Here is a 72089-nt window from a genome sequence, read left to right on the forward strand (position 1 = left end):
TACCAGCTTTATGTCGCAGGTCTGTAAATACTCGAGTCTGGATCAGACATTGCAGTGATTGACACCATGAGCATCGATCTACACAACTGGGATAAGATGACACGCATCAGCCAAGTCAACGAGCCTGACCACCCGATCCCGACCACCCCATGTATAATTAGTCGCCTATTACGACAAGTATTGGATGCTGAACATCATATCTAAACCGGATCATCATGGGTCCGATCTCTGTGTGATGTTATTCGTAGTATGATATCTTGGCGCGAGGAGGAACGGTCAGAGTAATGCTAATCATAGACGTTTACGACATACCAAGGATCATAATCAGTGCTAATCCGAGATTCAAGCCAACGAACTTAGGATCATTGTCCAGCAATGTTAACATGGGGGTCAACGTAAAGATTCACATCATCTTGGTCTTTTCTCCAACACTAAGCAGCCCCCCCCCCCCTTCCCGGCCCCCCCACCCCCCCAACCCCCCACCCCCCTACACACACACACAAGGCCATAGTGACATTACCCCAACAAGGCCATGGTGACATTACCCCAACAAGACCATAGTGACATTACCCCCATTAGGCCATAGTGACATTACTCCTACAAGGATATAGTAACATTACATGTACTCACACAAGGACATAGTGACATTATTCCTTGAGGGCCATAGTGACATTACTCCTACAAGGCCAACTGGGTCATGTTACACGGCTGTTAGGCAGGGCGAACACAAAACACAGTACTGATCCGTGTTACACGCCTGTTGGTTAGTGCAAACATGACACACAGTACTGACCCGTGTTACACGCCTGTTGGTTAGTGCAAACATGACACACAGTACTGACCCGTGTTACACGCCTGTTGAATAGTGCAAACATGACACACAGTACTGACCCGTGTTACACGCCTGTTGGATAGTGTAAACAAGACACATAGTACTGGCCCGTGTTACACGCCTGTTGGATAGTGAAAACAAGACACACAGTACAGGCCCGTGTTACACGGCTGTTGGATAGTGCAAACAAGACACACAGTACTGACCCGTGTTACACGGCTGCTTGGTAGTGCAAACAAGACACACAGTACTGGCCCGTGTTGCACGGCTGCTTGGTAGTGCAAACAAGACACACAGTACTGGCCCGTGTTACACGGCTGCTTGGTAGTGCAAACAAGACACACAGTACTGACCCGTGTTACACGGCTGTTGGATAGTGCAAACAAGACACACAGTACTGGCCCGTGTTACACGGCTGTTGGATAGTGCAAACAAGACACACAGTACTGGCCCGTGTTAGACGGCTGCTTGGTAGTGCAAACAAGACACACAGTACTGGCCCGTGTTACACGGCTGATGGGTAGTACAAAGATGACACATAGTTTTGACCCCTTTTACAGCTGCTGGGTAGTGCAAACCTGGCATATATTACGGACCGATGTTATACACCCGATGAGTAGTGCAAATGTGACATACATTACTGACGTGCTTTATACAGCTGCTGGGTTGTGCAAACATGACAAATAGCCATCGAGACAAGGCTAAAACAGAAACTAAAACCAGATCGACCTATGCGATTGGGGTGCAACGACACACACTGGGCCAATTCGTTCACAGCCAACCATGAGATGCCAGGACATTTCTTAAACCATGTGAATTTTTTTTGAACTAATGTTGATTAACTTGCATATTTAGAAACATATACATAGCGACTACAGTAAGCAATACATCCATCACCAGTGAAATGTGTATACGTACTTAAAGCAGTATTTACTGGATATTGCTATGTATTTCTGTTCCAAGCTTGGCAAGTTGTTTTCTTGTTTACCTTCACCGCCAGGGCAATGTATTTCTAGCAGTGATGTATGCCTGTGTCATACATTGAATGTTCATCGTTAGGAACAAACTGATTATTCTGTTTATCCATAGAATAATTTACACCAAAAAGGAATTATTAAAAATGAAACTAGTTGATAATGATATTTGCTCCTTTTGTGATTTAAATGGTGAAGGCCTTATACATATACATTGTATATTGGGAATGTGAATATGTTAAACACTTTTGGAGCAAACTGGAAACCTTTTTAAACCTTGATATCAATACTAGGATCTCACTTGCCAAATACTCAGTTATATTTGGATTCGACAAAAATAAACTTTTACTAAATCATATTATAATATTCAGTAAAAGATATATATCTTTAAGGGTGAGAAACCAAGTTTTGATAATATTAGGAAAATACTAAACGAGTCAGCTATGATTGAAAAATTCATTGCCACAAAATACAATGGTCTATTACAATTTGAACGAAAATGGGGAAAAGTCCTACACAAATTAAAATAATAATCATGCCCTGTAAAATAATGTTATAGATCAGAAACGCCTCAAATAGCAATACTATCATAAAGGCTTATATCGGACTATCGGTACAACTTTTCATGCTTTTCTTGAAACATATATAGAGGTTATCACGCGAATGTGTTTGGGGATGGTAAATATCCTGTATTAGGAATAAACATTGTATTTAGCGAGCTTTGGCGAGCTAAATACATAGTGTTTATTCCTAATACAGGATATTTACCATCCCCAAACACACAAGCGTGATAACCTCTTTATCATATAATGTCATTCTTTAATTTTGTGTTTGGAAATCGCTTTCCCTCCCTCACAAACATTACATTAACATTGCGAGTTTTCCTGGAATGCGCGCATTAATATTTATTACGTCACAGGGTAAGTGATGTGTCAGTCGGACTGTGACAGTAGGCAATATAGTTCCAACTGAAATCTGTTTCTTTAACAGTGGCTAAGCAAAATATACGCATAACAACAACAAAATTTACTTGCATTTCGCGGCAATCCATCGGTCTGTCCGCTGGAGTAACTGCCCTTTGTCAAAGGGAAGCTACTCTAACCCTAGTCTATGAGACGTCATGGCCACGATCAGACATTGTTGACAGTCGGCCTGTCCTGTCAAAACGTTTGAAGTGCAATCAGATGTACACACAGCGACAAAACGAAAGAAGGTAACAATTCAAATATATTTCGGCCAAATCCAACTATTTTAATTTGTGGAAAAGGTTTCAAGCCGCAGAGGTCTACAAGCACAGATATGGCTACTGATCCCGCATGGCTAGGGCTAGTGCCCTCGCAAAATTGTTTCGAAATTTATATGTCCAAAGTTGCCAAAACTTATAAAATGCCTTAGCGACGTCACAGTTAGACACTGATTTAAGTATATTAGACTGTTCTTTTGCTTATGAAAGCAATTATCTCTGTAGTTTATCCAGATTCCCGATGGGTAGTTCTGACTCGATTGCCGAATGACAAGGGCGACGCCATGTTTGTTTATAAACACAAAAAGTAGTCCCTACTTGACCTTTGATATTTGCATCTCTATCCGCATATGACCCCAACGGCTATCGTTTTTATCCGTTGGCTTTATCCTGCACGCACGCACGCACGCACGCACGCACACATGCAGTCTCCGTAGCTGTGGCATTGCGATGACGTAGGTGGAACAGCCGAATTTTTTTAAGAGTGTATTTTGGGGTATGTCAAGGGTATATTTGTGTTGGTGTGGATGTGATATTGTTTTGAGATGTTCTGAGGATGGCTCTCCTTGGTGTCGGGGTATTTCAGGTGATATTGTTCTGGGTTGTACCGAGGATGTTTCCTCGGGTGTCGGGGTGTAATTGATGTAGGATGCTGTGGTGATATTGTGGTTTGAACCGAGGGTGGGCTTACGTATTGTCAGGGGTTATTGACATGTTCCGGGGATGTTCATCTGTGGTGTCGAGTGTTATTGCAGAAGGGTGTTCCGGCGATATTCCTCTGTAGTGTTGGGGTGTTGTTGCCGTAGGGTGCTCCAGTGATGTTCCTCTGTTGTATCGGAGTGTTATTGGTGTAGGGTGTTCCAGTGATGTTCCTCTGTTGTATCGAAGTGTTATCCGTGTAGGGTGTTTCGGGGATGTACCTCTGTTGTGACGGTGTGTTATTGATGTAGGGTGTTCCGGGGATGTTCCTCTGTGGTGACGGTGTGTTATTGGTGTAGGTTGTTCCTGTAATGTTTCTCTGTTGTATCGGAGTGTAATTGATGTAGGGTGTTCCGGGAATGGTCCTCTGTGGTGACGGTGTGTTATTGATGCAGGGTGTTCCGGTGATGTTTCTCTGTGGTATCGGAGTGTTATTGGTGTAGGGTGTTCCGGGAATGTTCCTCTGTGGTGATGGTCTGTTATTGATGCAGGGTGTTCCGGTGATGTTTCTCTGTGGTATCGGAGTGTTATTTGTGTAGGGTGTTCCGGGAATGTTCCTCTGTGATGACGGTGTGTTATTGATGTAGGGTGTTCCGGGGATGTTCCTCTGTGGTATCTGGGTGTTATTGGTGTAGAGTGTTCCGGGGATGTTCCTCTGTGGTGTCGGGTTGTTATTGACGTAGGGTGTTCCGGTGATGTTTCTCTTTGGTATCGGGGTGATATTGCCGTAGGGTGTTCCGGAGATGTTCCTCTGTGGTTATCGGGGTGTTATTGATGTAGGGTGTTCCGGGGATGTTCCTCTGTTGTGACGGTGTGTTATTGATGTAGGCTGTTCCGGAGATGTTTCTCTGTGGTATCGGAGTGTTATTGGTGTAGGGTGTTCCGGGAATGTTCCTCTGTGGTGATGGTCTGTTATTGATGCAGGGTGTTCCGGTGATGTTTCTCTGTGGTATCGGAGTGTTATTTGTGTAGGGTGTTCCGGGAATGTTCCTCTGTGATGACGGTGTGTTATTGATGTAGGGTGTTCCGGGGATGTTCCTCTGTGGTATCTGGGTGTTATTGGTGTAGAGTGTTCCGGGGATGTTCCTCTGTGGTGTCGGGGTGTTATTGACGTAGGGTGTTCCGGTGATGTTTCTCTTTGGTATCGGGGTGATATTGCCGTAGGGTGTTCCGGAGATGTTCCTCTGTGGTTATCGGGGTGTTATTGATGTAGGGTGTTCCGGGGATGTTCCTCTGTTGTGACGGTGTGTTATTGATGTAGGCTGTTCCGGGGATGTTCCTCTGTGGTATCGGGGTGTTATTGCCGTAGGGTGTTCCGGAGATGTTCCTTTGTGGTTATCGGGGTGTTATTGGTGTAGGGTGTACCGGGAATGTTCCTCTGTGGTGACGGTGTTTTATTGATGTCAGGTGTTCCGGGGATGTCCTCTGTGTTATCGGGCCGTTATTGATGTAGGGTGTTCCGGGAATGTTCCTCTGTGGTGACGGTGTTTTATTGATGTCGGGTGTTCCGGGGATGTCCTCTGTTGTATCGGGGTGTTATTGATGTAGGGTGTTCCGGGAATGTTCCTCTGTGGTGACGGTGTTTTATTGATGTCGGGTGTCCCGGGGATGTCCTCTGTGTTATCGGGGTGTTATTGATGTAGGGTGTTCCGGGGATGTTCATCTGTGGTGTCGGTGTGTTATTGCCGTAGGGCGTTCCGGTGATGTTCCTCTTTGGTATCGGGGTGTTATTGATGTTGGGTGTTCCGGGGATGTTCCTCTGTGGTGTCGGGGTGTTATTGCCGTAGGGTGTTCCGGTGATGTTCCTCTGTGGTATCAGGGAGTTATTGATGTAGGGTGTTCAGGGGAAGTTCTGGATTGTACCGAGGATGTTTCACCCGGGTGTCGTTGTGTTATTGTAGAAGGTTTTTGTGGTGATATTGTTGTGGTGACTTTCCGAGGATGTGGTGTCTAGATGATCCTATTGGAGGTGTCAAGGATATATTATAGTAAGGTGTTATTGTTGTGGAGGTAGAATATATATCATTGAGGGGTGTTGGGGCGATAGAGCTTTTGGTGTCTATGATATATTTTCGTGGGGTTCCAGGTGATAATATTGTGGGTGTCAAGCATATATTGTTGATGGTGCAGAGGGAAAAGTATCGAGGGGTGTCGAGATTATAATGTTGTCGCTTGTAGAGAATATAATATTGAGGGTTGTCGGGGTGATAATAGTGTGAGTGTGGAGGATACATTGTTATTTGGTATCGATGATATATTTGTGGGGTATGAAAGTGAGATTGTTGTGAGTGTCGGGATATATTATTTTGGGTGTCAAGGGTATATTTGTGTTGGTGTGGATATGATATTGCTGTGGGCTTTTCCGAGGATGTCCCCCCGTGGTGTTATTGATGCAGAGTGGTGAGGTGATGCATCTTCCGATTGTCGGGGTGTTATTGATGTAGGGTGTTGAGGTGATATTTTGGTGGGTTCTTCCTAAGTGATATTGTTGTGGGATATATTAGTGAGGGGTGTCGAGATGATAATGTTGTTAATGTTATGGATATATTGTTATGGGTGTGTAAATGTAGGTGACAATATTGTGGTTATCCAGAATATATTATTGTAAGGGTCGAGGTGCTATTGTTGTGGAAGTTGAGGATAAATTATTGAGGGGTGTTGAGATGATAATGCTTTTGGTATCTATATATTGTTGTGGGGTTCTGGGGGCTAATAGTGAGTGAGTATGATTTTACGCCGCTTTTAGCGAAATTCCAGCAATATCACGGCGGGGGACACCAGAAATTGGCTTTACACATTGTACCCATGTAGGAATCGAACCCGGGTCTTCGGCGTGACGATCAACCGCTTTAACCACTAGGCTACCCGACCGCCCCTGGGGGCTAATACTCGTAGTGTTGGTGTCAATGATATATTGTTGGGTGTGTAGAGGATATGTTTTTGAGGGGTGTCCAGGTGATTAATGTGAGTGTCAAGCATATATTGGTATCGGGTGTCGCTGATATTTTGCTGCGTGGTGTGGAAGTAATACTGTTATGAGTGTCGGGGATATATTTTTGGGGGGTGTCGAGGATTTTGTGTTTGTGTAGAGGTGATATTGCTGCGGTTGCCAAGGATATTTTGTTTTTTGATGTGGAGGTGATATCGTTGCAGGTTGTCCAATATTGTTATGGGTTGACATGTTATTTATGAAGGATGATTGGATACTGTTGGACGCGGCAAATGGGGCTGAGACGGGTAACTCGGGTACTCGAGTCGGGTGGGTACTGAGTTGGACCCGGGTACCCACAGGACTACCCGGACCCGTGGTTAGTCATGTGATATATGTTTTTATGACATTAACAATAAAATTTCATGGTTACACATTATAAGTACAAGTCGCATTTCTTTCTGACTGTTCACACATTCCTTCTTATTTTTATATGTTTGAGTAAAGACAAAGCCTCAGTCAACTTCAGTGTATGTACAATCAGATCGTTTAATACTATATATAAATACGTTTTGCCAGGGCTCATAAGCGGCAAACGTTTATTTTCGTTGAAATCTATTGTTATGAGTTCTTACAGTGGTTATGTCCGAGGTGTCACGGTGACATTGTTGTAAGGCGTCGCGAGATAACCCGGAATTAAGGGCGAGACGTTACCCGTTCTTAAGGTCATGTGTGTGTGAACGGTATACGCGGAAATATCTCAATTTCATGGTGTTGGGATTCACGCCCAGTTGGCACTCTCCAGGCAGAATTGTTGTATCTGTACACGACTTGATAGATCGCCTGACATGAACGTGAGACTTTCTCATACAGCAAAGAATTTTCTTGGAATCATTCTCATTGGCGGGAGCTTTGCTCAAGGTAATCTTTTTCTACTACTACTGCTGCTGCTGCTGCTACTACTACTACTACTGCTACTACTGCTGCTGCTGCTGCTTCTACTACTACTACTACTGCTACTACTACTACTGCTACTACTGCTTCTACTGCTGCTGCTGCTACTACTACTGCAACTGCTGCTGCTACTACTACTACTACTGCTACTACTATACTACTACTACCCTTACTGCTGCTGCTGCTACTACTACTACTACTGCTACTGATGCTGCTGCTGCTACTACTACTACTACTGCTGCTGCTGCTACTACTACTACTACTGCTGCTGCTACTACTACCACTACTGCTACTACTATACTACTACTACAACTACTACTACTGCTGCTGCTGCTACTACTACTACTACTACTGCTACTACTGATGCTGCTGCTGCTACTACTACTACTGCTGCTGCTGCTACTACTACTACTACTGCTACTGCTGCTACTACTACTACTGCTACTACTATACTACTACTACAACTACTACTACTGCTGCTGCTGCTGCTGCTACTACTACTACTGCTACTACTGCTGCTGCTGCTGCTACTACTACTACTGCTACTACTACTTCTACTACTGCTGCTACTACTACAAGTACTTCTACTGCTGCTGCTGCTGCTACTACTACTATGCAATAGATAATATGTTCTGGAACAATACGTTGAATTGCACTGGTCTTTGGTTGAACGTAAGAAGTGATCAAACTGATGCTGCTTCAGGTACACGTGCGCGTAACGTGACACCCATTCCTCATCCCAAATGTTACCTGTGTTACAGTAATCCACGCCTTATACATGTGGGGCGGTGTGGTAGCTTAGTGGTTAAAGCGTTCGCTCGTCACGCCGAAGGCCCGGGTTCGATTCCCCACATGGGTACAATGCGTGAAGCCCATTTCTGGTGTGATGCTGCTGGAATATTGCTGAAATTGGCGTAAACCCGTACTCACCCATTCACTCTCCTTATGCCTCTATGTCTCCTCCAGGGCCCAATTGCACAAAACGATCTTAGTGCTAAGACTATTGTAAGCCTATGTTAAAGTATGGAAGTTAAGATCATCTTAGCACTAAGATCGCTTTGTGCAAGTGGGCCCTGGTGTCTTATCATCAGTTCCTGCACATAGTTCATGGTTCTGTGACTTCTAGTTACTACCTACAACCCCTGTATATGTTTCAAGCTAAGTTGGATACGGAGTAGCCATAATAGGAAAAGGGATAAAAAAAAATCTATTCATATATTCATTTATTCATGAATTCATGAATCTTTTTCAAGTTACAAATGTCTTTCAGTAGTTAAGGACATGTTGGGTTCCTATACGAGTAATATACTCGTGTAACATGTTTGACACTTTTGGGATTTCCTTCATTTGCTGCAGTTTTTTGTCACAAAATAATTATTCGTTTATAATTTTATTATGTAGTGTTTGTTTTCTAAATTCACCGTAGACCATGAAATGTGGTGTTGAGTAACGAAATCCCCAAATTTCCGAACACTACATTCAAAACGGGACACATTCTGATAGCATACAATCAAGAGGCTTTTTAATATCAGTGTTTTCTTTAATAATGCAAAGAAAGCTTTTGTTGTCTTCTCTACCAACATGTTTATTGCTTTTGTAAATAACCCTAACAGGTTTCTCGGTAAGGCATTCTGTTATTGTTGTGAAATAAAGTGAGTGAGTGAGTATGGTTTTACGGCGCTTTTAGCAATATTCCAGCAATATCACAGCAGAAGACACCAAATGTGAAATATAGAATATAAAAACAAAAAATACCTCGAAAATAACAACATCTCTCATTTGACAGATTTCATGTATTCAAGGGCTGAGTACAGATGACGACTAGAGTAGTTCATTTTACCTCCTTCCTTTTTAGTAGTCGCAATGGGAAAAGTCATAATAGGAGTGAACCCCTCTATGATATGCTTGTTCCCACCATCATAGTCCCCCTCTCCCTCGTCATCGTCGTCGTCAACATCATCATCATCATCATTATCATCATCATCGTCGTCGTCGTCGTAGTCGTCGTCGTCATCATCATCATCATCATCATCATCACCATCATCATCATCACCATCATCATCATCATCATCATCATCATCATCATTATCATCATCATCATCATCGTCATCATCATCGTCATCATCATTATCGTCATCATCGTCGTCGTCGTCGTCATCATCATCATCATCATCATTATCATCATCATCGTCGTCGTCGTCGTAGTCGTCGTCATCATCATCATCATCATCATCATCACCATCATCATCATCACCATCATCATCATCATCATCATCATCATTATCATCATCATCATCATCGTCATCATCATCGTCATCATCATTATCGTCATCATCGTCGTCGTCGTCGTCATCATCATCATCATCATCATTATCATCATCATCGTCGTCGTCGTCGTAGTCGTCGTCATCATCATCATCATCATTACCATCATCATCATCACCATCATCATCATCATCATCATCATCATTATCATCATCATCATCATCATCGTCATCATCATCGTCATCATCATTATCGTCATCATCATTATCATCATCATACTCACCCGTTGCCCAACCCCGATATCATTGCGTTCTGCCCCACGTTGACAGCCTAGCGTCAACCCACATGCCCTGACCCACGCGGCCTCGACCCACATTCCCCGACCCCACACGGCCTCGACCTACATGTACATACCCCTATCGCGCACAGAGCGGCAGGGTAGAGTTCAACAGGATATCACGTGATGTTGATTATTTTTAAACAGTTTTGAACAACCGTTCAGAATCAGGTGTTGTTGATTACACCCGGCACTCTATACCCCGTGCAAGCAATGCGTGCTGAAGTGACACTGCCATACTACTTAATCTGTTTCGGTAGTAGTTTTCCAGCATGGGTTAATCATTTTTGGAAAAGAACAAGAGAACCCAAAACAAGATATAGGTATCGTTTGCCTGGCCTACACTTACATCGTACATGGGAAATATAGAATGGTAGCGGTGCATAGAAACGAAAAAATACATTAATTTAAGTATTAAGGATTACATAAGAATAAAGCTTAGAGTGTTTGGTCATAAGTTAAAAGATATACACATTACGCAGCACATAGTTATACCTCGATGTGATGAGGTTTTTGTGGGTGACGTGATGGTGCATCCTGCCTAAACAAGCATCTAACTTTTAAACCAGGCTCGATGTTTGAGATTCATGCTTTGATGTAAGCTATGTTCACCATATTTGTTAATATATTCTCTATTCTTATTTCAATTCCCATGCTTAAGTGATGTGTTCCTTGTATGAACGTTTAAAAGCTATGAACATTATGACGCAGTGTACAGTCTCGCCTGTAGTGTCGGGTGAAAGGTGTGTTGGAAACAAGTGATGGTTATATTTGTCATGTAACGAGGTTGTTTGAAACACGTGATGATTATATTTGTGTTGTGATGAGGTTGTTTGAAACACGTGATGTTTATATATGGGATGTGAAGAGGTTTTTGGAAACAAGTGATGGTTATATTTGTAATGTAACTAGGTTGTTTGAAACACGTGATGATTATATTTGTGATGTGAAGAGGTTGTTGGAAACACGTAATGGTTATATTTTTGTTATGTGATGAGGTTGTTGGAAACAAGTGATGTTTATATTTGTGATGTGAAGAGGTTGTTGGAAACACGTGATGTTTATATTTGTGATGTGATGAGGTTGTTGGAAACACGTGATGTTTATATTTGTGATGTGAAGAGGTTGTTGGAAACACGAAATGGTTACATTTTTTTGATGTGATGAGGTTGTTGGAAACAAGTGATGTTTATATTTGTGATGTGAAGAGGTTTTTGGAAACACGTGATGTTTATATTTGTGATGTGATGAGGTTGTTGGAAACACGTGATGTTTATATTTGAGATGTGATGAGCTTGTTGGAAACAAGCGATGGTTATATTTGTCATGTGATGAGGTTGTTGGAAACATGTGATGTTGATATTTGTGATGTGATAAGGTTGTTGGAAACACGCGATGATTATATTTGTGATGTGATGAGGTTATCGGAAACAAGAGATGGTAACATTCGTGATCTGATAAAGTTGTTGGAAACACGTGATGATTATGTTTGTCGTGGGATGAGGTTGTTGGAAACAAGTGATGGTTATACCAGTGATGTGGTGAGGTTGTTGGAAACAAGTGATGGTTATATTTGTGATGTGACGAGGTTGTTGGAAACACGTGATGATTATATTTGGAATGTGATGAGGTTGTTGGAAACAAGTGATGGATATATTTGTGATGTGATGAGGTTGTTGGAAACAAGTGATGTTTTTTGAGTGATACAATGAGGTTGTTGAAAAACGCGATGGTTATATTTGTGATGAAATGAGGTTGTTGAAAAACGCGATGGTTATATTTGTGATGAAATGAGGTTGTTGAAAAACGTGATGGTTATATTTGTGATGCAATTAGGCTGTTGGAAACACGCGATGGTTATATTTGTGATGTGATGAAGTTTGTAGCACCTGAAGATTTGTGTGTGATGCAATAAGAGTTACGTGATGATGCATCCCACCAACAGGTGTATCTAACGTTTGAACCAGGCTCGATGTTTGAGATTCATGCTTTCATGTTCAACATATTTGTCAATATATTCTCTATTCTTATTTCAATTCCCATGCTCAAGTGATGTGTTCCTTGTATGAACGTTTAAAAGCTATAAACCTTATCACGTTGTGTACCGTCTCGCCTGTAATGTCGGGTGAAAGGTGTGTGCACCAGTTTCGAAACACTCAGTCATCACAGGCCGTATGCGGAAATATTTTGTTGGTAGAAGACGGGTGCAGAATGCGGTGACCTGGATCAGACTGGGATTTAACTCAAAGTAATGTTCAGCTCCCCTCTCAATATGAGACATCTGTTTAGTAGACTATTGTTCTTCTCTATTGTGTTTTGGTCTGAATTTCAAGATTGTCATCCAGCTAAAGGTAAGTGTGATGTATATTTTTCGAAATACGTCAATTTCTATTCCAATCATGACAATCAATCTACGTTTACGATCTGCAACAGGTGGTAGTACTAAACAAAGAAGGAGTCAAGATAAACTTAAAGATCCTTGATTCCACAGATGTTCATGTAGGATGTAGTCTCTGTATGTTGCGCCTCAGCGTACTCCTCAAGGGTGTGGGTGTGGGAGTGGGAGTGGGAGTGGGAGTGGGAGTGGGAGTGGGTGTGGGTGTGGGTGTGGGTGTGGGTGTGGGTGTCTGTGTGTGTGTGTGTGTGGATCTGTGTGTGGGTGTGGGTGTGGATGTGGATGTGTGTGTGTGTGGATCTATCTGTATGTGTGTGTGTGTTGATGTGTGTGGATGTGGATGTGGGTGTGGGTGTGGGTGTGTGTGTGGGTTTGGGTGTAAGTGTGGACGTGTGTGTGGGGTGGTGGTGGTGGTGTGGATGTGTGTGTGGATGTGTGTGTGTGGGGGGGGAGTGGGGGAGTGGGGGGATGTGTGTGTGTGTGGGGGGGGGGGGGGGGGGGGGGGGGGCGTTCAAGGTCGGAAGTCCGGTGTTCTAACAGTTTTGGACTCATATGAAAATTACCAGACCAAAATAATCCCTTATCTAAGTGTAACTGCTCGACATAACATAACTGTAAAATAAATCACGTATTTTTATATTATTTACTTTATTCACTTCACAAAATGGCATGCTATTTCAGTTTAATATGCACAGACAATTTACAGAATGAATCTAGCGTAACAGAATGAAAAACATAAACAACACAGTCGCGAATAAACGAGTGTTCCTCCTACTTTAACCCCGCCGTCTCCTCCGGTGAGCTAACGTGTTCCTCCTACTTTAACCCCGCCGTCTCCTCCGGTGAGCTAACGTGTTCCTCCTACTTTATCCCCGCCGTCTCCTCCGGTGAGCTAACGTGTTCCTCCTACTTTAACCCCGCCGTCCCCTCCGGTGAGCTAACGTGTTCCTCCTACTTTATCCCCGCCGTCTCCTCCGGTGAGCTAACGTGTTCCTCCTACTTTAACCCCGCCGTCCCCTCCGGTGAGCTAACGTGTTCCTCCTACTTTATCCCCGCCGTCTCCTCCGGTGAGCTAACGTGTTCCTCCTACTTTAACCCCGCCGTCTCCTCCGGTGAGCTAACGTGTTCCTCCTACTTTATCCCCGCCGTGGAACTTATATTAATGTACATATGTGGTATAACTACTCGATTATGCTTGGGGATGTTAAACCCAGAAGAGGAAGATGACATTAAAGAGTGAGTGTGTACGGTTTAAAATAAAAATGGAAACAAATATTTGCTGCATATTGTTCTTTATGCAGAAGTGGACTAGACCGGTATCAGCGCAATAGATGTTGTGAGTGAGAGAGTGAGTGAGTGAGTGAGTGAGTGAGTGAGTGTGGTTTTACGCTGCTTTTAGCAATATTCCAGCAATATCACGGCGGGGGACACCAGAAATGGGCTTGACACATTGTACCCATGTCAGGAATCGAACCCGGGTCTTCGGCGTGACGAGCGAACGCTTTAGCCACTCGGCTACCCGACCGCCCCTTGACATTAAAGAGTGCTTGCCGCGGGGAACTGATTTATCTAGCTTAGACACCGTGAGGAAGACAGACAGACAGAGTGAGTGAGTGAGTGAGTGAGTGAGTGAGTGAGTGAGTGGGTGAGTCCTAGTCCGGAATAGTGCTAGTCAAAGACTATACCACCGTTAAAAATTTGGATTCTCCACTCAGACACATTTTACCGCCTCCGATTCGATCAGTCCTTGTTCCCCATACCGCCAAAGTCTAGGGTAACAGGGTAACAGCAAGGCATTTAGTACGTTCACTTAATGTCCTTTGGTGTGTGGCGGTCAGGAGATCGTACTACCGAGCTTCAGCTCTCTGGGCAGACGCTCTATCCAGAATGACCACGGAGCTGATCATTGAATTTGTAATGTTCAAAGTGTATGGTTAAGTTGATAATAAACACAGAAGCTTTGTTAATGGCAGATTATTAACATGAGTTTCAAATTTTTGTTTAACTAGTTTACAATTTTTAACCGTTATATGCTTATGAATCAACCTGCGAACTTTTTTGCAACAACATTAGGGGGTGAGTCAGTGAACGCCGCTTTTAACAGTATTCCAGTTACAGTAAACTACGGTTATAACGAACTCAAAGGGACTACTAATTTTAGTTCGTTATAACCATAGTTCGTTATAAGCCTATATACAGCATAACTACAGCAACTAGTCGGGGCCAAAAAAGTAAGTTCGATATATCCGTCAGTTCGTTATAAGCGTGTTCGTTATAACCGTAGTTTACCGTATATCACGGCGTGTTAGCTTAATGTGGGAGGATAGCCCGAAGTGATGCAGGTCTCAGACGTTTACTACTTCAGTCAAACTTCGGTGAACGGGTATGGTGCAGACAAACCTAGATACATAATCGGGGCCAACCGGGATTCGAACCCACGATCATAGGTTTCTGGCCCGCCCTTGCCCTTTCGGGGAGATGGTGTGGGTGTGACAGGTGGGAGCTGACATATTAATTAAGAAGCTGTAATTTGAGTGTGAGGGCTGGGAATGAGACATAATATTATCAACACGGAAGATGTTGAAATGGGAGGAGAATAGCGTCATTTCAGCAAGTTTTTTTTATTTTTCAAAACATTGATATACATCATTCGGAATCAATGTTTTATCGACGTGTTTCAGCGCCTGTGATTACAGCTCCTCTAGGGGGAACGGTGACTTTATCCTGGAAACGTCCACGGTCGGTGAGACAGTATATTGTCCGGAATGCAAAGCGAAAGGAAGATGTATTTCATATCACCAAGTTTGACAGGGTCAACGTTGTCAATGCCGGTTACAAAAGCAGAACATGGAACGCATCCTCAACTGAAGGCATGGTCACTGTAGTGTTGCAAGGGGTCAAGTGGACCGACGCAGGACGTTACAAGTGTTTCAGAGGACCGCCACGACGGAGGCCTCGCGATCTTATCACCAAATGTGGGCTGGAACTCGTTGTGATAGGTAGGCAATATCTATCAGTGAAGTAAACTGTAGTTCGACAGGGCGCAACATTTGGCCCGACGGTTATAATACACATTTCTCAATCATTTTATTTGCGTCAATTGTAAATTATTTGAACCCGGCGTGTTTGAGTCAACCACGAAAGTCCCCTGAAGTTATGAACCCCATCTATGGCATATGTTAAGTCGTGTGTTTTTTTTTAATGTATCCTATTACATATATTTTACAGATATCCAAGACCCTTACATTGCGGCCCGAGATACATATGAACTGTCGCAATACAACGGCAGCGTCAACTTGTCCTGCATCATCGTTACCAATGCAACTTCATCGTATCCCGGGGAAGCATCCTTCATCTGGAGGAGGAATGGTTCACAGGTTGACAGGGAGACGGAGCACCACACATCGGTGCGGGATGGCGTGTCTGGCAGCCAGCTGAGGGTGGACATCAGTGTGCTCACTACAGCCTCTGTAGCCAAGGGGGGCAAGGGGTACAGATACACGTGCCAGGCCCGTGTGGGGCAGGAACACCAGACGGTGCCGAGTGAGGAGTTTGCCCTGGACATGGACAGTAAGTTATACTGTTCATACATGAGGTATAGTGAAATGTGGGTTAAACTCGCGTTCAAGATTATTGCACTTATACAGCTACAACCATGCGGGTGTGTGGCTGCTTGGACTAATCCGGACTAATGCCAAGTTGATAGTGCTAGGCCACTGACCTTGATTTTAAGGTGGATTGACAGACACATTGCTCTCGCTCCGAGCTGACCACTCCATCTTATAAACCCACACTGACGTACGCCAGAGTAACAACAAATACCATCTTTCAACGTCTTTTGGTATGACGTCAGGGAATCGATCGTTCACTCTCCAGACAGACGCTCTTTCCACTAGATCCGCCCGGAAAGCGGAAGGTCCGGGGTTCGATTCCCGGCCGCGTCATACCAAAACACGTCAAAAGATATTACTTGTTGTTACCCTGTCTGGCGCTCGGCATTAAGGGGCTAAACCCAGGACTGGTCGGCTCGGAGTCAGTATACTGTGTCTGAGTGGGGTATTCGCGTCAAACTGCGGCATGGTATCTAAGTGAGCTAGCACTTTAAATCTGCATCAGTCCGGAATAGTACAAGCAGCCACACACACACACGTGCATGCACGTCGCTATATAAGTGCAATAATCTTGGACGCGACGTTAAACCCCATTTCCCCTCACCTCTTTCCACTAGATCACGGAGGTTGATCACTTATGAATAAACTAGAATGTTGTCTTCACATATTGTTGCATAAGTGATGAATATGATGTTTTGACCTTTCTTCTATTTTATTAAAGTCAGTTAGAAAAAATACCCTTATATGTTAAGGAAACGTCGTATGTGAGTGTATCATTTATGACATTTACCGTTACATTGCGCGTCGCTACATTCCGCTTCTGGTAATAACTGGAAACTCAGTAAGCATGTACAGCCCTTTCACGTGCACATATTTACCGTTATTCAACATGATGTAATACAGCCACCAGCACGTGTTGTCATACAGTAAGGGGACTCTGGTTTAGTCTTAAATGTCACGAATAAATGTTGAATGGATATACATTTGTCTCTTCAGACATTCTTTTGGGTTTGTTTAAATAAATGGTTCCGTAACTTTAATGTCTTTGAAAGACATTTGGAAAATATACACATAAGGAAGAAAATTTATGGATGTCAACTTCTTTATTTTGAGGAACACAACGTTTCGTAGTATATGCTTACTCCGGATCCTTCATAGGGTGAATGGATGCTATGAACTTACTTATATTGGAGATTTTACGTGCGCTTTCCGAATGCAGCGTATTTCGTACAAGGGAATGCTATGAAGCAGAGAACATATATATATGTACCTGTAAGAACAAGTGATAATAGTAATAAGATAACAAAAGGTGGAAACTTAACAAGAGAAGCCAAAAGATAATCGGCGCTGATAGGTGATTAGCGAAAGACAATGGACGCCAACGCTTCACACGAATTAGCGCTGATAGTTATGGACAACTGGAAGCCAGGACTTAAATTATCCCTGATTGATAATTGGCAATTGACAATAGGCAAACGGGAGGCCTGGGGTAATTAGCACTGATAGGTAAAAGAATGGAAATAGGAATGGGTAAATAAGGCCAGGAAGATACTTAGCACCGACAAAGATAAAAGCAAAAAACTCATAAAAAATGGCATAACCTATATCTAAACTCAAATAGCCAAATCAAAAAAGTGCTCAGCAAACCACTAACCAAACCAAAAATTCTCCATCCATCCAAAAAAATCGACAGAGTAATCACTAAACTCCAAACAGGACACACCAACCTAAATAACCACCTAAATTTTTTTAAAAAACTCACTACAGGTAACTGCCCACACTGCAAACAACCAGAAACCCCAGAACACGCACTCATCCACTGCACACACTACCTAACACACCGAACCGCATTACAAACCACCCTCAATCTAAACAAGGCTCTAACTCTAGAAGCAATACTAAACCCACAAAATAAACTAGAAAACTTCAAGGCCTTAGGCGTATTCTAAATAAAAACGGAACTAATAAAACGCATCCAAAAACACAATAACCTACCAAATCAAAATCACATAAACAAACAAACATCCACCATACCCAGCTCCCTTAGTTCTCCTCCCCAATCCCATCGGCATCTATTCCAAATCTCAAAATTCCCAAATTCTATATAAGCAACACCTAAAACCCCCCTCTTGGGTTGCACAGACCACCTTCGCCCCTTTCGGAAACACATTAAATGGCCTGGCCGGGCCCGTGTGCGAAATACGCATCAGTCGGAAAGCGCACGTTAAATCTCCAAAGTAAGTAAGTAAGTAAGATAAAAGCAATCGTTCACAGTTTTTTGCATGCAGTGCATGGATAATTCCTTCATTTCTTCCTTACCTATTGTATGCTTTACAGCGTGGCCAGATGTCTACACCAACTATGCAATGCTGGGTGAAGGCGACAAGGCCACGTTGACATGGACGCTGCCACAGCCGGGGCCCCCATTCCTCGTGACGTCCCCCAGCGGTACAGCTATCCTGGATGTGGACGCTGCTAGCATCTACCTACGTCCCCCTTACAGGCCCCGGGTGAAGGTTGCCGGAGTCCTTACCGCTGATGACTTCGTGGCAGTACAGATAATAGTCCATACTGTCAGAGGCTATGATGCTGGTCGTTACTCGTGTGAAGCTGGGGGTAATGTGACTCTCACAGATTGGGACAACTTCCTGTATGTCTCACGTGAGTAGCATTCAAGGACATTCTTACTGGTTGTCAGTTTCACCGCCAAGGGTGGATTACATTTTCTCGAATTTCTTCATTTTCGCTGATGACGTCATTTTCTCAGATAACATAGCTTTCTCCGATAAAGTCACTCTCTCTGATTACTTCATTTTCTCAGACAACGTCATTTCTACTGATATATCATTTTATCAATGCCTGACAAAAAAACACACATTTTGAGGGTAGTCTCAGTGCGATTAGTTTTTGCTTTATATCACTAATGTGGACTGGCACATGTTTCATTACCTCTAACCAACCTAGTTATCACAGCGGTTTCTAAACGTATGGCATAACACCATTAATAAAAAAATAAAATACTTAAAGAGCAATACATTACGACATATTTGCATCATAATGTCACTAGGGAAGGCGTGATCCTCCACAGCAACCTACCTGCTGCCCTTGAACGCTCAGGTGTAAACTCCATGATATTTGATTAACTAGTCAAGAAGGCTTAATTCATTATCGTCCATGTTGTCATGAACCTAGACAGCATTAGCCCATGCTCATTAGAAATAACTGTTTACTTTATGATACAGAGGGAGGGTCATTATTGCGTTGGGAGGTGACACAATTTTGTTTTTATTAAAGATTAAAAGAGCAGTCTTTTCATGTGTTTGTGACGGGTGACACCAGTGGGACAGGATACGCTCAACTGTTCGCAAACACCTAGTATCATCGCTATTTGTTGATACTGACCCATAAGCACATGCTCTTGATATTGTCGGAATCTTAGATACGACTCTGCTTTTAGCAGGGATTTCTTGTGGCTATGGATAGGGTGTCGTGGCTTTCATTTGCAGATATATATATATATTGACTTTTTTATTCATAGGACTTGACTTCAATAGACTTATTATATGGAGGTATGGTGTACACAATGGTCTTGATAATGTAACATGATTTGAGTTATCTTCCAAAACTGGCTCCCACAGGAGATATCACTTGGGTAAGATCATGCGGTATCTACATTGTAGATATAACTGCAATGAAATTGCATCACAATGGTTTGCAGACCATTGTGCCATCATCGGTTACCATGACGTCCCAATCAAATGACATCGCTTATGGCTCTGCTACTGAAGCTGTTGCCAGTACCTTTTACACTTAAGACACTGCTTATTTCTGTCTAAAAACTGCAAAAACTGGAAGAATGATGTTGGATAATAAATGAAATTTCACCCTCACTCGTTTGATATCAAATATATCAACATTGATAAAAGTGAAAAAAACTCGTGTTGATATAATTGATATAAAAAGACACGAGGGTGAGATTCTCTATTAATAGATGGAATCCAATATTTTCAGGAAAGCCCAGAGACCCAACGATTTCCAATGTCGATCAAGGAAAAGGCGTGGTGCTATCATGTGCCTCTGCTTCACAGACACTTCCACACAATAACCCGGACATGTTGTCCTACAGCTGGAGAAGGAACAGCAGTGACATGGGACTGGAGGTGTTTCACAGCATAAATCCGACACTCAACATCAGCAGCACAACAAAGGATGGGGATCACTACTCCTGTCAGGCAGCAGAGCAAGGCCTGGTGTCTCCGTGGAGTGCGGAGTTTGTTCTCAGTAAGAGTTTTGTGTCTCCGTGGAGTGTGGAGTTTGTTCTCAGTAAGAGTTTTGTGTCTCCGTGGAGTGTGGAGTTTGTGCTCAGTAAGAGTTTTGTGTCTCCGTGGAGTGTGGAGTTCGTTCTCAGTAAGAGTTTTGTGTCTCCGTGGAGTGTGGAGTTTGTGCTCAGTAAGAGTTTTGTGTCTCCGGGTAGTGCGGAGTTTGTTCTCAGTAAGAGTTGTGTGTCTCCGTGGAGTGCAGAGTTTGTTCTCAGTAAGAGTTTTGTGTCTCCGTGGAGTGCGGAGTTTGTTCTCAGTAAGAGTTTTGTGTCTCCGTGGATTGCGGAGTTTGTTCTCAGTAAGAGTTTTGTGTCTCCATGGATTGCGGAGTTTGTTCTCAGTAAGAGTTTTGTGTCTCCGTGGATTGCGGAGTTTGTTCTCAGTAAGAGTTTTGTGTCTCCATGGAGTGCGGAGTTTGTTCTCATTAAGAGTATTGACAATGTTTTGGTTGGTTGATTGGTTGTTTAACGCCGGATCTTCACGGGCTAAATCTGAAACTGCCAATTGACATTTTTCAAGAGAATGGAAAGGAATCGGATATTTATTCATCCTTTTTTTTTATCGATATCTGGCTAATATGTTATCATAATGCTTCTCAAGATGTTCCTACAAGTGATATCAATAACATTTTCAATTCAACGGATTATTCAACACAGGAACAGACAATATCGTATCCTTTCCAAAACACCTGAACACCTTTCAGGACTCAAACCCTCACAAAACAAAACAAAAAGAACTAGAATTTGTATTTTACTAATACAGTGTTATCCTAAATAGAACATTTCTTATATTTGAACAATTTCTGAATGGCATTGCGTGTTCACAGGAAAACCGACAGTTCCGACAATCACCAGTGCAGGATCTTACAAGGAAGTCATCCTGACTTGTGTATCTTCATCGCTGATGTCTCCTGATGCTTTCCGTGACGTGCTCTCCTACAGATGGAGGGTAGGCAGCAGTCACCTGGAGAATGGGAGGATGCCCATAGGGGCTGCTGTCAACATTAGCAGTCATCCTGAGAGGGGAGAGATGAACACAGGGGCCACCCTCACGCTAAGCACTGCGACCCAGGGGGACCAGTACACATGCCAGGCTGTAGAACAAGGCCTGTATTCAGACTGGAGCGAGGCTTACGTTCTGCGTGAGTACCAGTTATGGGTGTCCGCTGCTCTGTATTCTGGGTATTTAGCCTTTTCTGATATACACATCTTCCTGAGGCAAGAGAGTTAACTGACTTTAAAAGTCCTGTTGCCACCTTTGCCGAACTAGGCTGGAATTCCTTGGCTCGATCGTAGCGCCACCAGTGGATATTACGAGTTATGTCCCTTCTAAGCCTCTCCTATGAACCAATCCGATTCCATCACTTGCGTCCAGTCAAGACGATCTGATCGATAATCAAGATATATATTGTGATAAAAAGGGTCTTACACGCGAAGTGCATCAAATCACGCGAGCACCTTGATTAAAAACATGAAAAGGTTTGGCAAATATCTGTTGACAACGAGTTTGTGGTGCACATGTTTTGCAAATCCTGCAATCGACCGAAATCTGCACGACAGTTTACGAACCGGATTTCGATTTCGTTGCGCGATTTTGATTGGACTATGCATAGATTCGTTAGTCCAGCCAAAATGTAACTCCATAATAACAGCATAGTTTGGCAAGGGTGGAAACTGGACTTTTACAGTCAGTTAACTCTCTTGCCTCGGGACGATGGACATAGATTGTGTCAAAATATATTTGGTTTAATCCAACATTTCCATTTAATCGAGTCGGCCAAAATATTGTTTTACACTGATTTTACCAATATTTCAGTACCATTACGGCGGGAAATATCAGACATAAGGTCTACAGATTGTAACAATGTGGTGAACCGAATCCGGGCATTCGTTGTGACGAGAGAACCCTTTAACCACTAGGCTAACCCACTGCCTCGTTTCCAATTGACAATGGGGCTTCAAACTACCCTCACCAAATTGACACTTTACTGTAAAGACATATGGGCAAAACGGTGTCTGTGTTAATAGTTTTGCATAACAAAATACTGACAGTACTTACCTATCATTAATATTTTAATCACGTGGATAAAACGTTCGTATAAGCATCATTCTTACTGGGGTAAATATCATTATTGTTATAAACCAGTGCTCTAATTTAAGGTCATTGATCAAAAACGTCTGCATTGGCGTATTTCAATGTTCCTTATGTGCTGCAACATTCCCGTGATAAAGTCATACATTGTCATGTCGTCACGCTGTCAGGTAACCATTTCAATGACGCCATAGTTAAAAAAACATTGTGCCCTTTCTCCCATTCACCTTGGTCGTAAGCAATTTCGGACATCGTAAAACGGGTAATGAATTCAGTTCTTAAGAGAGAAAAAATAAAAAAAGACAAAAAAAACTTGACATGTATAAATTCTCTCTCTTATATGCATCACTTCTAACTGCCAATCAAAGAGTAAATCCAGTTCTTGTTCCTTATTTCACGCGTTATTTTTAATTTAACGTTTTCGTCTGTGGGTCTCTGCAGCATTGCTTGATTAACTTAACACATTTTTGTCCTGAAACACGACGATTCGAGTTGCGCAGTGAACGCAAAACAGTGCTAGCTGATAGATATCCTTAAATGTATTCAATTAGACCCTGCTGCTTCTGTGTTGCTGTGCTTCTTGTTTGCACTCATATCACAAACTTATGTCTCAAATAGTCAAGATTTTTTACCCTCATTCGCACAACTGTTTTTGCATGCGATGTACATCACAATCATATAATCAATACTGTTACCACCTTCTCAAATTCACAAGTTTCAAAATACTGTTTACAAAACATAGACGGAAAATATATGAGTGAATAGTCTTACGCCGTTGTTAGTAATATTCCAGCAATATCATAACGGGATACACAAACAGTTGACTTCTTACGCATTACCAATGTGAGGAAAAGAACCTTGGTCTTTGGCGCGTCGATCGAAGGCTATAAGCACTAGACCATTCCACCGCCTTTTGTTGCATCTATTGTATAGCAGATGTGTTATCATAATCTGAAAATAGTGTCAGTGAAAGGTTTCAGTTAGTCAACTGAGAATCTGCTCTCGTATGCTACAGACAAACCAACCATTAAGAGACTGACCCATGATGCCAAGTCGAGTATTGACTCGAAGCCTAATGACGTCGTCACCTTTACGTGTGAGGTGGACGGCACGCCGCCTTTGTCTGTGTCCCTCATCAGAAGGTCCAAGGATGGGGATACAGTACTGGGCCGCACCACGACTTACACTTCTAGGATGGTGGCCTTTAACGTCGGGAAGCCCAGCCTGGGAGAATATCTCTGCTCAGCGTCTAATGTAGTCGGGCATGATGATGGATCTACTTCTAGTTTCTTGAAATGTGAGTACGTTACACCCTTATCTTGTGCAATGAGGGTATCCGGTTTATATGCGTGATGTGGCCTTGCAAGATTCACAATTTTGACAGACATTCTGACACCCTTCTGATCTATTCAAGTTAACTTCCTAAAGCTGAAGGTAGAAGTGTGATTGGTAACGATAAGGATGAACTGTGTAAAGAGAAACATCATTCTTCGTTTTAACTACATTTAACAAAAGTAAATGGTATCTATATGTCTGTACTATGCAACGTCGGGCCATCTGCTCAACACTGTATGTGCTCTGTTATTTCAGCGAGACTGTATCGACAGAATGACGAAAACATCACCTTGAAGATGTACACAAGTCATGCTGTTGGAACGTTCTATCTCTGGGGGTACCCTGAACCCAGCAATACAAGGCTGTCCTGTCCAGACGGACAGACTGGCATTAACATCTCAGGCAGCCAGAAGTACAAACTCTCAACATCAAACATCGAAGAGAACCAGTTCATGGTTACATTTACCATCAACAACGTTGAACAGCGTGATGAAGGAATTTACACTATATCTTTCGACAATGGCCAAGGCTCTCTGGACGTCAGCGTTGAACTGTTTGTTCCAGGCGAGTATGGTTCTGTCAGTTTTTGTATGTTCTGGTATCTACGAGACACAGACAATGTGTAAGAAGGATACACTACACTGAAAGCAGTGAGTGAGTGAGTGAGTATGGTTTGACGCCGCTTTTAGCAATATTCCAGCAATATCACGGCGGGGGACACCAGAAATGGGCTTCACACATTGTACCCATGTCGGGAATCGAACCCGGGTCTTCGGCGTGACGAGCGAACGCTTTAACCACTAGGCTACCCGACCGCCCCTAAAGCAATATACATTCTTCAATGTACACCGTGAGCACCAACGCCTACATGTGAAGTGAAACATATAAAATAAGTAAGAAACAGGACTGAGATCACCTATATATCAGTTCGTAACGTAATTTGTGCTATGGAGTATAGCCAATGGCCGCATCAAATACCGAGTCACAATACATATATCTTATGGCTGTGACTCACAGATCTGCTGTTTGTAGATCGTTACAATAATCTTCTTTTTTCAGAATAACATAGGGCGGGTTGGAAAGTATCAACTCTTGTTTTATTCCGACTGCTCAGTAAATATACTCGGCCGTTTAGCGTTCAGAGTTAGTACCAGTTTCAAACAAATGAAAAGTTATTTTTCAACCTCAATTGTTTTACTGTGAACCGTTTTATGATTATTTTGTTGCTGAAAGAATGGAAAATTAATTGCATCTGCTGAATTAAAGTCAGTTGAACATTTCTGGTGCATTTGTGATAAACATTTGAATAGATGGAAACGGTTGGTTAATATAGGTTCTGTAACATATCCTGCAACAGAACCGTGAAGACCCAGGTTAGATTTGGTCTTCAGCAATCCTTGCTTGTTGTAGGAGCCGAGTTACGGGATCGGGTGGTCAGTCCCACTGACTTGGTTGATGCACGTCATCGTATCCTAATTGCTTAGATCGATGCTCAAGATATCAATCACTGGATTGTCTATTCCAGACTTGACAATTTGCATGCCGCCGTCATATAGCTGGAATATTGCTGAGTGCAAACCAACAAATAAACAAAGAAACTGTGCAGAAACCTCAAATTAATATGTACCGTTGTTTGTGTTGTAGACGGGGAGAAGGTTGTGATCGTCGCAGCTGTGTCTGTGGTGGTTGTTGGCATAATAATCGTCTCCATTTTCTGCCTGGCATTCCGGAAACTGACAGGTACAAATATGAATGGGAAAATAACCGCAGTGTCTAAACATCTGCTTAGTTGTGTTAGATATGTGTGTACATCCTTATCTGCAAACTGCTGTGCTTGTTTTATATGACCTTTCGCTATATGACTTGCATAATGTCAACGTTGAACTCACTCGCTCACCTTCTTTCATAAATAAGAACCATACAGGTGATGATATATCGGTGAAAATTGTGTTAACTCTTTCAACACCGTAGGCCGGTTATCCGGCAAAGAAGCATCGAGTCCCCAGACACCGCAGGCCGGTTATCCGGCCAAGCCGTAGTCACGTCAAAATAGTATATATTTTTATGGACCTACCTGTAATGTCATTCATTTATTAAATCTATCACATTTCACAAGGTCTTAAATACATATTCCATTTTAATTTAACTTTTTATCGTTAAATTAAAAAATTATTCACTATTTCTCACGATGTTATTGAAAATATAATTCTCGGACACACATTTCGACAACGGGTCCACATCGAACACGTCAAAGAGGAAAATAAAGGCGTTTTAAACAAATCTTTAAATATATTATACAAAGTAAAAAATAAAATCAACAAAAATATATCTAAAAGTAATCAAACTTAAATCTATATTATTATTTCCATCTTTTCGTGCGATCGCGTGTAATGTAAGTCAAATGACATCTCGGCTTTCGTCGCCTTGAATTCTCGGCTCTGACACGATGTTTAATGCAAAAATATATGCATGAAAAATCTTTGTCACAGCTCGTAACCTAGCACGATACATTCACGAAGTTCAATATTTTTAATATATATCGTGATTTCCTGCTCAAAACGTTCAGAATAACACGATTTAACAAAATTCTTTCGCAAACTTCTGTAATTTATCGAACACGAGCTTGGTATCACAGCTGTAATTTGATTGGCTGCCTTAGGTCACGTGCTCAAAATTGACCAATCACGGAACTTGTAGCAGATTTCAGCAAGAAAGCGTCATTAGAAACCAATTTTAATCCAATGAAATCGCTTGTTATAACTACGAAAAAAAACCAGTCGATGTTACGAGCGTGTAGATGAAGGAATAAGCTTTCCAGCGATGTGTCATATGCCATTCTTCGACGCACGTGTTATTCATACGAAACCTCGAAAACAGGGGTATTTCTTCATTTTACTGAGCGGAGAGTCGCTGTTATCGGGTAATGGGCGATGACAGAAACTATTTATAATTCTTTTAAAAATGATTTTCCAATTACGTAAACAATGAAAATAAAACAGAAATAGGTACGTGGATATTATGAAATCATATATTTGCCGAAACTCGTCAAGTTTTCGCTTCCTTGGTCCTTAATCTGGAGGTTAACAACGTGTTAGCGTACATTTTTTTAATTACAACGAATTTAATTAAGTTGTAAATGCATTTTTTTAAATAATGTGAAAAACATAACTTTCATATTTATAAACCATAGGATCAGACCTTTCAAATGGTGTATAACATGTAGTAACAAATCTATTTTACAAGCAGGTATTTTCTTTGATAAATGTTGGCTTCATCTATCACACAAGAGTCTCTGGGAACTCGGTGTCCCAGCAGTAAACACTTCTGGTTGACTGGTGTTGAAAGAGTTAAAGATGTATTTTCCGATAACCGAGAGCCCAAACACATGTGATATGCTAACTGCATCACGTTTGATTGATCGAAGTATCTATGATATTATATGCATTTGAATCTTATATTTCAGAATCCAGGAGTGGCGGGTAAGCTTTAGATGTTGGTTCCTGTAACCTGTGTCATTGTTCCTTGGTCCCTTTGGTTCCTCCCTTATTATGGCGATAATTGACAATATAAGAATATAAGGGACTGGCTACCTTTGTTGGTGAAGAGGGGTGGTGGGGGAGGTGGGGTGGGGGATTGGGGGATGCAGTGTGTGTGTGTGTTTGGGGGGGGGGGGGGGGGGGGTAAAGTATGAAAATATGACACAATGACAATGAAAAAAGGACGCAGTTCTATTTTTTTGGTATAGGGTAGGGGGCCTGCATAGAACAGTGTTAAATTTATTTGGGGAAAGGGGGCATGTTTAATAGTGTTGTGATTTTGGGCAATATATGGTAAATTCTTAGACCATTCCTCCTAAAGATAAACACTCGCGTTATATTACCTGACACTCACATTATATTACCTAGCACTCGCGTTATATCACCTGACGCTCACATTATAGTACCTAACACTCACATTATATTATCTAACACTCGCGTTATATTACCTAACACTCACATTATATTATCTAACACTCGCATTATATTACTTAACACTCACATCATATTACCTAACACACATTACATTACCTAACACTCACATTATATTACCTAACACTCATATTCTATTACCTAACACTCAAACTATATTTACAGACTTAACGTTTCCGGGTTAGGGGAAGTAACAAAAGAACCCGGGCCTATCGTCACTCTTGGCTGCCGAGACCTGCAAGACAAAGACACCTCTCAGGTGCTGCCGCGCTTACCGCCTGATATTGGCATGGATGCACAGAGGATGTCCTTCTACCTGCAGAGGCTGCATGACGGAAACTGTAAGTACATCAACAGGTCGACTTGGGGGAATCACAAGCTCTATGAGACAACAACTGACCTAATTTTCAAATTATATATTTTGTTTGCTGATCTGTCTGATTATCGGGCACTGGTGTGCCAGTCATCTTATGTATCTCAATTCGATACTTGCGTCCCTTAGGTGTGCCAGACACTTATGCTAGTGGGTTAGGGTCCCGGATCATTATGTGTATGTTCTAGGTTTGTCAGCACTCTACCCTGATGGGTAAGCGATGAAGGTCTGAGACCTGCGTCGCCTCTGGCTGTCGTCTCACTTCAAGCTGACGTGCCGTGGTGTAACCGAAAGATTGCTTGAAGCGGCGTGACACCACGACACTCGCTCATTTACTTGAGGTGGTTTAAGTGTAGACTCACTCCAAAAAGCGATCTCCGCAATGTGGGAGAGTTTTTCTTCTCTTGTGGGGATATTGCTGGGATGTTGTTTAAAGGACAATTACTCATTAACATCTTCATCGGAAGATGAGGTTTTAAAAATGATTTTTTAAATAAAATGATGGACGTTTTGTTATTCAAAGTTTGACCCCGAGCCGATAAGACCTTCTTTATATACTCTTAATCGTTAACACTAGAGAGGTAGGGTGAAATGGGGTTAAACGTCGCGTTCAAATTGTTTGCACTGTTATAGCGACCTGCATGCGCGCGCGTGCGTGTGTGTGTGTGTGTGTGTGTGCGTGCGTGCGTGCGTGCGTGCGTGCGTGCGTGCGTGCGTGCGTGCGTGCGTGTGTGTGTGTGTGTATGTGTGTGTGTGTGTCTGCTGGTACTAGTCTAATGCCGATTTTATAGTGCTAGTCCACTGAGGTCCCATGCCACAGTTTAACATGAGTACCCAACTCAGACACAGTGTACTGACTCAGAGCGGACCAGTCCTTGTTTTAGTCTCTCAGTCGCGAACGCCAGACAGGATATCAACGAATATAATCTTTTAACGTCTTTTGACATGACCAACCGTCGGCTCTCTATCAGCTCTGAACAACGAAGGGGGTCTCAAACCAAGAACCGTTACATACAAACTGCCGTGATATATAGATACATTCAGTATTGCTCTCAACAAAGACGTATGTACGCTCTCAGTAATATCCATGTACCAAGGACCATTATATTTAAAAGCGAGAGTTGGGGATCAGCTCGCTTAGCAGAGGGACCACTGTACACGACCAACCCACACGCCAACACAAGACCTGGGTGAATAAACAGTCAGTTTATTAGACAGCCACAGAATGTTATATGTAATCAGTCAACAATATAATGCAAACAATCAATTAAAAGACCATGTTTACGAACGTTTGTTTTATTGTTTGTTCTTTAACGCCGGACTCAGCGATATCCCAGCTATATGACGGCGGTCTGTTAATAATCCAGTCTGCACCAGACACTCAAGTGACTGATATCATGAGCATCGATCCCCTCAATTGGAATCGATGACATGCATCAACCAAGTCAGCGAGCCTGACCACCCGATCCCGTTAGTCGCCTATTACGACAATTATATTCGTCTTTTAGGGCAAGCATGGGTTGCTGAAGACCTATTTTACCCCGGATCTTCACGGGCCTGTTTACGATCAGTTATAGAAGTACATATATGCGAAGAAATTTTGACGAACATGAAATACTATTAAAATCACTAGTACATTAGTAACGATACATATTCCAAGGTACACCACGTACTACAACAGTTTACATATGTCTGAATACAATATACCCGACACACTCCTACTAATACAGACCGCCTCCGTGGTCTAGTGGTAGAGCGTCCGCCCAGAGAGCGGAAGGTCCGGGGTTCGATCCCCAGCCGCGTCATACCAAAAGACGTTAAAAGACTGTACTTGTTGTTTCCCTGTCTGGCGCTCGGCATTAAGGGGCTAAAACAAGGACTGGTCGGCTCGGAGTCAGTATACTGTGTCTGAGTGGGGTATTCAAGTTAAACTGCGGCATGGTATCTAAGTGAGCTAGCACTATAAATCGGCATCAGTCCGGAATAGTACAAGCAGCCACACACACACATACACGTGCATGCACGTCGCTATATGAGTGCATTAATCTTGGACGCGACGTTAAACAGCATTTCACCTCACCTCATTTTAATAAGACTGTGTGAGCTGTGACATTCTTATAACTCCATCGTCAATTTATTCAAATATATGTTTTCTTGTAGATGCAGATGACGAAAGAACAAGAGCAAGTTTCATGGCATCTGTGGAAGCAAGTGATTTGTTGTAGTTCCCGAGGCCGTCAAATATACGTTATTATATTTGATATATCACTCTTGTCGCAAATTAGGTTCTTCATGCAGACGCTTTCTTAAGTATTGCATCATCACATAAATACTTTAGTACGCCAGCATATGGTAATACATTGAAGTGGGCCCGTGAAGATCCCGTATAGAATAGGTCTTCAGCAACCCATGCTTGCCGTAAAAGGCGGCTATGTTTGTGGCGACTAACGGGATCGGGTGGTCAGGCTCGCTGACATGGTTGATGCATGTCATCGTATCCCAATTGCGTGGAACGATGTTCATGATCATGTTGACAATCGCTGTATTGTCTGGTCCAGACTCGATTATTTACAGATCGCCGTCATATAGCTGGAATATTGCTGAGTGGGGCGGTAAACAACAAACAAACAAACATTGCGGCGTTTTGCGATACGTTGCCTGAAACAGACCACCGGACATCGTTGATCTACAGATACAGTGTTTAGAATTGATCATGTGTGCTCAACGAAACAGATTGAAAATACCATGTGGATGTGGTATCAATTGTATGTTATTGCAGAAATGAGAAAGTCCGTTTTCGAATTCAATCGCATTAATATTTGCTGGTAGAAATAGCTGACATTTAACATATTTTAACTCGAGATAATCGAGAGTAGTAATTTTCAGCCATTAAAGTTTTATATTCGAAGGCAGAAACATAACAAAGTAGTGTGTATTCGCACATTGTTAGTATGAACAATGTATGAAAAAACATGTTCATGTAGATAGAAAATAAACGCTTCTTCTTACCCAAAATTTTGACATTTGCTAAATGTTTCGCATGAGTGAGTGAGTGTGGTTTCACGCGACTTTTAGTAATTCTCCGGCAATATCAAGGCAAGGGACACTAGAAGTGGGCTTTGTACACTGTACCCATGTGAGGAATCGAGCCAGAGCCCTCGGAGTAACAGCCACCCCACCGTCACTTGTACATTGACATCTACCCCACCGTCCCGTGTACATTGACGTCTACCCCACCGTCCCTTGTACATTGACGTCTACCCCACCGTCCCTTGTACATTGACGTCTACCCCACCGTCCCTTGTACATTGACGTCTACCCCACCGTCCTTTATACATTGACGTCTACCCCACCGTCCCTTGTACATTGACGTCAACCCCACCGTCCTTTATACATTGACGTCTACCCCATCGTCCCTTGTACATCGACGTCTACCCCACCGTCCTTTGTACATTGACGTCTTCCCAACCGTCCCTTGTATATTGACGTCTACCCCACCGTCCTTTATACATTGACGTCTACCCCACCGTCCCTTGTACATTGACGTCTACCCCACCGTCCCTTGTACATTGACGTCTACCCCACCGTCCTTTATACATTGACGTCTACCCCACCGTCCTTTATACATTGACGTCTACCCCACCGTCCCTTGTACATTGACGTCTACCCCACCGTCTCTTGTACATTGACGTCTACCCCACCGTCCTTTATACATTGACGTCTACCCCACCGTCCTTTATACATTGACGTCTACCCCACCGTCCCTTGTACATTGACGTCTACCCCACCGTCCCTTGTACATTGACGTCTACCCCACCGTCCCTATGACATTGACGTCTACCCCACCGTCCCTTGTACATTGACGTCTACCCCACCGTCCCTTGTACATTGACGTCTACCCCACCGTCCCTTGTACATTGACGTCTACCCCACCGTCCCCATAGTTTGGATTTTTGTGTGTGTGCATTATGCTAATATAACATTTCTTTTGCAAACTAAATTAAATATGTAACAGTACTCAGAGACTAAGGAATAGATAGAGCTATGTGTACATTTGGAACATCCCGAGGCAACATTATTTGTAAAAGGCCATTGTTAAACATACCTCATGTAGAATGTATATGATATTGTGATTATATGTGACCTTCCTGTAACAGAAGAGAAATAAAGAGTCCTTTTTGTGTGTAGGAAATATATTCACTTGCCTCAAGTCATAGATAAGGTAGAATTTCTTTAACAAAGGTAATTAACTCCTACCACGCTTGATAACTTTATATTTATGTAAATTGTTTAAAATGAGATCGACATTCTGGATATAATTTAACTTACAACTGTACTATGGGCCATGTGGCCTGAATAACGAAATATATTTGATTGACAAAAAGTTGTCACTTCAGAAAAAGGAATACCCGTTTTGATTTGCACATAGGGAATAACATACCGCACCTTGCTGACAATATATTATTTATTTATTGTTATTGGCTGTTGTTTAATGCCACACTAAGCAATATTCCAGCTATATGACGGCGGTCTGGACCATAGTCACCTTTTACGGCACGCATGTGTTGCTAAAGACCTATTCTACCCCGGATCTTCAAGGATCTCTGTGGACTCCCATTTATGTTGTCACGACGCTGCGAGCTAATGTTCTCGAAACGACATTTTCACGTCGTCACAGTGTTATGATAACAACGTATTTTTGAATGGTTTGCTGAAGACCTATTCTACCCCGGATCTTCACGGGTCTCTCAGGAATCCAATTTATGCTGTCACAACGCTGTGAGCTAACGTTTGCGAAACGTCATTTTCACGTCGTCACAATGTTATGATAACAACGTATTTTTGAATGGTTTGCTGAAGGCTATTCTACCCCTGATATTCACGTGCCTGCGAACAATATGCGTAGCCGATGTTCTGGACATCACATGGTATGCGTCCTTGGCAAACAAATGTACATAACAGGCGTGTAAACTGAAGCTGTGGTGGTGACAGTGGCATTAGTACGGTGGCAAATGGGATGGTTGCGGTGTCAATTGGTGTCTGTGTCAATTCGTGGCGATGTCAGTTGTGGTATCGGTGGAAATGTTTGTGGTAGTCAGATTTTAGGTTGAAACGGTTGTGGCATCTTTAATGTTGGTTATTGCAGTGGTCGTTGTGGAATGGGCCGATCATATTTGAAGTGATAGTAGAAAGTGTGCTCCCTGGGCAACTAAGTTTCTTTTAGTGACAACTGTGATGTTGGTACTGGCAGCAGCAGTATTGACGGCGATCCTTTACACCATGTACATCATTTTCAAGATCGCGAACCCCATGGCGATTAAGGTGGCATTGACACATAGAGTACTTGAGTTCTCAATGTATGACAAGATGGTGCTGATGACATTTCTTGTGCTGGTTAGTGTTGTGATGAAGGTGGCACGGGTATGGTGTCGACAAACCAAGAAAAAATGTCGGGACCAACTGGGATTGGAACCAATCATCATAGGTTTTGCGTGCCGAAGGGACACATCCATGCACAGCGAATTGCGGCGCGTTAGACGACGGGCAACCCGTTGCCTCAGTGTTATAAGGCTGTGTACACAGTGGCAACATCAATAACAATTTCAGCAATGTCGGATTAATATTTATTAAGTTCAATAGAAATAGGAAACCTGTATTCCAGGATGTATTGATCACGCTGTACTGATGTGCGTGTATCCTCTACTGCATCTGCGATAGCAACATTGAAATATGTGCAACTTTCACCCACACACTTTCGTTGGAAGGATTTAACGTAACATCATCCCGCAATTGGGATCGATGACATGCATTAACAAAGTCAGCGAGCCTGACCACCCGATCCCGTTAGGCGCCTCTTACGACGAGCATGGTCACCTTTTCGGCAAGGATGGGTTGGGTAGACCTCTTCTCTACCCGGGTCTTTACGGGTCTCTGTGGACTCCAATTTATGATGTCACAACGTTGTAAGCTAACGTTTGCGAAAAGTCATTTTCACGTCGTCACAACATTGTGATATCGTTTCCTTTTGACGGTGTGGGAACGTTGTATTTTACGTTGAGGTAATGTCGTATTTTACTTTGTGGCAATGTTTTAATATTACGTCCCTACAACGTTTTTTTTCTGTGGACTGTCATGGACGTTGTCGCAAGGACGTGAAGTAACGTTGTATTGGAAGGATGAAATACGTTGTGACAACCTTATTTCATGGCTATACCCCGCGACATATTGTACAAACATCCAAAAGACATTTCGCGGCATGTTCCCTAAATGTTTTGAATTATGTTTTAGCCACGTATATGGTTTGAAGTACGCTTTACCAATGTTTTCAAACCAGGGTATCGAATAGCCCAGTTAACAGTTTGGTTGTGATTTATCTGACAAAGTTCAAAACGTAAAACACCAGCTGTTACGGTGTCAGAGCGTGGAATTTCACCCCTAGCCTAATTCCCCCCCCCCCCCCCCCCCCCCGGAAAAGGGGCTATATAGGCATACTTGCCACGGAGAGCACTTTGGAGTCAGATTTCCCCCATAATTAAATATATGTCTATTATCAAAAGTACCTAGATGTACAGTAGGCTGATTGAGTAGTTTACAATAGAAACCATGATTAAAATCTTGTGTGTTTTTTGCGCCATACACTTCCGGGGGAAAATTAGGCTATATAGCCCCTTTTCCGGGGGGAATTTAGGCTAGGGGGGAAATCCCACTCTCTTACAAGGGGACTAAACATTTGATATTATGGGAAGGGTCTGGAGTGTTATTTTATCCCAAAAAGTAAATTGTCGCCGAAATTCGTGAAAACGTTAATTATGCTTTAGAGTGGGGGAAAAAAAATGCCAGCCACAAAAAGGGTATTCTTGCAAGGTGTTTATCTTCAGGCTCATAGCTTTAAATAAAAAAAATATATCTGGTAGCTGAAAATGAAAAAAATATGTAATCTTGATACAAAAACCCAATTCCTCAATGATCCAACATTCCTGTTTTTATCTCATGGGATGCTCGTGTCACAGTTCTCACCCTTGCAGCGAAAACAACAATGTTCCACATTATAACAACCTCCATGTTTTCGCACCTTAGGCAGCTGGTAGTACAAACATGGGTCATAACGAGAATAGATGTATTAAACAGGCTTTGTAAGAAGCTACGATTCCCACCTTCATGCTACAGAGCGAGCATTGCACTCTTTCAGTTTTCAGTCACCATTTTTAATTTTCTCTTTTTGTCAAAAAGTTTCAGTGAATCAAGTTGGTTCGTTGGTTGGTTTGTTGCTTGACGCCACACTCAGCAATATTCCAGCGATATGACGGCGGTCTGTAAATATTCGAGTCTGGACCAGACAATCCTGTGATTAATATCATATGAAATTTTATTTGGGACTACACATAACATAACATTATATAGTTCAAAATAGTTCAATATTATTCTAAACAGTTCCGACAAGAAATGGTGATAGAAAACCAAACGAATATGGTTGAAATAAATTTCAATGTAATTTTGCTCATTTTCATTTGAAGGGAGTGGGACATATTTATCGGAAAATGATGAATTGATTCTTTTGGGGAAATATTAAAAATACACATTGTAAGCACCTCACTACAAAATAACTTTAGACAACATCCAACAACCAGATGATCCACGCTTAGGGTAGTTCAGAGCTAATTATTAGTAATTAACAGGCATTGTTTCCGTCTCTTGCCGAAAATAGGATTTAATAATATCATTTAGCGATTTAGATTAGGAGTGAGTGAGTATGGTTTTACGCCGCTTTTAGCAATATTCCAGCAATATCACGGCGGGGGACACCAGAAATGGGCTTCGCACATTGTACCCATGTCGGGAATCGAACCCGGGTCTTCGGCGTGACGAGCAAACCACTAGGCTACCCGACCGCCCCTGATTTAGATTAGGTAGGTAACTAGCAGCCTGCAGTTAGTCGACCGGAAAATACTTCCGTTGTTTAGATTCCCTCTGTTCGCTGTATAACAGAAATCTGCTGAACTGTTCACGCAGACAGACATGAACGAAATAGCTCATAGTTTCACAAAAAGTAATGTTAGTAGAATAATAGGCCTACGTACACAGTAGACTTTAAACAGTAATGATTTCAGAAATAAAACGGCAGAAATGGCGATAGGGCTAACTGTCAGTGGCTAGTAGGCTATGCAAACGTTATGCATATACGCTTACGACCGAAAACCGAACGTAATATGACGACAACAAAACGCCGTCCGACTGAATGTTAGCTCTAAATGTTATCGGGCAATGTCAGTTCTTTTTTCCTTAAGATCTGAATTTAGAAACTTTGGCACCAAACGAGCACATACCTTATTCATCCGTAAATGTTCATGAATACAAGTTTCAATGGATCCATGTCTAAGACCTGTGTCTTCCTCAAGTTCTAGCAATGGTAATACGTCTATGTAACAGTTAAGGTTTTTTATCTCCTGGATTGAATCTTCATTTATGGAAGTTGAGGGACGTCCAGACCTCGGGTCATCATCAAGGCTTGTTCTCCACCCTTAAACATAGCTGCCTTACGTTTCACAGTTAAAGAGATGTGGGCACCTCACACACTTGTTACATGTGGTCATGAATTTCTTGGGGAGAACATTTCTCTAAAGTAAAAAACTTGATTGCTCGGTTCTCGTTCTTTTCCATTTCTGTGTCTATTTGGACCCCTATCACGTTCAGCTGTCACTAATATACAAACTGCCTTAACAGGCCAAATACACTTGCAATGAACAATGCACGACATTGTCTAGTTCACTTTGTTATTGCCTATAGTTGAAAGTTAGTCAGGCTTAGAACTTTGACCAGCCCTCGTATCCTGCTAAGTGCTTGCTTGCGTTGATAATTACCTTTTGTATCCAACAAAATATTGATATGAAAAAAAATGGGCCTCCTTCATCACTATATACATCATGGTCTGTGTAGTAACATAATTAACATCAACATTGACGTTCAGTGAAAGTGACCGTCAAAGTGCATTCTAAACCCCGCCACCGATACATTAATCATGTGACTATCTGTATCTGCAAAAACAACACAACTAAAGGAGACTGTTTTTTGTAAAATTCATCATCATCATATATTGTATTCAGGCCATAGGCCCATATACATATAATAATATTATATATATACAATTTTGTACATGTACAAGTATAAACATGCAGACTTATATGCACAGAGATGTGTACGTGTACAATGTTGTGAAAAATAAATCGCATCACAACACAAGAAGAGATTAAAGCATTTGATTAATAAAGGCAAATAACCTCAAGAATAAGTAAACATCATTTGTACAAAGACGGTTGCGAAGTCGTAAACCATAATCAATCTATAGGATAGTATTCTTTTCTTGCTCGTTAGATATTTCATCAAAACGGAGGAGCTTGATTAGTGTATTGATGTTTTGGGGTAAACCTTGGAAATATTTTGTTCTGAGCGATTCATAACATGGACAGATCAGCATAAATGGGTATTCGTTTTCACAGATCAATTATCGAGTTCCAGTTGCTGCACAATTGGTTGTAATAATATATCCAGAGTGATCTTGAACAAAGATGGTGGGTGACAACGTCTTCCGCAGATCTTATCTTATCTGATTCGACAAACAACTGTCGTCAAAGGACAGTACAACAACTAGCAATATATCACAGATTATAACTTTAAAACTAATTTTAGAACAATAAAATGATTAGTTTATGAAAGACGACACATTATAAAACCAGGCTATTGATTACCAAAAACAAAAGACCACCATACCAGGGATGATGGGGACTTACAGTACCTTTGCTACCTGCATGGACCCCGGCAGGATTCACACCATCCCTTCAGTTACTGGTGATTATGGAGCAATTTAGCCAAAATTAAAACAAACAATTTTTCTACGATTTAAAACCTGGTATATATAACTTAGTTTGAATGGAGTGGGCTTACGCACCCTCTCTGGGGGATAATAATTTTACGCTACCTCAACCCTTATCAAGGGTATAACCACTAACAATCTCAGTTCATAATCATATACTACCAATTTATAAAATATATTACTTTCTACATCAAAATTTATTAATCAATTCAATTTCTTTTAAAAATCCAATAATTAAATGAGAGTGTATGTTAAAAAGATCCTTGAGTGGTGAAACATTGAAATATTTATCCCTTGTGGTGGAAAAATCAACACAATCAAGCAGGACATGCTTGACCGTGATTCTTTCATCACAAGGGATGCAGAATGGAGGATCCTCACCTTTTAGAATATATTCATGAGGATAAGGTGAACGACCAATATGCATCGTCTTTAAATGACCTCTTCAAATCTGGACTGACAACCCAAGTAGGTATAACCAATATTTGCTTTTATTGCATGTAATTTATTTATACCCACTTGAGTGTCCCACTTCTCCATTAGTTCTCTGTAGGGTATAGGAAGTGGTGTCACAGATTTGTTGAGAGCTGCCTTAGCAGCAACATCGGCCATTGTATTACCAACAGTTCCAACAAAGACGATGTCATATTGGCCAGTAGCAAGGTTATTATGTAGTTCTATGATGTTGAGTAAAATTGGATGCTGACACGAAGTATTTTGAATAGCCTGGAGACAGGAGAGAGAGTCTGAAAAAATAATGAATCCCTTATGTTTAGTCTGTTTATTAATATATTCTAAAGCAGTTAAAATGGCCTGTGATTCAGCTGTGATAATGGATGAGTTATCAGGTAATCGAGTTGATAAAGTTCTGGATCCAATGATAGTGGCGCTGGCAACAGCATCACCATCCTTGGATCCATCAGTAAAAATAGATTTGTAAGTATCATATTCACTTCTCAACTGATTATGTTCTTGTTGATATTGTAGTTGATTAGTGTCAGATTTCATTAGTTCAGATAAGGTAAGATCCACCTGTGGCTTTACCAACTGCCAAGGAGGAGAAGAAAGCAGGCGAAAAGGAGCTATATTTTCGAGATCAATATTTGCGGCAGTTATTAAAGGTTTAATTCTTATTCCGAGAGGCGGAATAAGAGATGACTTCTTACTGTACAGATCCTCATAAATAGGATTAAATACACAACTGTATGCAGGGTTAGACTGATTAGAATATAATTGTGTGATGTACTTTAGAGATAGTTTAATACGGCGTTGTTTAAGTGATGGCTCATCGGTGTCAACATATAGACTGTCAATGGGAGAAGTTCTGAAAGATCCAAGGCAAAGCCTCAGACCCTGGTGATGTATGGGATCGAGTAATTTAAGCTTGTTTTACAGGCTCCACCTTAGATGATGGAGCCATAATCGAGCTTAGAACGGACAAGTGATCTATATAAGTGAACGAGGTTCGTTTGATCCCTTCCCCGCTTGGATCTAGAAACAACCTTCAATAAATCTAGTGCCTTCAGACATTTAGCTTGCAATATTTAATACATGTATGTGGTAAAAACGTAAGGTGATGATCAAAAATTATTCCTAAAAATTTAGCTTCTTTTACAACTTAAATTTGAGTTCCAGCTAGATTTAGATTTAGAAAACTTAAAGCCGTTCTGCTCTGCCCAAACATTGATTTTATTCCAACAATGTTGCAATTGTCTCTCAATCATGTGCATATTTTTTCCTCTATATGATACATTAAAATCGTCAACAAACAAAAACCCGTCAACAGAGTCATTTAAAACCTTAGCTAAACTATTAATTTGTATGCTAAACAAGGTTCCCGATAATATGCTACCTTGTGGGACACATTGCTCTTGATCATAAAAATCAGACAAGGTGGATCCCACACGAACCTGGAAATTTCTATCTGTTAATAATTGAGACACAAAATTTGGCAAACCCCCCATCAATCCCATTTCATAAAGATCTTTTAAAATTCCACGTTTCCAGGTGGTATCGTGCGCTTTTTTAAAATCGAAAAATATTTATACCGAATGTTATTTTTTAATTAAAGCATTTTTCACAAAAGTTTCCAGTCTAACCAAATGGTCAATGGTACTTCTATTTTTTCTAAAACCACATTGAATATTAGTTAAAAGATTATTTGTTTCTTAATACCATATACGTCGGTTATTTACCATTCCTTCCATGGTCTTGCATACACAGCTAGTAAGCAATAGTAAGCTAGCAAGCTATAATTAGAAGGATTAGTATGATCACGGCCAGGTTTCGGTATTGGAATTACAACAGCATTTCTCCATGATGAAGGGAAATTCCCCGTTGTCCAGATATGGTCAAAAATATTTGATAATGTTTCTAAGCATGACTCGGGTAAATGTTTGAGTAACTGATAATGGATTTTATCAGCATCCGTGGCTGCCCCAGGGCGGTATGCAGCTCATGAATGGAAACAAATTCGTTATAATCCTCACCATTATCAGAATTAAAATTAATTTTCTTTTTTGTCTTGTTGGTCTTTTAATTTTTGAAATTTTTGTGTTTAATTTGATGAGGAAGAATGTTAAGCTAACGTTTCTCTTAATTTGTTTGCTATATCACATTTATTGGTTAATAGAGTGTCACTCTCCTTAAGATGGTGAACACTAGATTTTGATCCTTTACCCTTTATCCTTTGCACCATATTCCAAACCTTAGATATTGGTGTAGGGGAATTTATTTTAGAGACAGCTTTGCCACGATTGGCATTTATTTTGTTTAAATGCACGACAAGCTTTTGCATTTAACATTTTAAATTTATCTAAATTGTGGACAGTAGGGTGGCGTCGAAAATATTTCTCTGCATTTTTCTTCGCTTTCTAGCTTGTTTACATTTGGTGTTAAACCTTTGTTTACGTATATGTGGAATTGTAGATTGTTTAGATATACATTCGTCAGCCATTCCATTTAAAACGTTAGAAAAATCCTGAATAGGATCGGTGACATCAGTGAAACATTTGGGTTTTATTTGATTTGAGCACATTGTTTGAAATAAAGACCAGTTTGCCTTTGTAAAATTCCATCTTGTAGAAGGAGGAACATCAGTCGGATTAACAGTTGATAGTATGCTTGGGAAATGATCACTTCCACAGCCATGTAGAGTGACCATTCGAAATCGTTGAGTAGATTAGAATCAGTAATGGACAAATCCAAAGAAGAGTAAGTCCCGGTTGCTGGATGCAGATAAGTATGGGTGTCATGATTAAAGATACATATATTATTATTGGATGTAAAATCTTCAAGTACGTTGCCTTTAGTATTTGTGCTTGTACCACTCCAAAGAAGATTGTGGCCATTCAAATCACCCATGATTATACAGGGCTTAGGGAGTTGATCATAGAGTGTTTGAAGATCAGACTGCTGGACAGCAGATGACGGCGGAATACAAGAGAACACAATGTTAACGCGACGTGCAAAGTAAGTCGCACAGCAACAGCTTGCAGATTAGTATCAAGTGTATAACATTCTGTCGCACAATGATTGAAGATCCTCCAGTGGCCCTATCCCCGGTTTGAGAATACGCATGATACGCACTGAACTGACGTAAATTAAAATTATCTGTCTGCTTTAAATATGTTTCTTGTAAGCAGAATGCTGATGGATTAAGATCCTGGACTAATATATGTATTTCATTAATATTAGTCTTTACTTCTCTACATTTCCACTGTACAATAGTAGGTGAAGAAACTATCTTTTCGGAGGATTAACTGGGGATCTACCCCTCACCTTTCTTGAGGGTGACAAGCTATGTGTCCGATAATGCCTGTTATCGGACACATCCAGGTATTCTAAGGATCCAAACTTATTGAACAGTTAGATCTGGTTGTTCCCTTTTGAGGGTCTGCTGCTTGGATATTTTTGTGATGGTTCTGGTCTAGGTTTGCTTTTGCTTTTTGCAATTTGTTTCACATTAGTTTCTGATTTGGGTGCTTGAGCTAATTTAGGCGAATGTTTCTGAGATAGAGACGAATCAGATGTCTGTGATTGAGTGAGTGTTTGACAGTGTCTCTTGTGGGGGTAATATCATGGGGGCAGCTGCAGACAGCAAGGCAGGGGCAGATGTCATAGCCCACGTGTAGTCGGTCTGGTAACCAACAGAATGACATGAAACATGTTTGGTCTTTGATGACTGCAGAGAAGCAGAAACAGCAGAAATAAAAGATGGTCCTGGTTGATCCTGAGCAAGAACAATCTTCTTTGCTTCGAAGAAGGCGATGTTTTGTTCATGCTTAACTCTCGAAATTTTGGATTGCGGTCTCCATGTTGGGCATTCCTTTGAAGAAGATGGGTGGTTACCAGAACAGTTGACACAGAGAGGAGGTTTATCACAGAGGTTACTGTCCTCACATGTTCCAGCACACCGATGGCATGCAGCTTGTACATGGCATGACTTTGATCCGTGGCCATATTTTTTGCAAGTTTAACACCATAAGGGATTTGATATAAATGTATCCACCCTTAAGCTGCAGTAACCAGCTTTAAGTGATTCTGGGTGCACAGGAAGACAAAATGTGGAGAGATAGGTATTTGTTTTAATGACTTCGTTGATCTTTTTAGCTGTGAAGCGTTTAACAGCAGTAACTCCTTGTGGGTGCAGCTCTTTCCCAATGTCAGTCGCAGTCATATCTGAAAGGCAACGTCCAATGTCACAGACAATGCCTTTACTGCTATTCAAAGTCCTGTGAGGAGAAACCTCAACAGGAACATTTGCCAGTGATTTGATTGATAACAAAATTTGAGATTGTGTTGGTTTTCTTCATTCAATTACTAGAGAACCAGATCTTAGTTTTTTAACTTCCTTCACGTTGCCAGCCAAACCTTCAATTCCCTTTGCTATCGCAAACGGATTAAGTTTGATGGGACCACCATCTGGATCATAGAGAACGAGAAATTGACACCATTAATCAGGATTAATGAAAGGTTTAGTGGAATCTTCATTTTCAGAAGAAAACGAATCATCAGATTCGTGTGAACGTTTTTGGGGGGTTCGTGTGTGGGGGTGCCATGGTAGTAGTAAATGTGATTCACCCTCCTACCTCCTCACCCACCATGGAGTGTCTACTTGACGATGCCACAAGTCTGTGGATCTCCAACAGACGGCACCAAGGATACCAGGAAAGTATACTCAAGCAGAAATACTAATCAAAGATCAATTAATCCCCCGGACTGGCCCATGAGCCACCGCCTTCTGGCACTGGCATCTAGGCAAATTTTTTTATTCATCAAATACTGAAAAAAATCAATATACATGTACATGTACATTCGATCATTTCTGTCATACACATACTTCCAAGCCAAAAACATGAAAAGAGCAAGAAAAGTAAAGTGCTCATGGCTTGGCATGACCAGCCGATTGATAGAATCGGGCCTATTCTACCACTCGTCTAGGCATAGTTAGGTTCAAAGTGGTGTGTTGGGCTAAGGAACACTATTGCCGGCTCCGGCACCCTCAACCACCAGACTACCTTTCTCTTCCGACGCAACCCACGGCAAACAGGCTGCCCATTTCGGTGGCCTTTTACGACCAGCAATGGGGTTCTGTGGACAAATTCTACCCTGGGTCCACACGGGGGAAGAGTTATTACTATCTTGTGGCCCCCAAAGAACATTACGCTATTTCGGTACCGTCCGGTCAGCACGACCCAGGACGAGCTTATCTCCAGGGATCGTCCGGGTCATCGGACCTCAGGACCGGCGCTTCCCTCCAACAGCTACACAAGTCCGGGTCCCTAAGACCCCAGGACATTCAGTCATCTTCCCCGGGTCACCACGACCCCAGGGTGTTGTCCCGGGTCACCGCGACCCCAGGGTCTCACATAGGCAACTGAGGCAGCCCCCACTTTATGCCAAATGTTTGTATGTAATAAAACTTCCTTTCATGTACTAAATTTGATGTTGTTCGTAGCACAAAATGGTAATTTAATATTTTAGTTTGTGCAACAACAACAGTACTTACTCGTTCACATTTAATCGACCAATTGCAGGTCAGTCACCACCTTTCTTTTATATTCAACATGATTTCTAAAAAACTCTGTCATCTAAATTGTTTCATTCCGTCTGGATGATGTTACAGTAATTACTTCCCACAAGGCACTTCCAAACAGTCTGCGCATGCATGCCCTGTGAGCCGGACCTGCCGTCACAGTGTTTACCTTTATTAACCAAACAGCCCCGCACGAGGTTACTTTCTCCATTGTTGCAAGCCACTCAACCGTGTTGTTACCCTCGAGCCACCCTTTAGCTCCTGTATTTCATTGCTTCATGTATCATGTATGTGGTTTTCTTTTTGGATTCGCTTGTACAATGTATTGGCATGCATTCCATAGTCATTTATCAGGGGCTTATATAAATATCTAATAGAAATAAAGGTTACATATGCATGAGAAAGATAGGACGCCGAGGCAGCCCCAGAAGATAACACATCTTCCCATATATCAACCGGCAGAAAAAAACTCCGGTTCAGAATGCCGATGCTGTATCTCCACCGTGTTGACCTGTAAACTAGTTTGAAGTGAGTGAGTGAGTATGGTTTAACGCCGCTTTTAACAGTATTCCAGTTATATCGCGGCGTGTCAGCTTAATGTGGGAGGAAAGCCCTAAGTGATGCAGGTATCAGACGTTTACCTCTTCGGTGAAACCCACGAGCACGGGTATGGTGCTGACAAACCTAGAAACATAATTGGGGCGAACCGGGATTCGAACCAACAATCATAGGTTTCTGGCGTGCCCAAGGGAGGCAACTCTGCACAGCGAATCGCGGCGCCTTAGGCGACTGGGCCACCCGTGCCCCCAAACTCGTTTGAAGATGTATATAGACCGTAATGATTTATATATATATATATATATATATATATATATATATATATATATATATATATATATATATATATATATATATGTTATCTTCTGGGGCTGCCTCGGCGTCTTATCTTTCTCATGTAACCTTTATTTCTATTAGATTTTCAGTGCACAGATTACTTCGTAAACAGATCCGTATGTTTATCAATATAAAAAGAAGAGATGGTAGATCTGCACGTTGTTTCCATCCACGTCAGACTGACTCCACTTGGTATAACCGAGATCGTATCATATCCACAAACTCAAAAACTCGCTCACTCAGCAATATCCCCGATAATGAGTAACGCTACGGTTCTGGGCCGGAAGAGCGAAACCTAGCCATAATCAACTCTAAAATCTCTTCGCTTTCGTGAAGCTACAGTAAGACTGGTCACGCTACAGTATACACGGGATATTGCTATACCGGGACTCAAATTACAAGAAAAAACACAGAAATGCGTATACCGTAATTACAGTAGTAATTTATTAGATGCTGATGTATAGTATAGTTGCACAAAAGTACTATACCTTTAACAAATTTAATAACTCTAATACTTTAATATTTCATAGATGTATTTCATATCAACCGTGGTCACTCGAACTTGTGCGTTAGCCATTTTGGACATAGATAAACTTACTTACTTACTTATATTGGAGATTTAACGTGCGCTTTCCGACTGCAGCGTATTTCGCACACTGGCCCGGCCAAGCTATTTAATGTGTTTCCGAAAGGGGGAAAAAGTTGTTTGGCAATCCAGTAGGGGTGTTTTAATGGTTGCTTATATAGAATTTTGGAAATTTTGAAATTTTGAAAAAATGCCAAGAGGGTATGGGGGACGAACTAAGGGACCTGAGTATGGAAGTTTGTTAGTTTGATTATGTGGTCTGGTTTTGGTAGTTTATTGGGGTTTTAAATGCGATTTATTAGTCCTGTTTTGATTAAGTACACGCCTAAGGCTTTGAATTTTTCTATTTTATTTTGTGGGTTTAGGATTGCTTCTAGAGTAAGAGCCTTATTTAGATTTAGGGTGGTTTGTAGTGTAGTTCGGTGTGTTAGGTAGTGGGTGCAGTGTATGAGTGCGTGTTCTGGGGTTTCATGTTGTTTGCAATGTGGGCAGGTTCCTGTTGCGTGTTTTCTTATTATCTTGAGGTGGTTATTTAGGTTGGTATGTCCTTTTTGGAGTTTAGTAATTACTCTGTGGATTTTTTTGGACGGATGTAGAATTTTTGGTTTGGTAAAGTTTCTTTGAGAACCTTTTTGATTTGGCTATTTGAGTTTTGATATAGGTTATGCCATTTTTTGGTGATTTTTTGTTTGTTATAGATAAACAAGTTGCACTCTTTATATATACCATCAAATACATACTGTATGTATTCTTAAGAAACGACTCTCCTCTAAACTCATCGGTATCATAACCCATATCAACTAAGAAACTAATTGTTTGTTCAATTAAGAAACTGATCATCCCTTCTCCTGTGTTTAAACATCCAACTGTATTATTTTTTTACGAAACCACTCTCTAGTAAATCTCCTCTCCTCTCCTCTGTTTGTAACAGCACGGGCGCTAATCTAAACTACGGTAATCCGGTGTTTTTATAGCAATTACTCATTTCTCGCCTTCGTAAGACAAATACCCAAACTTTGGTTTTCGCCTTACTGATACGAGGGAATATTGGATTTTCGCTAACCCGGCACGACACCAACGCTACATGTATACGTGTATATTTTATACTGTGCTCCAAAGCTTTGCTTCCGATGCAGTTGTTTTAATGTCACCTGCACATTAATAATTACACAGGAAGTGTTTGGAGAGATTATATGAGAACTGGCTCCAGTGAGCGAGCAGGGCTGTCTGAGGCAGGTAGGTGTGTGTCTGTATTTGATCGTCCTTAGTGCGTATTTATCTTAATCATCGTGAGGCTAAGTAATTACATTAAACACGTCCCATTTTAATTCGGGAAACCCATTTGTCAAGAAACTATCCATGCTATGACCTGTCTCTGTCAAAGGTATTTACAAAATTGAACATGCTATTCTCATGTGTACATAAAAAGGAAGAGAAAATGTGAAAATCTTTCAAAACTCAAAATTTAAACTGTGTCGCCCATGGGCAAAAATATTTTCCTTTGCTCAAAACTTATGTTTTTCTTTTGCAAATACATAAAGGCTTGTCTACAAGCATCATGACACATGATTCAACTCATTTGAACTTAATTCAACTCCTTTTTAGCGTTATTAAAATATTTCGCATATGGGTGAAAAGGTTTGGCCCATGTGCAGGCCCATGACTTAGAAAGCCGAGGCCACAGGGCGGAAGACCCCGGCCTACCGCATCTTTGGCCTTGTGTTTTGTCGTAAAATGTTAACGGTCTACGCTTTTAAGTGGATTTTGCGTTCCATGTCCGTTCTAAGAATCACACTGGGCAATTAAGTGACATTAAGAGTGCGATATACAGGTACACATTTTATGAAAAAAAACTGATTCGTCTTTCATTGCACACTGTCTGGCTGAATATCTAACATTCTAACGCAATCTCGAAATAATTATTTTATTATATGCGGTGTCGAACTGACAAATGGGAATTGTGTTTCAAGCCGATTGAGGAAGCCGAAAGCAATGATATCGGTTCTGCGTTCTGAGACACAGTGTTGTAATAACCTTCTACAATTAACAATACATGTATATAATAAAATACAAAAAAACTCTCTGCCGGAAAGTTTCGTGGAAATCATACGATCAAGTAAAAATGACTGCGTGAATAGACGAATCAACTATTTATACCCGATAAGAGAAACTGCTATATTTTAGCAACAGTACTAGTGCTATCTCATGACATTTGAAATTTCTAATTAGTATTGCATTAGAGAAAGCTACTACATGTACGTAATCCCTATCAACCAAAGCTGTCAATCAATGAATATCATATCGTTTAAACATATCTATTTTCACAAAGATGTGAAAATGAATTGGTAAACGAGCGAAGCGCTTATGTCAATACCACTCCATTACACAGAAGACATTAGACAATAAACACATCAATGAAGATTAGACGTAACAAATGATTTTTACATGCCAAGCTAGATGTGTATACAATATAAATATATTTGCCGTTAATGTTAAACAATTCGTTTAATTGAAAATCTGACAGTTTTTTATATGAAGTTTTGAATAGAATCTAATGTTTAGATTTGCTCAACATTTCCTCGCAATATCATCAACGTGCATTTTCCATGTACAATTACTTTGTCAAGTAATACCAAGGCGCTTATGACTTTGAACATCTTTGATTTCTGTATCTTTCATACCTAAGTTAGGTTGGCGACTAGGGTTTACTTTACGGGTAAATTGAACAGATTCAGACTAAATTTAACTTGCCACCTGAAAATCATAGCTATCGGAGACACACCAAATTACTACGTTTGATTCATTACTATCTTGATTACAATGTAAATACTTTAGTGATATTTTTTTAGGAGAGGAGAGGGCATATATTGCTCCCGTGTGTGAATGCAGGTTATACTTCATCTTCATACCGGTGGTATATCTGAATTTGTATATAGAAGCATGCGTATAGCATGACAATTACGTGCTATTCGTTTTTATACAACAATTTGGGGCACCGCTTTTGCAAGTTGTTTAGTACAATAATGTCTTATTCAAATCTATTTCAATTTGTTTTCACTTTTTTCCCTATACCAATTTATATCTATATTTTCTCAAACAGGTCCGTTAGCTGATATAAGGAATTTCACATCCAGTTCTTTTCCAGTTAACTTACTTACTGTATTTTTTATCAAATAAGAGGACTGTATTCGATATACGTCAGTCTGTTAACGAAGTTTTTAAATTAATATTTTGAAAATTCCAGTTATGCGCCAGTTGTGACAGGGATGCTGGTATGGTAGCTGTAGCAGCAAGATTGACAGCCGTTGTTACGTGCGTCACTTGGTTATTTGAAAGGCAAAGGCCTTTTTGATTGCTACTGATTTTTGTGCGGTGGCGGACGCAATACAAACTACTTCCACACTGACACCACATGACAGTTGTTTGTGTACTGATTTCATAACTCTTACTGACAGGATTGGATGGTAGTTCAGGCGAAACCGACGACACTGTGTCTATTGGGCGGCGTCTTTGAAACGATGATGCACATCAGGATCGAAGAAAAATAAAAGATTCGTTTATGTTGAATTTATCAAGGCACCAATTCATCTTTCATAAACCTGTAACACATGTATCTATGGAAATAGATATACAGGCTAGGTACTTGCCAAAAGCAACGCATGCATAACTGTTTATTCACGCGTGGTGTGACAGATTGTAATTGAACGAGAGCAGGACCCCCTTGCACTGAACGATCTTAGTTGGCTACATTACAATCACCACACAATTGTCCTATTTAACTTGCACAAACCGATCTTAGCGCGATTGAAAACGGCTTGGAGTTAAGATCGCGATCTTAGCTAAGATCGAAATCTTCAACGGTGGAGGTACGAATATCTTAAAATCGACTCTTGTCTACAGTTGTCTGCAAACGCGCATAGCTTGCTGCGCATACAATAAGTGGAACCGGTATCGACACACACGTACCTCCCTCCATTGCACCTTGCACAGTTTCAAGAAAGGTCCAAATATTATTTGAAGGAAACGATTACTAGAATGATGGCATATATTTTGTCGGTATTAATACTGTCGTGATTTAGGAACTGTTTTGTATTGCAACTAGAAAAATACCTACTCATGTTTTAATGAAAAATATAGAAATACGAATAAATACCTTATTTAGTGACATAATCATTATGAAAATTAAAATAAATAATGATAATAATATGTCCTATCATAACACGTAAATATATGATAGTCCTCTATTTTTTGGGTGCTTTTCGTAAAGTCCTAAATATAGTCTTCATGTTTTCGTTTCGTTGCTATAACAAAGGATGTTATGACTACCTTTTCAAAACACAGACGCAGGATTTCAAGAATGCATGGACGGGAAATAAGATTAATGAATAATGTTTTGAGAAAGCAGTTGTTTAATATATATTCACTGGGTATTAATTATGTCATTTAAAAATAACCAAAACCTATAACAACAACATGGACGGAATGTACAGAAGTCTTGTCTGTTAGAGACAACAGTTACTAAAAGAAGGTAAACTTTGAAAAGTACGATTGCTGTCACAGTGTCGGAGTCAATGACCCGATATATGAATCAGCCGAGACCAGGAATGACAAGAGAACCGGCGTTACAGTTTAATCCGGACAACAAGTTTTATGAACATCGTGTGTGATTTGAGACAAGTGTGACAGATGGGAAACATGTGCATGTGGGATTTTAGGAGGACCTGTCAAACACGCTTGTGGAGTGGAATCAGATGGCGGGAGTTTGTTGATATTTTGATGTGATTCATGATAGTCGAATACCTGTTAATAGACTAACACGGTGTCTTGAGACTTGCTGCCAAGCTGTCCGCATTCATTTAGTTCAATATCGGACACAGGATCAGCTCGCTGGGGTAAGTTTTCTTTTCCTTGTATTTTTAATTATTTTTGTTTTGATTTCAAAACCTCTCCGAGTTCAGCAAAGTACATCGATTTCGCAACCATATGTTGGTAATCTTGTCACTAAGGTAACACTCTATGCTATCCTTGATCTCCTTCAAAGTAGACATTTCGAATTCTGAATCGCCTGATGTGCATGCCGAAATGATAAATGTGCAAAGGATAATGTTTAGTTGCACCTTTCCTGTGTCATCAGCCCTCATAGTCATATGGTGCCTGGACGTCAGTCCGCCTGCATACCGCTCAGCGCCGTACTGTGCTGACGTCGCAGTTACAAAAACGTATAAAAAAAGTGTCACGTTCTTATTTCTTCACACAACGTTACATAATTCTAAGAAATGGCGTATCTTTATGATGTCTTTCGGAAAGTCTAAATGTTGTTGCAAAATGAATTTGTTTTTATTCTCATGCCATCGTTTAAAGTGTGAGTAGTCTTATTTTTCGTGTTTTTCTTACCAGTATAAATTTGTGCACTAAGTTCATGTCAACTTGTCAAGTTTAATCTTTTTCATTGTGTTTTCATTTTCATTGGCAGTTAACGACGTCATCATCGTTTACAAACGCAAACCTGTCTGTACAACGTCCAGTTTTTGGTTTCGGGTGGTCGAAAGATTCGTCAAACAGCAAGTCCTCCAACACAGACGCAAACCCGGACTTGGTGGTGTTGATCTTGGCGCACCAGAAACATCACAATCTGAATGTTCAATCTGGCCATATGCAGTTTTTACAACAAAGACATCAAATGTGTTCAGAGGTTTAATTATACGAATAACTCTTTATGTCAGTCTGATCTCCGTCCGCTTTAACGAGGTCATTTACTTTGACAGGTGTCAAATAAATGACCAGCCATGTTTGTTTACAAACGCGGACGTAGTTTTGTTTTTTACATAATCATGTGACATAAATGAAAAAATAATAATGTGATATCATGTTGTTAATATGAAAGTGTGTTTCTTGTCTTAAAACCCTCGAATCAGTGAGATTGTAGCAAGTAAAACATCTGAAGGGAAAGGCATGGATTTGTGAATGAATGGAATGAGAAAAAAAATAGTTCCGTTGTCCAATGAAAATTCATCTTCGTTCAACTGACCAATCAGCTTCGAGAATCACTAATTGCACCCTGTGCAAATATCATAAAGTTATTACACTGTATATTTGAGCCAATATTGGTAATAACATACATTATCATATGTAAAGTGGAGATATTCCATTACCACATGTAGTGTTGATGTCTTCCACTGCCTAACGTACAGTAGACATCTCCTGATGCCTTACGTAAGTAGAAATCTTCCCTGACCATCTGTACAGTAGAGATCTTCCACTGCCATCTGTACAGTAGAGATCTTCCACTGCCATCTGTACAGTAGAAATATTCCATTACCATCTGTACAGTAGAGATCTTCCACTGCCATCTGTACAGTAGAGATCTTCCACTGCCATCTGTACAGTAGAAATATTCCATTACGACCTGTACAGTAGAAATCTTCCACTGCCATCTGTACAGTAGAAACATTCCATTACGACCTGTACAGTAGAGATCTTCCACTGCCATCTGTACAGTAGAGATCTTCCACTGCCATCTGTACAGTAGAAATATTCCATTACGACCTGTACAGTAGAAATCTTCCACTGCCATCTGCACAGTAGAGATATTCAATTACTATTTGTACAGTAGAGATCTTCAACTGCCTAACGTACAGAATATATCTTCCTTTACCATCTGTACAGAAGCGATCTTCCACTGCCTAACGTACAGAAGACATCTTCCATTACCATCTGTACAGAAGCGATCTTCCACTGCCTAACGTACAGAAGACAACTTCCATTACCATCTGTACAGAAGCGATCTTCCACTGCCTAACGTACAGAAGACAACTTTCATTACCATCTGTACAGAAGCGATCTTCCACTGCCTAACGTACAGAAGACATCTTCGATTACCATCTGTACAGAAGCGATCTTCCACTGCCTAATGTACAGAAGACATCTTCCATTACCATCTGTACAGAAGCGATCTTCCACTGCCTAACGTACAGAAGACATCTTCCATTACCATCTGTACAGAAGCGATCTTCCACTGCCTAACGTACGGAAGACATCTTCCATTACCATCTGTACAGAAGCGATCTTCCACTGCCTGACGTACAGTAGAGATCTTCCACTGCCTTATGTAGAGTAGAAATCTTTCACTGACTTACGTAAAGTAGAAATCTTCATTGTCTATCATTACAGTAGCGATCTTCCTTTACCATATGGACAGTTGAGATCTCCCATTGCCAAATGTTCAGTAGATATTTTCCATTACCATCTGTGCTGTAGAGATCTCCCACTGCCTTATGTACAGTAGAAAACTTCCATGACTATCTTACAGTAGGGATCTTCCTTTACCATATGGACAGCTGAGACCTCCCATTGCCAAATGCTCAGTAGATATTTTCCATTACCACATATACTTTAAAGACTTTCCATTACCATATGACAGTAGAGAGCATGCTTCATCAGATCTCCCGACGTGTTCTTCCATTACCATATGACAGTAGAGATCATGCATCATCAGATCTCCCGAAGAGTTCTTCCATTACCATATGACAGTGGAGATCATGCATCATCAGATCTCCCGAAGTGTTCTTCCATTACCATACGACAATAGAGATCATGCATCATCAGATCTCCCGAAGAGTTCTTCCATTACCATATGGCAGTAAAGATCATGCATCATCAGATCTCCCGAAGTGTTATTCCATTACTATATTACAGTAGAGATCATGCATCATCAGATCTCCCGACGTGTTCTTCCATTACCATATGACAGTAGAGATCATGCATCATCAGATCTCCCGAAGAGTTCTTCCATTACCATATGACAGTGGAGATCATGCATCATCAGATCTCCCGAAGTGTTCTTCCATTACCATACGACAATAGAGATCATGCATCATCAGATCTCCCGAAGAGTTCTTCCATTACCATATGGCAGTAAAGATCATGCATCATCAGATCTCCCGAAGTGTTATTCCATTACTATATTACAGTAGAGATCATGCATCATCAGATCTCCCGAAGTGTTCTTCCATTACCATATGACAGTAGAGACCATGCATCATCAGATCTCCCGAAGTGTTCTCCCATTACTATATTTCAGTAAAGATCATGCATCATCAGATCTCCCGAAGTGTTCTTCCATTACTATATTTCAGTAGAGAGCATGCTTCATCAGATCTCCCGAAGTGTTCTTCCATGACCATATGACAGTAGAGATCATGCATCATCAGATCTCCCGAAGTGTTCTTCCATGACCATATGACAGTAAAGATCATGCATCATCAGATCTCCCGAAGTGTTATTCCATTACTATATTACAGTAGAGAGCATGCATCATCAGATCTCCCGAAGAGTTCTTCCATGACCATATGACAGTAAAGATCTTGCATCATCAGATCTCCCGAAGTGTTATTCCATTACTATATTACAGTAGAGATCATGCATCATCAGATCTCCCGAAGTGTTCTTCCATTACCATATGACAGTAGAGATCATGCATCATCAGATCTCCCGAAGTGTTATTCCATTACCACATGCCAGTAGAGATCATGCATTATCAGATCTCCCGAAGTGTTCTTCGATTATAATATGATAGTAGAGATCATGCATCATCAGATCTCCCGAAGTGTTCTTCTGTTACCATATGTACAATAGAGATCATGCATCATCAGATGCACAGTTGTGATTATACATCATCAGATGCACAGTTGAGATTTTACATCATCAGATGCATAGTTGTGATTATACATCATCATATGCATAGTTATGATTATACATTATCAGATGCATAGTTGTGATTTTACATCAACAGATTCATACTTGTGATTTTACATCATCATATGCATAGTTGTGATTTTAAATCAACAGATGCATAGTTGTGATTATACATCATCAGATGCACAGTTGTGATTTTATATCAATAGATGCACAGTTGTGATTATACATCATCAGATGCACAGTTGTGATTATACATTAACAGATGCATAGTTGTGATTTTACATCATCAGATGCACAGTTGAGATTTTACATCATCAGATGCATAGTTGTGATTTTAAATCAACAGATTCATACTTGTGATTTTACATCATCATATGCATAGGTGTGATTTTACATCAACAGATGCACAGTTGTGATTATACATCATAAGATGCATAGTAGTGATTTTACATCAATAGATGCATAGTTGTGATTTTACATCATCAGATGCACAGTTGTGATTTTACATCAACAGATGCACAGTTATGATTATACATCATCAGATGCATAGTTGTGATTTTACATCAACAGATGCACAGTTATGATTATACATCATCAGATGCACAATTGCGATTTTACATCAACAGATGCACAGTTATGATTATACATCATCAGATGCATAGTTGTGATTATACATCATCAGATGCATAGTTGTGATTATACATCAACAGATGCATAGTTGTGATTATACATCAACAGACGCACAGTTGTGATTTTACATCATCAGATGCACAGTTGTGATTTTACATCATCAGATGCATAGTTGTGATTTTAAATCAACAGATTCATACTTGTGATTTTACATCATCATATGCATAGGTGTGATTTTACATCAACAGATGCACAGTTGTGATTATACATCATAAGATGCATAGTAGTGATTTTACATCAACAGATGCATAGTTGTGATTTTACATCATCAGATGCACAGTTGTGATTTTACATCAACAGATGCACAGTTATGATTATACATCATCAGATGCATAGTTGTGATTATACATCAACAGATGCATAGTTGTGATTATACATCAACAGACGCACAGTTGTGATTTTACATCATCAGATGCACAGTTGTGATTTTACATCATCAGATGCATAGTTATGATTTTACATCAACAGATTCACAGTTATTCCATATCATCAGCATGGGGCGACGAAACAGATCCTGTAACATCAATCTGCAAGGTCTTCTGTGTCTGCTTTTTTCGTCTATCTTTGTTGTCACCGCCATTTCATCACTTACACAGAGTGCGAGGCTAGCCCAGATTATCCAAGCTCAACGTCTCCAGCTTCATAGTTCCTGCAACGTCATCACGGGGACAGCTAAACAGACAAAGGAACAAGCGAGGACAAGTATGTTTCATCACACAAGTTAGATATGTAGGGGTTATCCAATGACGGTGGCCACATTATCTCTGCATATGTCAAAGAGTGGTGTGGTTAGAATGGGTAGTTTTGAGCGTCGAAGGGAACTGAATATTTGTAGTGTCTTCTCCTGGCATTTTAGGTACATAGTGTTTTGTTATTATATGAAATTACGAACCAAAATAAAAAAAGCCTATGGTCGTCCAGCAGTAAGAAGAATTAATTCTTCGTTTATGCTTTCCATCCACACATGGTAGTACCTCACATCTGTGACTTTAACCGACTGCCTGAAGCGGTTACATTGTAACCTTGACAGTTGTGTGTCATACCCAGATGGTTTGATTGTTTTGCATGCTGTTATTCTTTGGTTCGCCTGGCCAAGGCACCACAGGTTATATGACGCACTGTTATAGTTGAAAAGAAAGCAATATTTACTACATTGTACGTTCTTTTACCAAGGAAGACAAAATTATATTTAACAGAGAATCCCAAGGGATACATGGCACTGAAGGTGGGCGCTGAATTCATTCGTGTGAAGCTGTATATGGAAAAAAAGACATGGGATGACGCTCAGACCTCATGTCAGGAGGATGGTGGAAGCCTTGCGAAGTTGGACACTCGGCAGATAGAGCGAAGTATTGTGTCTCTTTCGGGGTTTGCTGCTGTAAAGACACGTACGCATATGTTATATCTCTCAAACTGACAGTTTGTCTCCGTTGTCTAGTGGTAGAGCTTCTGCCTGGTTCGATACTAAAAGACGTTTAAAGAAAGTACTTGTTGTTACCCTGCCTCGCGCACTGCACTAAGGGACAAGGATTTGTTGGCTCGGAGTCAGTATACTGTGTCTGAGTAGGGTATTAATGTTGCAAAAATTCACTATCAAGTCGGCATTTGTTCGGACTGTTACAAGCAGACACACACACACACACACACACACACACACACACACACACACACACACACACACACACACACACACACACACACACACACACACACACACAGATGTGACGTCAATCCCATTTTACCCCAAAGTTAATGACAGCTTGGTCACGCCTGTCTTCGTTAACCAAATTATTAACTAAAACTAACAAAACACGTTAGTCAACTTAGAAACCATGCATCAGTTTAACATGGATACCACACTCAGACACAATGTTTCAATCCTTAAATTCCGGACACATGTCAGGGTAACGACAAGAACCATATTTTACGCCTTTGGGGATGACGCGGTCAGGGATCGCGATCAACAACCGACATCTACATATTCAGTTCAAAAACACGTTGAAAGATATACCGGTAGGGCAGGACATGCTTACTCTCTTCACGAACGACTGGTGTCATCACTGATTTTCAGTGATCAATTCAAATAATGTTCACCACTATTTTGCCTTCGACGCGCAGTGGAACCTGTATCGACATATAATCGAGACTGGTTATTGTCTGGCTTTGACGTTTTATTGTTATGTCTTTTCTGTTTGATATCTGGGATACGCAACCTCTTGCGTAGGAAGTCTTTGTGTATTAAAGTCAATCTACTTGTATCTCATAATGCTATTGGTTCGTGTAATTGTCCACATTTGTAACGTGTTTTCCTTTCTTCAGTGGGGCCGTGGATTGGACTGAGCGATTTGTACGACAACGACACGTACTTCTGGACAGATGGTACTCCAACCACTTACCTGAATTGGCTGGACAGGCGTCCGTCCCATTCATATAAAGGTCAAAAAGAAAATTGTGTTATCATACAATATAGCTACCGAAGACAAGTAGTGGGATGGAATGACGTATATTGTTGGAACAAGGGATCTTTTATTTGTCAAATACGATCTGAGAAGTGACAAGAGGGACTTGTCTTCACATTATGGCGCGCATGTCCTGTGTCACTACAGACGTTGTTATAACTCATGTCAGCACAACTGGGTTGGTTTGTTGGTTTGTTGTTTAAGGCCGCACTCAGTAATATTCCAGCTATATGACGACGGTCAGACTATGTTTGCCGTCCCTGAAGATCCGGGTTACTATTGGTCCATGATTATTACAAGAGGCAACTAACGGCATTGGGTGGCCAGATTCACTGACATGGGTGATGCATGTCATCGTATCCCAATTAAGTGGATCGATGCTCATGATGTCAATAACTGGATTTACTGTTCCAGACCCGATTGTTTACAGATTGTGGTCATACAGCTGGTATATTGCTGAGTGCTGCGTTAAACAGCAACAACAACAACAACAACAAAAACACCTTAATAACATGTATGTCGGTGTGTAATATGATCCCTTATGTTTTATGTTCCAAATATATATTTAAACAATCCTTCATGGATTAATGTATCCAGACATTTTGTTTTTCACCAGAACTTTAACATTTTCCTTTTTAGTTAGCTCTTTCACTGTTGAGACCTTGTCCCAGTTGTGCTGGACCCGTGGAGATCCGGGGTAGAATAGGTCTTCAGCAACCCATGCTTGCCGTAAAAGGCGACTATGCTTGTCGTTAGAGCCGATTTTAGCAATATTCCAGCAATATCCCGGCGGGGGACACCAGAAATTGGCTTCCCACAATGTACCCATGTCGGGAATCGAACCCGGGTCTTCGTCGTCACGAGCGGACGCTTTAACCATTAGACTACCCGACCGCCCCAATAAGTAGAAGGGTTTGAATCGAGTAAGTCTACGACACACATAGTATATCTCGAAGCCAACAATTTGTATGGATGGACTATGAGTCAACCCTTACCCACAGATTTGTATGGACTTAGAATATCCCACAAATTTACATTAACACCGAAATAGTTATCTGCCAGCTCCTGAAAAAATTATGATCAATAGAAATTGTATTTCTGAATATCAACATAACTTGATGGGAAAGACTAAGTTAGCTCATGTAGATAACCTCGTTCCAAATATAATGGACAAGGCAAAATATAGAAATCTCCACTATATCTATCATCAGGTATGAAACTAAAGAAAATACATACAGGCTGAACACAGATTTAAGAAAGAAGGCTATTAGTCATTTCGAAAAGAACCTATATGAGGTCATGAATAACTCAGTTTTTGGTAAAACTTTGGAGAATCTGACATCTTTGGGAGGCATTTAGAAGTTGGAGTCATTAATAAAGTTATGATATATGGGTAAACAACTTCTTTATAATAATTAGGATCAGGTTCTAACATTGTTATCAAACATGCTGCTTGCTTGATAACGGTGTTAGGACCAATACCGAAACGTCGCCCCTAATTGTAGTTGTGAGTGAGACCACGACACCGGAAATTGGCTTCACACAGTGTACCCATGTCGGAAATCGAACCCAACACTCAGCGTGACGATCGAACGCGTTAACCACAAGGCTACCTGAAGATTGTTCATCCATATTGGTTATCCTTACTTCTGGAGAATCTAAGAAAGCGAGTTGAGGTTAAATTTGTCAGATCTCTTGAGGAAGAAAGACTAAGGAAACTAACCAACGTCTTCAGCGTGACGATCGAACGTTAACCACAAGGCTACCCGACTGTCCCCCTAATTGTAGTAAAGAAGATTGTTCATCCATATTGGTTATCCTTACTTCTGGAGAATCTAAGAAAGCGTGTTGATGTTAAATTGGTCAGATCTCTTGAGGAAGAAAGAGTTAGGAAACTAACTAACGTCTTCAGCGTGACGATCGAACTTTAACCACAAGGCTACCCGACCGTCCCCCTAATTGTAGTAAAGAAGATTGTTCATCCATATCGGTTATCCTTACTTCTTGAGAATCTAAGAAAGCGAGTTGAGGTTAAATTGGTCAGATCTCTTGAGGAAGAAAGAGTTAGGAAACTAACTAACGTCTTCAGCGTGACGATCGAACTTTAACCACAAGGCTACCCGACCGTCCCCCTAATTGTAGTAAAGAAGATTGTTCATCCATATTGGTTATCCTTACTTCTTGAGAATCTAAGAAAGCGAGTTGAGGTTAAATTGGTCAGATGTCTTGAGGGAGAAAGACTAAGGAAACTAACAACTTTTAACAGATGCAAGATATTTGATAATGACGTAGTGACGTTACATATGGGGAAGTTAGTATGGGTGTTCTTGATTTGTCAAAACAGTTAATGTATGACTTTTTTTACAAGGAACTTAAGAAGCAATATGGTGATCGATATGAGGTGTTATATTCTGATACAGAATAAATGGAAATACAGACTAATGATTTGTATAAAGCCGTGGCAGAAAAAATATATGTACATGTATGACACAAGCGGTTTACCAAAAGATAAGCCACCGCACAGCACAATAAATAAAACGGTGTTAGGAACGAAGAATGAAGTACTCCTGTACTCCTGTACTCCTACTGCTGAGTAAGATGGATTAAGATCGAAGATTTTTAGTATCCGTAAGTGTAAGAGACGGAGTTTTCTGAAGTTGAGAAAAGTGATATTTTCATTGCAGTGAACGTAACACTTTGCCGGAACTATTGTTATACAAGAGTTACCTCCCCTTAGATTGTCCCTCTTTATCAAATGTGTCTAGACGGTACACAAACTGTTGACGTCCTTAAGGTAGTTCCACATCGACAAGGCAAAATGATGAAAGGTGATCATTTATGGAATTAATATCACTTCTTGCAATTTGTTATTCTCTTGAAAATGTTTTGTAACAAACTATAAATTTCTCATTTAACTGGTCAATCGAGACGCAGAGCGCCATTTTCGTTACTTGACTTCTAACAGCGGTCTCCTAGTTTACAAGAATATATTTTGTTAAAGCTTGTATATAATCATATCGTAATGTATGATAAGGAATTTTCGTGACCCTCAATATTTGTTTATACTTTGGTATATTTGTTTTAAGATTTTGCAAACACGAAAATATGGTTTAAGTCGCAAATACAAGGACTGGTGAACTGCCACTGTGTGACAGGTAGGGAGAATTTACGTTTCAAACTCGTGCGCACGCCACTCTTGAAAACATCACTTGATGAGAGAAAAATGATATTTCACTCGACACATAAACAATCCTCAATTTATTCTGACGAAGAGATAAGAAAAAGCTAAAGGTGTGGAGACGAATGTGGTAAAAAAACATATAACGCATGAAAGTAGTAAGAGACATTATTCAACAGTAGAACATTCAAACATGAGAGGAATCCTTTCAGAAGTTATAAGCACAGGATACATGGATTCAGAATGAATATGACGTCATTATCCCCCAAAGATACAATGAGATTGATTCAAAAGGATGGTATAGCTACCTATGAATATGGTTACTTAGGGAGGTAATACTGTATCGCTGGGACTATAAGCAACTCTTCTCTTACAAACCATCTGACAGTACAGAAAAGGCTCACCTTTTTTCATATCCAATTGACTAATGTTTCATATCTTTCAAAGTCAAAATTAGTTTATTTGTGTGTAGGCCTTTGGCCCATATATACAAGACATGCAATAGCAATAATACAATTACATGGATTTTACGACATCATGTCTTTTTTTGCAGACGTTTTAATAACTCATCCTGAGTTGTACACAATAAACTTTTGAATGTATATATAGTTGGAAACTTCCAATACAATTCTGGCAAATAAACTTTACGCAGTTCAGTGTAATGTTTACAGATCAATACCAACTGGTATTCATCTTCAACAGACATATTGCAAACAGGACACACACGTCAACATGATTCAATAGATTGCCATCTACCCTCGTTCTTTCGTAAAGGTAAAGCATTACATTTTAATTTGATAAAAACACTGCGTACATGTTTGCTATTGTGAATACTCAAATATTGTTCAGGTTCAAACAGTGTTTTATATTCTTTATACATCACATAACGGGTACTACTGTTGAGTGTTGACATCCAGTTTTGACGAAATTCATCTACAAGACACGATTACATAACCCAATGAAAGCTATATTGTCCCCAACAGTCTCGTTTAACCATACAAATCCCAAACCATGAGAACATAAAATGTTACGAACAGATGCTACCCAAGTATTACGACCAATGTTGTCGAAATACATCAACATCTTATATACTTTTTTTGGGATACGCCCTTCATGCATTCGGGTTAATTGTTACCAAAACTTTATAATGCGGAACTGTGCATTGACATAGATTTTATCTTTAGGGACCAAACTGGATCAGTGGTACGGCGGTGACCTCCTTTGAGATCACCAGGCTGGTAGAAATATCTTACACTCACTATCGGAAGGTTTTTATTCTTTTTCTCTCCATGACGCTGCCTAATCAGAAGACACAGATTTCTTCTTGGTAGCATCAGCTAGTTTCTTACCTAATAATCTTGTTACTTCATTATTTACTGCTGATACTCACAAATTCCGTTCATCTTTTTGTCAGTCATTATTAATCATCATCTCTTGGGCATATTTATATCCAAACAAGCGTTCCGCTAATGTTCGGTTAAATCGTTCAGCAATAGTTTGGCTACGATGGGTCTGTTTTTCACCGAACCTATTTTTAACATCATGTCTTATTAATACTTTAGTACCTGATGCCATAAACTTTCGTCCAGGATCTACTTGAAATAACTCACTTTCAGGTGCATAATATATTAGCTTCTTCAGTTGAATCTTTTGAATTTAAAGGTTCAGCCTCTTTGTATCGACTAGCTATATCTACTACAGTTCAAGCATATTAATATGTTTTGCATCTTACCATATGATTCGGTAGAAAGAAGAGATACCTGGTTTCTTTGAAATGTCCGAAGTAATAGTAAGTATATGAGTAAAAATAATAGAGAAAACTTTCATTTCAATTTTGTTTGAAGGTTACTTGAAGAATAAAGATTTTCAAATGATATTATGTAGTACGCAGAAGTTTTGTAAAGGCTAGCATCTTGCTGCATCATGATATAAATTTATGTTTTGTTTGTTTGTTTGTTTGTTTGTTCTTTAACGCCACACTCAACAATGTTCCAGCTATATGATGGCGGCCTGTAAATAATCGAGTCTGGACCAGACAACCCAGTGATTGACATAATGAGCATCGATCTCCACAATTGGGATCGATGACATGCATCAACCAAGTCACCGAGCCTGACCACCCGATCCCGTTAGTCGCCTCTTACGCGGATTGACGTCGTACTCCATCGTCTATACTACTACAAGTTCAATTAATGCACATGACCCAATGAAGGCACACAAAACAGGCATTTAACGTCGTAAAATAACATTAAAATCGTTGGTTTCCACAAAGGGTTACATGTCCTCGTGCACAACTGCTCTAAATCTATAAATTAATGCGTCTCCAAACTAATGCGACTGTTGACCGCAAGCCAAAATTCAGAGTATATTCAGATGTACCCAGCACAACAATCAGTTTGGCGAATGAGATGAAACTTAATTAACATGGTGGGCATACAGCGACATGACACCAGTAGAATATTGGTGGATTACCATCAAATAATGTGAAGTGACATTTTACAAACATTTTATGAATATCAACCAGTAAGAGAAAGACGATGTGGCTATAACTCATAATCAGCATAAAGATATGATGATATTTTCATTCCTTTCATACAATGGTTGTCTTGACATTAGCATGGAATTGTTAAAAGTAATATTTTGGAAATCAGTAGATGTTGGTAACCTATCTGCTGGGCGTAGTCATTTGCTCTGATCACACCCTGATTATGTTTCTAGGTTTGTCAGCACTATTAGTGCCAGGTTTCACAAAAGTGGTAAGCGGCTAACACCTGCATCATGCGGCTTTCTCCCCCATCAAACACACGCCACTACCTCACCCACTTTTTACTCGTTGTTGCTCTCCATATTGGTTGTAGCAGTCCATGTGAGGATGATATCATGGTATAAGTTACATCAATAACAGACCGATACCACAGAGGAACATCACCGGAACACCCTACTGCAATAACACTCGACACCACAGAGGAACATCATCGGAACACCTCACACCAATAACACCCCGATACCACAGAGGAACATCCCCGGAACACCCTACATCAATAACACCCCGATACCACAGAGGAACATCCCCGGAACACCCTTCTGCAATAACACCACGATACTACAGAGGAACTTCCCCGGAACACCATACATCAATAACACCCCGATACCACAGAGGAACATCACCGGAACACCCTACTGCAATAACACTCCAACACCACAGAGGAACATCCCCGGAACACCCTACATCAGTAACACCCAGATACCACAGAGGAACATCACCGGAACACCCTACTGCAATATCACTCCAACACCACAGAGGAACATCACTGGAACACTCTACGGCAACAACACCCCGATACTACAGAGGAACATCCCCGGAACACCCCACACGAATATCACCTCAACACCCTATATCAATAACCCCCGACACTACGAAAGCCCATCCTCGGTACAAGCCACAATATCACCACAGCGCCCTACATCAATAACACCCCGACACCCGAGGAAACATCCTCGGTACAACCCAGAACAATATCACGTCAATACCCCGACACCAAGGAGAACCATCCTCAGAACATCTCAAAACAATATCACATCCACACCAACACAGAAATTATAACTTACCATGCACATTTCCGTATGTTGTGTCAGAGAACTACTGGGCCCACTTGCACAAATCGATCTTAGCGCTAAGATGATCGTAACTTCCATACGTTAACATAGGCTTACGATAGTCTTAGCGCTAAGAACGCTTTGTTCAAGGGGGCCCTGGACAATAGCGGCAGAGTCGTCCTCATCTTTGAAGACTCGGTACATGGTACAGAAGCATCGGTTACGTTTGTACTCAAAAACGACACATTTGAGGAGTTTACTGCACTCAACACCGCACTGGGGGAGAGAAACCACCCGATTGTGACCAAGAGTAGTAACATTGAAAGGAAATGGTTTGTCAGTTGTCCTAAATGTCCACTGGTGGACGTCAGTTGATGCTGCAAGTCCGGCAATGATAAAGGCAGGGCAGAGGAGAGAAGCCAGCACCCGACACCACATCCTGCATGAATGTGGGATATAAGGATCAAGTGGTCGACTGGTCGAATGACCCTGCTGATATTAAACTGTTGGTTTTTTTCAAATGTTGCACACTTGTGGTCTTGACTAACCTTCAACTTTCTGTTCTCCCTCGTGACTGCTGCCGCTGATTACGAATGAATAAGTGTTAGAGATGCATATTTAATCATCTGGCACCTGATGCCAAGTCAGTACCCTTCAATGGTATATGTATGTTGAAGTAATTGTCTTGAGAGTAAAGGCACTGAGAGGGGTATACATGATGCAGTATTTAGCAGGCCTCAGCTCTACAGTGCTGCTGCCAAGAGTCTGACTGACTTCGGAATAATTAGTTTGTTCCTCACGATGAACATTCAATGTATGACACAGGCATACATCACTGTTAGAAATACATTGCCCTGGCGGTGAAGGTAAACCAGAAAATAACTTGCCAAGCTTGGAACAGAAACACAGAGCAGTATCCAGTAAATACTGCTTGAAGTACGTATACACATTTCACTGGTGATAGATGTATTGCTAACTGTAGTCGCTATGTATATGTTGCTAAATATTCAAGTTAATCAACATCAGTTAAAACAAAAGATTCACACATGGTTTAAGAAATGTCCTGGTATCTCATGTTTGGCTGTTCAGGATTTGGCCCAGTGTGTGCGATTCACCCAAATGGCATAGGTCGATCTGTTTTTAGTTTCTGTTTTTAAAGTCTTGTCTCGATGGCTATGTGTCACGTTTGCACAACCCAGCAGCTGTATAAAACAGGTCAGTAATGTATGTCACATTTGCACTACTCATCGGGTGTATAACATGGATCCGTAATGCATGCCATATTTGCACTACCCAGCAGCTGTATAAAAGGGGTCAATACTGTGTGTCATGTTTGCACTTCCCAACAGCCGTGTAACACAGGTCAATAATGTCTGTCTTGTTTGCACTATCCAACAGGCGCGTAACACGGGTCAGTACTGTCTGTCTTGTTTACACTACCCAGCAGCCGGGTAACACGGGTCAGAAGTGTGGGTCTTGTTTGCACTACCCAGCAGTCGTGTAACATGGACCAGTACTGTGTGTCTTGTTTGCACTACCCAGCAGTCGTGTAACACGGGTCAGTACTGTCTGTCTTGTTTACACTACCCAGCAGCCGGGTAACACGGGTCAGTACTGTGTGTCATGTTACACGTCCCAACAGCCGTGTAGCTGGCCCCGTATAATTGTGGGGGAGTAGTGTACTTCTGAGCGAGTCGTGACAGCTTGCACTTATGGGCGAGTAGCTACATCAAATATTTGTTGAAGCAGCAGTGTCGCCGTGTACTTGTGAGGGAGTGGTGTTGCAATGAACTGGTGGGCGAGTAGTGTCACCAAGTATTTGTGGGCGAATAGTGTCACCAAATATGTATGGGCGAGTAGTGTCACCATGCTCCCATAGGCAAGTAGTGTCACCATGCTCCCATAGGCAAGTAGTGTCACCGCGCTCCCATAGGCAAGAGGTGTCACTGTGCTCTTATAGGCAAGTAGTGTCACCATGCTCCCATAGGCAAGTAGTGTCACTGTGCTCTTATAGGCAAGTAGTTTCACAATGCTATTATAGGCGAGTAGTGTCACCAAGTATTTATGGGCGAGTAGTGTCACCATGCCCTTATAGGCGAGTAGTGTCACCAAGTATTTATGGGCGAGTAGTGTCACCAAGTATGTATAGGCGAGTAGTGTCACCATGCTCCTATAGACGAGTAGTTTCACCATGCTCTCATAGACAAGCAGTCTCATCAAGTATTTGAGGGCGAGTAGTGTCACCATGCACTTATAAGCTAATAGTGTCACCACTTTTTGTGAGTACGTAGTGTCACAATGCTCTTATAGGTGAGTAGGGTCACAATGCTCTTATAGTCGAGAAGTGTCATTTTGCTCTTATAGTCGTGTAGTGTCACCAAGTATTTGTCGATGAGTAGTGTCACCGTGCTCCCATAGGCAAGTAGTGTCACCATGCTCCCATAGGCAAGTAGTGTCACTGTGCTCCAATAGGCAAGTAGTGTCACTGTGCTCTTATAGGCAAGTAGTGTCACCGTGCTCCCATAGGCAAGTAGTGTCACTGTGCTCTTATAGGCCAGTAGTGTCACCATGCTCCCATAGGCAAGTACTGTCACTGTGCTCCCATAGGCAAGTAGTGTCGCCATGCTCCCATAGGCAAATAGTGTCACCGTGCTCCCATAGGCAAGTAGTGTAACCATGCTCCCATAGGCAAGTAGTGTCACCATGCTCCCATAGGCAAGTAGTGTCTCCATGCTCCCATAGGCAAGTAGTGTCACCATGCTCCCATAGGCAAGTAGTGTCACCATGCTCCCATAGGCAAGTAGTGTCACCGAGCTCTCATAGGCAAGTAGTGTCACCATGCCCGCATAGGCAAGTAGTGTCACCGTGCTCCCATAGGCAAGTAGTGTCACCGTGCTCCCATAGGCAAGTAGTGTCAACATGCTCCCATAGGCAAGTAGTGTCACCATGCTCCCATAGACAAATAGTGTCACCGTGCTCCCATAGGCAAGTAGTGTCACCATGCTCATATAGGCAAGTAGTGTCACCGTGCTCCAATAGGCAAGTAGCGTCACCGTGCTCTCATATGCAAGTAGTGTCACCATGCTCCCATAGGCAAGTAGTGTCACTGTGCTCTTATAGGCAAGTAGTTTCACAATGCTATTATAGGCGAGTAGTGTCACCAAGTATTTATGTGCGAGTAGTGTCACCATGCTCTTATAGACGAGTAGTTTCACCAAGTATTTGTGGGCAAGTAGTGTCACCATGCACTTATAAGCGAGTAGTGTCACCACTTTTTGTGAGTAAGTAGTGTAACAATGCTCTTATAGGTGAGTAGTGTCATCATGCTCTTATAGTCGTGTAGTGTCACCAAGTATTTGTCGATGAGTAGTGTCACCATGCTCTTATAGGCGTGTAGTGTCACCATGCTCTTATAGGCGAGTAGTGTCACGATGCTCTTATAGGCGTGTAGTGTCACCATGCTCTTATAGGCAAGTAGTGTCACCATGCTCTTATAGACAAGTGGTGTCACCAAGTATGTGTTGGCGAGTAGTGTCACCATGCTCTTATGGACCAGTACTTATGAGTAGGTTGTGGAAAATGATTACCTTAACCTGTTGTTGGAGCAGGGGTAGGTGCAGGGGTAGGTGCAGGGGTAGTATCGGAGCTGCTGCTGGAGCTGCTGCTGGAACTTGGAGCAGGAGCAGGAGTTGCGGTTGGAGCAGGGGTAGGAGCAGGGGTAGTATCGGAGCTGCTGCTGGAGCTGCTGCCGGAACTTGAACGTGCTGTCAGACCTAAGAAGTAAAGTGGATATTAAACGGAACAGGCCATATTATCTTCCTCAGTTCTTTCTGTAAAATTGCTTGCTGTAATATGCGACTATGCTTGTCGTAAGAGGCGACTAACGGGTGGTCAGGCTCGCAGACTCGGTTGATGCATTATCCCAACTGTGTGGATCGATGTTCATGATGTCAATCACTGGGTAGTCTGGTTCAGACTCAGACCGCCGTCATATAGGTGGAATATTACTGAGTGCGGCGTTAAACAACAAACAAAGGATCAAACAATCTTTCTGTAAGTGTAAGTAACTCAAAATAAAAAGTCAACATTGAAGTGACACTATTTTCTGTGGCATGTAGAATGATGTATCATGTAAATGTGATTATGCATACGTTTGACAGAATACCACTTATACGTAGCACAAACAGCAACACCGATTACAGTTCAGAGCACAGAGTACACAGACTGATCAGTCCTATCATCTTACGTCTCGCAAGGACTGCCTCTTCTCTCCGATATGCGTGGACTTGAGACATGTCCCCTGAAACAGTTTTAGAAACGAATGTATCAGAAAACATAATTTTGTCATGTTCGGGTTAGACAAGAGCTGAAGATCAGCAGTATGAGTGGAATATATTTTTATGCCTTTGCATGTGTTTGTGACTGATGCCACCGATGCAGTTGTACTTTTTTTTTAAATAAATGGGATGAGGGAAAAAAGTTTGCATTTACTTTTCTCACCATGCATACTGACTGGGAACACACTGTCAGTTTCCATAAGACAGAAATTAGCCAGGCAGGGTAAAAACAAGTTTTCTACCATGACATTGATGAATGCTTGATTCTGATTGGTTAAAAAGAGGTTTCCTTTTTGCTACGGAAACCCCTTTCAAATATATTAAGCCTTTTCACAAAAAAACGTGCGTATGAATACATAGATAGCCTACATATCGATTCACAGAAAATGGCTGCCGATCGATCACCGCCATATGAACTGTAAAACATATCTATATTTCCTCTAATACACGCTGGGTCTATAATACCAGCCAGGTCTCTAATACACGCCGAGTCAAGGGCTCTCGCGAATTTAATAGACGGCGTTGTGTCAAATAGAGGAAATACGGTAGTTTGATATCGGATGTTTGGGGCGTTCTAGGCCGCAACCCTGACTGCTTCGATGATGACTTTAAAAGATTTAACGAAGGCATATCTTTTGCATACAAATGAAATGTTTATGAAACTGTTAGATAAATGTTCCATGGAGACCAGAATCGGAACAATTTAAGCTATTTCCTCCTTGAAACAACCGACAATGAAAGTAAAATATAACATTATAAAAATTGTTTGAAAAAACAACATCACACCAACAGGGATAGTTAGTCAACATGTTAATGTTGAACAGCATCACACGCACAGTACTGGGTTGTCTTCTGGTTTCCTGCAAATCTTTAACAGCACTGTTACTGTTAACAATTTCTTTGTCAGCCATTACTGAGAGTGCAGTGCAGATATAGTGACAACCGGGACACGTTAGGACGGTTCTCAATTCAGGGTGGGGAGGTATAATTCAAAGATTCACACATTCAAAATAAGTGAAAGAGTGAAATTTTGTTGAGAAAATAATAATTGTTCATTTTTGGGGTAACTTTTTCGGAAACCCAAGAACAGGTAATTTCATTATTGAAACAACAATGAAAGTGAAATATAACATAATAAAATGTGTTTGAAGACATTTTATTCATGACAACATGGTGTTTACAAACCTTTTACTGATCGATATCCATTGCCATCTCCGTCAACTACCACCGTTAGAATTTGGCAGGAGGGGATTTGAAAGTGCATCAGAAAACACTCACCTTCAAAAGTCCACGAAAACAATGTCCCAACTGAAGTGACAGCTTATCAAACTTGATGAAATTCATTTCACAACACGTACAATTATGAAAATCATACACGACCTACTATTTCTGGACCAGAAATGTCTAAGTTCTGTCACTATTTGGCTTTGTATCCGTGAAATCTGGAAATTGACAGGTCACACCATGCAGATTCCTCGTTTCAAAATATCCGGCTCGTCTGCAGCCTAAACAGCGGCTGTTCAGTCATACACGGTTCCATTGGTAATCATATGGATGTACCCGCAGGCTCGATCAATCCCAGTAAATCTACAGGTAAATGTTGAACCACATCATAGATCGGGGTTGTCATCTTGCTTCTTTTAACTAGATCTAGTAAATGTAAACACAAGATTGTCAGCCATTGACAGCTGGGAGGTGTGAGTAACCGTGATTTAGGTTAAGTTCTGCCACATCCAAGTTCGGGGTGGAGAGGCATTCACTTTGATGTTATTATTGTTATTATGTTATAATTGCTATCTAACTAATAACTCTTAGACATGTTAAATGTATGTTATAATGTTAATTCATAAAGTTTGATGTAGAAATATACTCGTTTAGCATTTTAAAACCTTTTTCTAATACACGTCACCCCTACAAATTCACAAATTTGCGTGAAACGACAGACAGTCAACAGTGTGCAACAGTTTGATAGAAATTAAAACATCTCTCTTTGGATTAAGTAAGGAGTGTTATTTGTCAACTTCTTTTGAAAAACTATGTGTTTTGAATACTTATTATGAACTGCTCATGACTATGGTGTTTTTAATCTCGAATTTTAGTAATAATTGTTACATCTACCTGTGACCACTTTTCGGAATGTTCTAAGATTGCGTACTTGTGCACCTATGTTATTACGCGTTGCAAAAGAGCGCCGTTTTCAAAGCGTTGTTGCCGTCATGGTAGAATGGAGATAAACCTACTGTGTTTTGAAATTTGATGTAGTCCCACTGTAGAATAGATAGAGCTAAAGCGCTCGGTTCAAAATTATAATAAAGAGGTATCTGTTTTACAGTGGGACTACATCAAATTTCAAAACATATTACGTTTACCTCCTAATTATCTTTCAGCATGACAGTATGACACGACAGGGATCGAGCCACCGACTTTCGGCTCTCTGGGCAGGCGCTCTATCTACTACACCTCGGAGGCGTTCCGTAATAGGCATAGGGATGTAGCACCAAGCATATAACGTCAACGCCACTGAATATCCAGTCTCAATTTTCCGACGGAACAGATTCCACTGGGCGTTAAAAAGAAAATAACATCGAAAATTAGAAAATCACTCGTCACTGATACAGACAAGTTATATCCAAGCACGTTATGTCATAACAGAACAGTTGCATTATCACTCGTAATAGACACAGGGATGTAAAACTAAGCAGGTTCAGTCATGATACAAGATTTAAATTATCGCTCTTAATAGACACAGGGATGTCAAACCAAACAGGTTCAGTCATGCTACAAGAGTTAGGGGGCACGGGTGGCCCAGTCGTCTAAGGCGCCGCGATTCGCTGTGCAGAGTTGCGTCCCTTGGGCAAGCCAGAAACCTATGATTGTGGGTTCGAATCCCGGTTCGCACCGATTATGTTTCTAGGTTTGTCAGCACCATGCTCGTGGGTTTCACCGAAGTGGTAAACGTCTGAGACCTGCATCACTTCGGGCTTTCCTCCCACATTCAGCTGACACGCCGTGATATAACTGGAATACTGTTAAAAGCGGCGTTAAACCCAACTCACTCACTACAAGAGTTAAATTACCGATGTTAATAGACACAGGAATGTCAAACCAAGCAGGTTCAGTCATGATACAAGAGTTAAATTATCGCTCGTAATAGACACAGGGGTGTAAAACCAATAAGGTTCAGTCATGATACAAGAGTTAAATTATCGCTCGTAATAGACACAGGGATGTCAAACCAAGCAGGTTCAGTCATGATACTAAAGTTACATTATCGCTCGTAATAGACACAGGGGTGTAAAACCAATCAAGTTCAGTCATGATACAAGAGTTAAATTATTGCTCGTTTATAGACAGAGGGATATATAACCAACAAGTTTTGTCAACCAGTCTCGATTATTTCCATTGGGCGTAAAAGGCAAAA

General features: G+C 41.0%; 3 protein-coding genes across 5 annotated transcripts in view; 2 read left to right on the plus strand and 1 right to left on the minus strand.

Annotated features, from left to right (window-relative positions):
• The first annotated feature begins 7447 nt into the window (after positions 1 to 7447).
• LOC124115254 lies at positions 7448 to 31333 on the plus strand. Of its 3 annotated transcripts, none has more exons than XM_046476183.2 (12): positions 7448 to 7598; positions 15310 to 15627; positions 15857 to 16198; positions 18577 to 18900; positions 20251 to 20520; positions 21385 to 21699; positions 23665 to 23946; positions 24240 to 24548; positions 25629 to 25724; positions 27448 to 27463; positions 28118 to 28293; positions 30486 to 31333. In XM_046476183.2, exons 1-12 carry the CDS (start codon positions 7526 to 7528, stop codon positions 30548 to 30550), a joined length of 2586 nt encoding a protein of 861 aa, XP_046332139.2. In that variant the 5' UTR covers positions 7448 to 7525; the 3' UTR covers positions 30551 to 31333. The 3 variants fall into 3 exon arrangements, with proteins under 3 accessions (XP_046332139.2, XP_048241003.1, XP_046332138.2); XM_046476182.2 differs by lacking the exon at positions 7448 to 7598 and adding an exon at positions 12400 to 12584; XM_048385046.1 differs by lacking the exons at positions 7448 to 7598; positions 15310 to 15627 and adding an exon at positions 12398 to 12584.
• Positions 31334 to 55375: 24042 nt separating this feature from the next.
• LOC124115252 (C-type lectin TsL-like) lies at positions 55376 to 58279 on the plus strand. The gene is made up of 3 exons (XM_046476181.2): positions 55376 to 55799; positions 56294 to 56485; positions 57417 to 58279. The coding sequence occupies exons 1-3, from the start codon at positions 55538 to 55540 to the stop codon at positions 57650 to 57652; spliced, it is 690 nt and encodes a 229-aa protein (XP_046332137.1). The 5' UTR covers positions 55376 to 55537; the 3' UTR covers positions 57653 to 58279.
• Positions 58280 to 67919: 9640 nt separating this feature from the next.
• The window catches only part of LOC124126628 (putative uncharacterized protein DDB_G0290521), a 5696-nt gene continuing 1526 nt past the window's right edge, over positions 67920 to 72089 (minus strand). Inside the window, exons 3-4 of the mRNA XM_046490117.2 lie at positions 68578 to 68631; positions 67920 to 68104 (exon numbers count right to left, since the gene is read on the minus strand). Of these exons, the coding sequence (XP_046346073.1) occupies positions 67920 to 68104; positions 68578 to 68631 (239 nt within the window). The remainder of the gene's footprint in view (positions 68105 to 68577; positions 68632 to 72089) is intronic.

The sequence above is a fragment of the Haliotis rufescens genome, unplaced genomic scaffold (assembly GCF_023055435.1).
Source record: "Haliotis rufescens isolate VD_foot unplaced genomic scaffold, xgHalRufe1.0.p SCAF_53, whole genome shotgun sequence".
NCBI lineage: Eukaryota > Metazoa > Mollusca > Gastropoda > Lepetellida > Haliotidae > Haliotis > Haliotis rufescens.

Bases quoted from the DNA above. Each gene is read 5' to 3' on its own strand.
- LOC124115254 (XM_046476182.2), top strand. From the start codon at position 12,485: ATGTTCAGCTCCCCTCTCAATATGAGACATCTGTTTAGTAGACTATTG. The intron at 12,585-15,309 runs GTAAGTGTGATG...GACGTGTTTCAG, and splicing joins AGATTGTCATCCAGCTAAAG to CGCCTGTGATTACAGCTCCT. The intron at 21,700-23,664 runs GTGAGTACCAGT...CGTATGCTACAG, and splicing joins GAGCGAGGCTTACGTTCTGC to ACAAACCAACCATTAAGAGA.
- LOC124115252 (XM_046476181.2), top strand. From the start codon at position 55,538: ATGCATAGTTATGATTTTACATCAACAGATTCACAGTTATTCCATATC. The intron at 55,800-56,293 runs GTATGTTTCATC...TATATTTAACAG, and splicing joins AAAGGAACAAGCGAGGACAA to AGAATCCCAAGGGATACATG. The intron at 56,486-57,416 runs GTACGCATATGT...TCCTTTCTTCAG, and splicing joins GTTTGCTGCTGTAAAGACAC to TGGGGCCGTGGATTGGACTG.